At 38.8% G+C, this 72,089-nt stretch overlaps 2 protein-coding genes and 1 pseudogene across 3 annotated transcripts; all 3 read left to right on the top strand.

The window, feature by feature from the left end:
• The first annotated feature begins 4,269 nt into the window (after positions 1-4,269).
• Positions 4,270-4,719, top strand: LOC127082504 (uncharacterized). Its single transcript, XM_051022749.1, has one exon. It carries the CDS (start codon positions 4,270-4,272, stop codon positions 4,717-4,719), a length of 450 nt encoding a protein of 149 aa, XP_050878706.1.
• Positions 4,720-43,331: 38,612 nt separating this feature from the next.
• On the top strand, positions 43,332-43,431 carry LOC127089336 (uncharacterized; annotated as a pseudogene).
• Positions 43,432-58,187: 14,756 nt separating this feature from the next.
• On the top strand, positions 58,188-63,153 carry LOC127087202 (uncharacterized). 2 transcript variants are annotated; one of them, XM_051028068.1, is made up of 11 exons: positions 58,188-58,584; positions 58,829-59,002; positions 59,105-59,257; positions 59,672-59,723; positions 59,804-59,862; positions 60,240-60,365; positions 61,201-61,344; positions 62,228-62,291; positions 62,391-62,554; positions 62,659-62,742; positions 62,819-63,153. In XM_051028068.1, the coding sequence occupies exons 1-11, from the start codon at positions 58,459-58,461 to the stop codon at positions 62,840-62,842; spliced, it is 1,170 nt and encodes a 389-aa protein (XP_050884025.1). In that variant the 5' UTR covers positions 58,188-58,458; the 3' UTR covers positions 62,843-63,153. The 2 variants fall into 2 exon arrangements, with proteins under 2 accessions (XP_050884025.1, XP_050884026.1); XM_051028069.1 differs by lacking the exon at positions 60,240-60,365.
• The last annotated feature ends 8,936 nt before the right edge of the window (positions 63,154-72,089 follow it).

The following is a 72,089-nucleotide window of genomic DNA, read 5'->3' as shown; positions in this document are numbered from 1 at the left end:
CGTAAAGTAATGAAATTAACATATAACTATGATGAGAAAACAAACCAATGTGTTTTTCAAAATGAAGTTTGAACACTTTTATACTTAGATAATCAATTTCCAATGGAATAGAAAACAAAAAATTGACTAAGACAATTTATCAAACATTTGGTGTGCAATGTTGTTTACCGTGAAAATTGGTTAACAACCGCTGGTCTTCCAAATTAAAGAAACTTTGGTTACTCGCAGGATCAACCAAATTGATCCTAGGACATGTGCTATTATTCTAGAATTGTATATAAAAGATGGACACTTCGACAGTATCCTTGAGTAAGGAATGTTTGCTTAAAGCGTTTTTAAGAAGATAAATGGCAGAAATGTAAGTAAAGTGTAAAATAATACTTGATAAATGACTGGTAATAAAGGATAGTTGTTGAACAGAAATATGTAAATAAACTTTGATTGATATAAATGTAATGATGTTATCAAACGTACATTCTCAATTGTACTCGTTTCTCAATACGCTGGATACTTTGAGTAAATATGATTGATTGTACAACAATTTGAACACACTTTAATCCTAACACTAAGACTCTTATATCTACTAAATTAAGATAACTGTCGCTAACGGATCTTCTCCTAGGCACTGACACGTTACATTCGGCATGTCCGCGATCCAGGACAACATTCCACGCGTCCTTTTTATCAAAAGCGGATAAGAATGAAATACGATTACTCTTCTTTCATTCAAATTCAAATATACGTCGAACAACTCTTTTGTCGAAGTGATATTCTGAACTTGGAATTATTCCTAAGTTTCACATTCGTCTTCCCTTACAGAAGGCAGACTTTGACACTTCCTCACATTATGAATGCTTTGTGTCAAAATCATAGATAACTCCAAAGAGCATTCTCTTTCCTTAGTTTATCACCTCCAACCTAATGTCGAAATTCCCACCTAACAAATTTCCCCCCAAACAATGCCTTTTTCGACATACCGAAGAAAAAGGTATTTTTTTGTTTTTGACAATCTAATTTGACATCATAAAACTATACATCTGCTTTGACATCACAGTCATGATGACAACTTTAGAAAAACGTCTCTTTAGAACCCACATGAGGATCTTTAGGTAATCATCACATTTCCTAGCCCTTAGGAAATCGTGCTTAGCCTTTAAATACTACCGCTTATCATGACCATTTACACTGACACGTGCCCACTTTATTTTTTCCATTAATGCCTAACCAAAACCACTTCCACTTCCACAACTTATAAATAGACACACTCAACACGTTTCCTTCTTCTTTCTTAACTTTTCATATTCTGACCCTTCTCAAGCAACTATTTCTTATACTTTTCATCATCCTCAAGCCAAAAAACCCAATTCATTTCTTCCTTTCAACAATGGCATCATCTACGAAAATCATCAAGGAATCCAACAAAAACACCAAAGATTCCAGAAAACCTAAGGGTCTTCCTCTTGCTAACAGGATTTTGGGCTCAAATACCGTGGGTAACCAACAATATGTTCTAGAACCGTTGACTGAAGAACAGAGAATGGTTTTTCAATCACAGGTACCAGTTCTTATTTCTATTTCTGGGAAAACGCATGCAATGCTAGGACCTTTATCCAACCCAAATGTTGATCCTGATAGGCTCAAAGAATTTTTTCCAACTTACCATAGGTATAAACCCATAGCTTGCGTAAAAAAACCAAGGTCAACGAGGAAACCTACGTTGAGGAAAACCCTAATCCAGATAATTTGGGTAACCTTTCGGCCGATGAACCCATCGACTTAACCTATATGAACAATGGTTTCAGGGTATTTTGATCTTATCCTTTATTTAGCGATCCCTACGATTATTTAGGTTGGTTGGAAAAGATTGAGAAAAAGAAATCCCAAGTCTGGAAAGAAATGGATATTTTCGACCTAATAGAATTATCGAAAGTAAGACCTAGTTATTTCCATAATATGCTAGTTTCTTCTTTGTACTTTTGGGATAGGCCAACCATACTTTTCACCTCCCCTATGGCATGATGATGCATACACTCTTCGACATCGCTGCCATCACATGGCTTAAGCCTATGGGTGAAACCTATGATCTAGATTTCCTATCCAAAAACACCATTGGCCTCGACACTTCTAGGGCCGCCTTCACCACACGTATTGTTTATTACCATGATAAAGATATTGATGAAGTCTCTGACACAAAGCATATTTCTTTTCTTGCTTTATGCTTGTCTCACTGTGTTTTTTGTTCGAAGTTTCTCCAAGTAGCCAAGAAATTCCTCACATTGGCAAATCAACTTCATGATGGACGTAACGTATGCCTCAACGAAATGATCTTAGCCAATCTTTATGAATCTCTGGGCGAAGGAGTCACTGCCCTTAAAAACATTCGAAAAAAAGGGAAATTTACTACTCTCTGGCCCCTTTTGGTTACTACAGTTATGGTTGAATGCTAGTTTCGAAGCATGTCTTCTAACTCACAACCCCATTGATGTGGATGCTGCAGTAGTAAAAAATAGGAGAGTTGAAGGAACGCGCTTAGCAATGTTAATTCCAAGTGATGAAGGTCGAAACCTTCAGCAAAGCTTCACTAATTACGTGATGATGTTTTCTAAGCGCTACAACTTTACTCCAGCCATAGACCCCTTTGCCTCTAGAACATGTGGTCCGGAATGGTTTCCGAGGAAACTTCCCTCTCCCTCGAAAGATAAATAAGTTGAATCGGTTGATATCTGGGAAGCATTCCTCACTCCCATGGTATTCTCCCTGAGGCTCAATCGATCGAAAAGTCATGTTACCCTGATAGCATACCAACCAAACCTTATCGCACGACACTTTGGCCTCATTCAGATCTTCCCACAACCACTCTATGCAAGAAAGAATTCTCTCCTTCTTTACAATGCAATCCACACCGAGGCTACTAGCAGCAGGCAAATAGCCATATATGCTGGTCAAATGAAACTTAGTCCATTTGCCTTCAAACCTTACTTTCTATGCACTCACGAATTCGACCTGTGGTGGCGTGATTACTATGAAACATAATTTTTTAATGTTCCTGCATTTCATCATCATCTTACCAAAGCTTTTACTTCTGTGTAGGATAAGGTTAAAAATGGCATTTCGACTCACATCAAAGAAATCCAAGCATTCCAAAAGTACTTTGAAACTGCCTATAGACCTAATGATCTTAGTCGAACCGTCTGCGATGCAACAGTCACTCTGAAGGAGAAATTTACAAAAAAATTGGAATTTTTAAAATTATCTTCGTACGTTAAACCTGAGCAACGATATCAAACCGCTTTTAATATGTATCCTCCTAAATTCCCTTGACTGCCAAGTGTTGAATTTGGTGTGGCTTTTAGCCCTCCATTTCCAGACTGGTTCGTCTGTGGGGACTTTATAAAAATCCTTCGACAAGAATATCATAAAATATTTAACCGGGTGGTTTCGACTAAGCACAACTTAGACAGTTTCAAAGGGCACCTTCATATTGGCATAAAAGACGTTCATATAGAATCTGAAATCTATGAAGGTGTGGAATGGGAGGTTTTTTCGACCCACCCCTTCTCTTGGTCCTTCTCACTTTTTTATTTTTTGCAATAATTTGATTCTTTTTTTAGCTGTAAGAGTTCCACCCAAAAAAGCTGCCCCCACAATAAAAAGATCCACCGAAGAAAGAGAGGAAGATACCAACAAAGCAACAACAACAAAGGTATGTGCATTCCATATATTGACACCTTTGACTTAGGCATCACTTTCTCGCTGCTAAATATTTATGCTCATTTTTCCTTTAGGCCATCCAAAAGCCACCGTTAACCCCCAAGTAAAGAAAGCAAAAAGAAATTGAGGTCGAAGCCATTGAATCTGATGATGAAGACTTATCTCTAGATGCCTCTAAACCCACCAAACAAAGGCGGAAGATACTACTAAAGCTTCAAGGTGCTCATGTTCATCCAAAAACAAAAACCAGTGCCTCGAAGATACCTCCTGCCCAAAAAATACCTGGGGCTGAATCTGAGCCTAAGTCGAAGAAGACGCCAGAACAAATGGAGAGTGATAACTCCAGTCCTAGGGCTAAAGACCCTAAGGTAAAACGTCTCACCTTTACTTTTGACTAATTAACTACATTCTCCTTTTGCCTTCGAAGTACCCAATCTTTGTCTTATTTTTAGGCTGTTGCAGGAAGTCCCCAACATTCAACCATCACACCGATCATCGTTATAATTCAGCCTGAAAGTAGTGGGGATTCCACTTATCATCCCACAACACAAAGGGTCTATGGGTGAAGTGAAAAATCCTATTGCAGAAAGACATGAAAACTCTCCATCAAAAATCATCACCCAACATTCCCACACTAGTGGCTCTGAACCTAAGGATGAGCAAAATGAATATGCCCCAATGGAAAAAGATGCAGAAATTCAAGACCCTAGGGAAATTCCTGAAGACGAATTTGAAGACGGCTCACCCGAAACTAACCAAGATGTGGATGATCCTAATAACGAAGAAGAAGATGATCAATCTATGTTTAACTTCGATGAAGAACCCCCTAAGGACGAGGATGGGGATCAAAATGACGCTGGTGATGAAGAAAGGAATGTCCAAGAGGATCAACAAACACCGGAACAACCCAAGAGCAACTCAAAAACCGACATTGCCAACAAAGTCACAAGGCATTCGACAGACACTGCCATTACCCTATCTCCTGCAGAGTTAGAAGCGCTTAAATGAAGCAATCCATTGGAATATATGAAGGCCATCATTAGTGCCAGAGGTAGCTCGTTAGAGAAAAATCCCAACACTTCGACAGTGTCAGAAGGTCCAACCACCAGCCAGTCTGGTAGTGAAGTGCTCCAGAAACTTAAGGAGAAAGCCTTCGACATTGACTTAATCCAACTTTTAGAAAATAACACCTCTGCCTCCTACAGGATCAAAGATCTCCTAAAATAAATTAATGTCGTACATGCCTCCTCAGAAGTCGCAGATTTGGTCATGGATTTAGGGCTACTCATTGATTGTGTTGTTACTGACCTTAGTCGAATAAGGGAAGCTTCTAGCAAAATTCAAAGCAAATCAGAAACTCAGACAGCAGAATGTGAAGCAGCCTTTGAATCCATTGCAAAAAGTTATGAGTTGGAAAAAGCTTATGAGAAGAATAAGAAGGAAATCGAAGCCTGTAACAAGAACATAAAAGCTTGGGAGAAACTAATCAAAGAGTTGCAAACCAAGATTGTCAGGGCTAAGGAATATAAAGAGGAACTCCTAAAGCTGGACGAAGATGTGTTGGCGAAAGAAGTTCAAATTGGTCTGTAACATGTGGAAAGAGCCCCAAAACTAGGGGAAGAGATTGACACTCTTATTTCTTACAAATCTGGTAGGGAACGTCGCTTACAGCTTCAAAAATCGAAGTACCAGAAAATGAAAGAATCTCTCCCCTTTTAAATGGGTCAAATTTATTTGAAGTGTTTGTCTTAGTTTAATTATAATGTGATGATTTTTAAAGCCCTTCGTGGCTCTTTATGAAATGACTTGGCCATTTTAGCAATCTTGTTGACATTGATTTTACCATTATGGCTCTGACTCTTTTACATAAATTATTCCTTCGCTATTTTTACCTCTTGGAGTGCAGGCTTATATTTCTTCAAATACTTCCCATTTATTCTTAAGAGTTTTCGATCTTCAACTAACTCTTAGATTTCATATGCGCCGTTTGAAAAAACTTGAGTAACTTGAAAAGGGCCTTCCCATTTAGGGAACCATTTTCCAAATGCTTTATCTTTCCGATCCATGGGTAAAATCACTTTCCACACCAAATCACTTTCCGATTCATGGTGCCTCTTAATTCTTGTTGATTGTAAGTAGATTTCGACTGGAAAAACAACATCATAACCATATGTTAACCGGAAAGGCGTAGTATTTATAGCCTCTTTAGGGGAGGTTCGACATGCCCATAAAATCTGGTCTAATGCTTATGCAATTTGATCGCGACTTAGTACGTCTATGAGAATCGTGACTGCAAGTGCACAGTTCTATCGCGTAGTTTTAAAGATTATCGAACCCACAAGGACTAATAATCGAACGTATCATTATCTAATGTTACTATGTAAATCTAAGGCTGATGGTCCTTCTAAGATTGAAGGGATGAAGAGAAACAGTTAAAACATAAATAGAATACTAATAAAGATATATGATATAGGGGATATCGGTATGTAACGCATCAAACTTCGGGAGATTCGATAGATAGTTGGTGTAATCTTATTGTTCAAAACTCAAAATATTCTTCAGTAGAAATTATTTATAGAAAGGACTTAGTCTCACACTCTCGTTTTATTGACTCTGACCATACTCCTAAACCAGAATGCTTGACTCTCGCGGTCTCATTTTGAATTTAAAAGTAATTTTTGAATATGAATAAAGTCTAATTAATCCTAAAGCGCTCTCGTTGTGTTTAGGATTAATGCCTAGTTTCAGCTATCTGGTTAAAATCTCAAACTCTCGTTCTTGTTGACCGTAACCTTAGTTTGTTTTGTACTCTCATACGAAAAACAGTTTGATTAAAACAAGAAACTAAAAACCGGAAAAATAAGTTTTATAAATACTAACACCAATTTTCTACGAATCCCGTCATTTCGACGGTCTTTACATACCGATACCTAAGGGTTTAGCCGAACATAGATCCGGTAACAAACATGGTATTTGGAAAATCAAACATGCAATAAGGCATAAATAAATAAAATAGCAATCAAAATAAAACCTGGATTACAAATTGAGAACTGGAACTAAATCTTGATTCTTTGATTAAAATTATTTCGGTAGACTTTGACAATGAGTAACCGTTACAATTGAATTCAAATGCGTAAATAATAAATCGCAATAGTCCCCGATGTGGAGAAACTATCATTGTTACAAAGTAGGAAAAGCTGCCTAAGAAACTAAAAGAAAATAATTCTAACTAAAAATAATTCGTAGATTGAAAACTGGAAGAAGAGAGAGAGTTGGCGTGTAGAAACTGCTATCTTTATATATTTTCCACATCCCTGATTTGTAGCTAAAGGTGTGTGGATTCGTGGCTAAAAACTTGGAGAAATAATAGGGAAGACCAGGTTGTGCCGGTTGCCACAACCCTAGTCTTTGACTTTGTGGCGAGCGCCACCAATATAGTGTTGAGCGCCACAATCTCCATTTTTTGTGGCAGGCGCCACCATCCTCTTTGGGTAATTTGGAGGGTGCCACACACCCTAGATGATGGGCGTCACATGCCCATTAGGCGTGGTGGCCCATGCTCTATGTTTTTCTCCATTTTCTTTCCTTTTTGCTATTTTCCATTTTGCTTGCTTGTAAACCTTTTAATCGATAAATACCCGCAATAAACATAAAATACTGCGTAATAATAAGTGTCAATCGAGTAAAAGCAATGCATATGAAGCCAAAAATACGATACGTTTTCGCGTTATCAAACTCCCCCATACTTAAACCTTTGCTTGTCCTCAAGCAAATGCCGCGTATATGAAAAAAGTTTTGTAAAATATTTGCAGCATACATTATCAAGACTTGTAGAAGATACAGTTGCATTCAGATACTCATTCTAGTTTATAAACTTTACTTTGGTTCAAAATTGTATTAACAGGTACTCACTTCCACACCAAGGGTATCATTGGAACACATAGTCGCAATATTGCAACCATAAGTCTCCCTCTTATACAAACCAATTCGAATCATGTTGTCATGCCTAAGCCTACCTTACTAAACCTTCTTTTTATCCTTTTTCATTCTGGCGCAATCACATTAAGCCTGTTATCCTTTCACATTCATAGCAAGATAATATGTTAGTGACTATGATCTCATCATTATTTTTTTTTTGCACTTTGGCTCAAATAACAGTTAAAGATGGTTATACCATTGGGCTAAATGACCGGGTGGGGATCACCTAACTTAGAGGGAACAACATTTTTCATACATTTCTTAATCTTTTCTTCTTTTAAGCCTGAAATCATACACTTATTTGCATCGATTTCTTGTGTAGTGTGTGCTTAGGATGGTGTTGACTGCTAGATAAACTACTTAAGGAAATATTAAAGGATAGAATTTAAGGCTATGGCATGACATGTACTCAAATCGATCTTATACTTGGGAGATTTAAGGTGTTAAAACGATACAGATCTTATAAAGTTTTTCCAAATCTCCATAATTCAACCTCAGTTTTATTTATAGGTTAGAATTTTCAAAAGATGCACTGTATCTCTAAGTCTAGATTTTTGCGAAATTTTTTGTATGGCTTAAGCAAATGGGTGAATTAGTAAATAACGGAAACCACACATAAAGACTCGACAACACATTCATATTTAACTTGACTGACACTTTAACAAAAATAACAACAAGAAATAACAATAACAATAATTTAAATCTACCTAGAAAGCGATAAATAAAAGCGATAAAGCTTCCTCCCCCATACTTAAACCTTGCATTGTCCCCAATGTAACGACATAAGATAGGAAAGAAAGGTAGAACCTAGGTATCCTGCTACTGGCGCCTTCTGCCACGTGTACATGCACGTCCATCGTTTCCTGGATGGTGAGGTGGCATGTAGTTTTGGAGATCTTCCACACGCATTGTCAATGTTGCCATTTCATCGATCAAGCCAAACATGTTCTATTCGGTTCTGAAAGCATAGGTGTGCTGATCATGCTGCGTTTGGCGAAGGATTTGTATCATTTTAGTTTGCTGAGCTTCCATGTTTTGGATTTGTAGGTCGCGCTGAGCATCTAATTTACTATGCCGCGGCAGTTCATCATATATCTCATCAAGAGTGGCTGGTGCCACATTTCTTCTTCTGGGTCTTTGACTGGAGGATGTACCTGCAACATTTTCAAATGACATGCATGTGGTGTGTGGGTCAGTAGCATGAGCAGTTTGCTCCGGAATGTGATCCTCAACGGTGTCCCCGCCAGCAGCTACATTCTCAGGAATGTGTGCGGGGACTTGGTTAAACACCAGATCATTTGTATAACAATAATTATCTGGGTTACACACATCTGTTCGATTTGGATTTGGGAGGATGAAATCTTGTAAGACATTATGCGTAATTATTAAATTAAATTTTCCGTCTGGCCTTCGTTTTATTAATTTCATGCTCCTTGTCATGTCTATGTCAATGGCATGATGTGAGAGCGGAGTTAGCCTGGTGAATTTTTCTTCGAGTCCTAGGACTCTGGCTATTAAGGTTATTAAACCTCCAAAAATAATCGGCCTTCGCTTCGCATTGACAATGACCTGCATGTGAGATAACATAAAAGGGACGGTATTCACCTTTTGTGGCAAAAATGTGGCGAACAAATAAAAGAGTTTTTTTTCGTTCACCTTGTTAGAATTTACTCGACAAGAAATGGTGGACGCCAATATTTGGCGGAAATATCGAATAGCTGGGTTGTGAATTAAAGTGACTTTGTTTCCCTCAAAATTATGGGTTATTGTACCGGTTATTGCCCTCCAAAATGGTTGGAAGGCGCATTGCCAACCCTCAGTATCTGGGACCTCACTTACTACGTCATCCCCATGGGAGAAATGTAGCAGGTCTGCTAGTTGGGAAAATGTAAGGGCATATTCAACGTTGAATAAACGAAACTAGACAGTCCCACAGGAGCAGTTTGTGTTGGGTGTGGAACTAAAAATTAACGAGCTTAGGAATTCTAGTGTTAATTGAGCATAAACAGGGTCCTTAAGGGATAGAAAATAATTTTAATTTAAAGTGTCTAGCATATAGTTAACACTATCTAGAATTTCTAAGGCAAATAAACAGGGTTCATCGGCGTACCTTGTTGATTCGATCTTTCTTGCGCTTAGAGACGTGTATGTCTCTTCTTGTAATCTAACTGGATCGCCGTTTCTGAACATTATTTAGTATCCCCTCATCTGTGCCATGATGAATTTTACACTTCTTGTGTAATATGGTAAGAATATAGCAAAAGAGAGGAGAATTATGTTTATGAGAGGTGTGATTTGTTGAGGTTATGTTGGTGGTTTATATAGAGGTGATGGTGGTTGGAAATTTATTGATGAAATAAATTGCATTTATGGTATTCAATGCCTTGGTCAAAAAATTTTGAAAATGGTTAAAAAGGCTTTAAGGCATTTTCAAGCATGCAAGGGACAAAACCATTAAGTGATTTGATGTGACAATAATACATCAACGTGCACGTGAAGGCTTGTGTAGTGTCTGACGCCAGTTTTAATGTTCGTGGCAGACGCCACTAGGGGCTTGTGGCAGGCGCCATAACCCTCACATGGGAGCCACAACTGTGTGTGGCAGGCGCTACATGCAGTGTGGTCTTCCCCATGTGTGTGCCTTTATAGTTTCTTTGACCATAATTTTCAATTGAGTTTTAGTTTACCGGCATGGGATAATGGTTTAATAACTAGTTAGAAGAGAACCAACATAATATATAGGTAGGAACAATGAACATGATATAGTTAAATGAAATTAAAACGCAAAATTGAAGAATAAAAGGATGGAGTAGACGGGAAAAGGTAATATAATTTGTCTACTGAAATAAAAATAAATGAAGTAATTAAATAAATTCCCAATGTGTAAAAACAAATAACAATAAAACTCCAAACAAGAAAATAAATTAAAAGTCAGTAAATCGGTAATACTCCAATAAATTAGCCATTACGGCGATTGCTGGTAGGAGGAGCGAACGAGTAGAAGTGTTGGTAAATGTGATTCAGGTTCTCTGTCACTACATCCATAAAGCCGTGGAATTCCACGCACAGAGTGCTCAGCTCGCCTCTTAGGTTGGTGACGTCTGTCTGAACAGCTTCGATGGCAACAACATGATTGGTGAGAGGTGCAACAGGTATAACTGGGGCGTGTGATTCAGCGTCAGAGAGATAATTGTCATAGTGGTCGTAAATTTAGGGTGTCTCTGGAGGAGAAGGTGGTGCATCTGGTGGTCCATCCAAATCATAGATCCAATTGTTCCTATCATGTACACTCGTCCTAGGATCTAGCAGGGTAAACAAGTGTACTACTTTGCAGTTAATTAGAAATTCGAACACATTTGGACCTAGGTTCCTAAGGTTCCTGGTGTTGAAGCAGAAGTCGATATTCATTGGTCGTATTCCACCTAAAGGGGTGAGCCTGATAAGTGGTTGTCTTAGTTCGACGGCATTTGCTATCATGGTCACTAAGCCTCCCATTAAGATTGATCCATAGTCTTCCTGTGCTATACGGTACAAATTAGCTATCATGAATGTAGCAACGTTAACAGGTCGGGCCTGTGATGCACAATACATTATAAAGAGTTCGTCTTTGGACACAAAGGTTCTGTTCTGTTCCTTTCCAAATAAGGTGTGAGCTAGGATCTTATGAAAGTAACAAATGGTAGGGTTATGGATGTTCTCTGAATGCATAAGGTCTGGCTCGGGATGGTCGTTTCCTGTGATGCTACCCCAAAAGAGATCTAATTGATGGTCTACAAGTCTGTCTTCCTGGGTAATGGTAAAGGTATCAGGACCATTAGGGCATCCTAGAAGTTTAGCCATTTCTCTATGGGTGTAGCGGTAGTCATTATCAAACAACCTAAAGGTGATTAGGCCTTTGTTAAATCACATTCCATGGTTTGGCAGGTACACTAGAGAGCTTAGGAATTCTAAAGTCAACCTACTGTAGCAACTAAACTTTCTTTTGATAGCAAAGGTGTCCCAGCCTAGTTGGTTAATTAGGAACATAACACTGTCTCTTATACCTAATTTGGTCATGGTGCGTCCATCTGGGTATAAGGTTAGTGTCATTTCTCTTTGAGCTCGAGCCTTAAAACGTCTTCTTTGAGCTCTGCCTCTGAAGACTATATTCATGTAATTTACTTGTTGCATTGTGATAGTCAGTAGCTAGATAAAATCAAGTAGATAACAACATTAATTTAGTAATGGTCAATAATAAAGAAAGGTACCAATTAACTTTATGAGAAATAAGAAAGAAAGAAGGAATGAAAATTAAGCAGTAGTAATAATTATAAGTTTGGGTAATGAAATTAAATAGTTAAAGACAGAGTGTGGGTTGTCTCCCACCAAGCGCTTTGTTTATTACCGTAAGCTCGACATAAATAGGATACGTGTTATTCTTTTGAATGAGCGCGAAGCTCTGTAAGCTTTAGATTTGCAATGAAATCATTGTTATCAATGTTGTGGTAATGTTTCAAACGTTGGACGTTTACTATGAATGGTTCACTCGTTTTTCCTTTTATCTCTATTGCTCTATTTGGAAAGATATTGGTAATTTCGAAGGGACCGGACCATCTAGAACGAAGTTTTCTGGGAAAGAGTTTGACGCGGGAGTTAAACAGAAGTACTTTGTCGCCTTCCTTAAACTCTTTCCTTGATATGCGATTGTCGTGCCATTTTTTTGTTCTTTCTTTATATATTCGGGCATTCTCATACGCATCTAGTCCAAGTTCTTCTAGTTCGTGGATATCTAATATTCTTTTTTCGCCTGCGGCAGTATAATTGAGATTAAGGGTCTTAATGACCCAATATGCTTTATGTTCTAATTCTACCAGCAGATGACATGATTTCCCATAAACTAGCTTAAAAGGTGTGGTTCCTATTGGGGTCTTATAAGCTATCCTATATGCCCACAGGGCTTCTGGTAATTTTGAGGATCAATCTTTGCTAGAGGTGGCAACCGTCTTTTCTAAGATTTGTTTAATTTCTCGGTTTGAGACTTCTACTTGCCCACTTGTCTGTGGGTGATAGGGTGTTTCTACGTGGTGTTGGACTCCATATTTCGGTAATAGATTTTCAAAAATCCTTGAAATAAAATGGGAGGCACCATCACTGATGACAAGTCTCGGCACTCCGAATCTAGGGAAGATTATACACTTAAAGAGTCTAATTACCACTCGTGTGTCATTCGTTGGAGAGGTTATGGCCTCAATCCATTTTGATACGTAATCGACCACAACAAGGGTATACTTGTTACCAAAAGAAGATGGGAAAGGTCCCATAAAATCGATCCTCCAAACATCGAAGATTTCTACTTCCAAAATGCCTTTAAGCGGCATTTTGTCGCGTCTAAATATGTTGTCAGTGCGTTGACACCAGTCGCAATTTGTGATCGCGATGTGGACATCTTTCCACAGAGTGGGCCAAAAGAGGCCGACATGCAAGCTCTTAGCGCAAGTCTTCGAGGTGCTTGCATGTCCTCCATAGGGAGCAGAATGATAGTGGGAGATTACGTTTTCTACCTCATCCTCGGGGACACATCGACAGAAAATGCCGCCGGTGCCTCTTTCAAAAAGTAGAGGCTTATCCCAATAGTAATGTTTAAGATCGTGGAAGAATTTTTTTTTTGTTGGTAGGTCAAGTCTGACGGAAGCACCCTAGCTGCAAAGTAGTTGACGAAGTCAGTGTACCATGGTAGTGTGGTTTTGGTGTAAATTGCTTCCACTACCTTGTTTTTTTTTTGTATCCTTATGGGTTAACGCATCTTTAGCTGTATTGCTTTCCAGTTGGGCTATGAGTCTTTCGTATAGAAAATTATCATTTATAGGCACTCATTCAGGTTCAATACCTTCCATTCTTGACAAGTGATCGGCCACGACGTTTTTAGTGCCCTTTTTATCCTTGATTTCTAGGTCAAACTCTTGTAATAGTAAGATCCACCTTATGAGTCTTGGTTTGGCGTCCTTTTTGTTTAACAAGTACCTAATTGTAGCATGATCAATATAGATAATTATCTTTGCTCTTACTAGGTAGGAATGGAATTTATCCAGAGCGAACACTACGGCTAAAAGTTCCTTTTCTGTGGTGGTATAGTTCATCTGTGCAGGATCTAGGGTTCTACTTGCATAGTATATTGCATGGAGTTTCTTATCCCTTCTTTGTCTTAAGACTGTGCCTACAACATAGTCACTAGCATCACACATGATTTCAAAGGGTAATCTCCAATCGGGAGGTTGCGTGATAGGTGTGGTAATAAGAGTTGTTTTCAGTTTTTCAAACGCCGCTAGGCATTTGTCGTCAAAGATAAATTCGGCGTCTTTCATCAATAGGCCAGTCAGTGGTTTGGTGATTTTTGAGAAATCTTTAATGAATCGTCGGTAGAAACTGACGTATCCTAAGAAGCTTCGTATTTCTCTTATGGTTTTCTGAGGCTGAAGGCTTTCTATAACTTCTATTTTAGCCTTGTCGACTTCAATCCCCTTTTCGGATACTATGTGTCCGAGTACGATTCCTTGTCGGACCATGAAATGGCATTTTTCCCAGTTTAGCACGAGGTTCACTTTTACGCATCTTTTTAGTACCATTTCAAGATTCGATAGGCATCCTTCAAAGCTCTGTCCGCATACAGAGAAATCATCCATGAAGACTTCCATGATGTCATTTATGAAATCAGCGAAAATTGACATCATACATCTTTGGAATGTTGCGGAAGCGTTACACAGTCCGAATGGCATTCGTCGGTAGGTGAATGTATCATAGGGGCATGCGGAGGTCGTTTTCTCTTAGTCGTCGAGATGAATAGGAATTTGGAAAAATCCTGAATAACCGTCTAGGTAGCAGAAGTGAGAATGCTTAGCCAATCTTTCAAGCATTTGATCGATAAACGGTAAAGGAAAATGATCATTTCGAGTGGCTTTGTTTAATTTTCTATAATCAATACACATTCTACTTCCAGTAACCACTCTTTGTGCTATATATTCTCCTTTTTCATTATTCACAACTATGACGCCTCCCTTCTTTGGTATGACATGTACTAGGCTGACCCATTGACTATCGGATATCAGGTAGATAATACCTGCTTCTAACAGTTTTTGCATTTTTTTCTTTACTATATCACTCAGAATGGGATTTATCCTTCTTTAATGTTCTTTAGAGGTCTTATTGTCTTCCTCTAGCATTATGCGATGCATTCATATTGAAGGGCTTATTCCTTTTAGATCTGAGATATTGTAGCCTAAAGCAGTGGGGTATTTTCTCAAAACGTGTAGAAGCTTTTCGGTCTCTATCTGCCCTAAGTCTGCATTTACTATTACAGGTCGCTCAAGTTCAGTGTCTAGGAATTCGTACCTTAGATTTTTGGGTAACCTTTAAGTTCTAGGGCTGGTTTCTTTGGGTAAGGCATATGATCGGGCGTTAGTGCTAGGCATTCGCTTAGGCCGTCATCTTGGTATTCCTTACTTAAATTTTCATCTTCAAAAGTAGGAGGCCTTGGAATTTTCAGTATTTTGGAGTATGATGTTTATTCATTCTCCATCTCTCTTATGCATTCGTCGATGACATCTAGTATACAACAGGTATCACCTATAGTTGGTGCCTTTAGGAATTGTGTGAAAATGAATTCAACTTTTTCCTCACCAACTTCAAAGGTTAGCTTGCCTTTCTTAACATCTATAATAGCTCCGGCTGTAGCTAGAAATGGTCTTCCTAATATGATAGGGATGTTGGAATCCTCTTTTATATCCATGATTATAAAATCAGTAGGAATATAGAATTGTCATATGCGCACCGGAACATTTTCTAGCATACCTACGGGAAATTTAACAGAACGATCTACAAGTTGTACGGACATCCTCGTAGGTCTTAGTTCTTCCATTTTAGCCTTTCGCATATGGACAAGGGCATTAAACTAATACTGCCTCCTAAGTCGCATAGTGCTTTGTCGATGACAAACTTTCCGATTACACACGATATGGAGAAACTACCTGGGTCTTTCAGCTTAGGAAGCATATTATTTTGTATTATGGCACTACACTCAGCAGTAAGTGTAACAGTTTCGTTATCCTCTATCTCCTTCTTGTTAGATAAGATTTCTTTTAGAAACTTAGCATATGAGGGCATTTGAGTGATGTCTTCTGTAAAGGGTATTGTGATATTCAATTGTTTTAGAAGCTCTACGAATTTTTAAAATTGTCCTACACTTTTAGATTTAACAAGTCTTTGAGGATAAAGGATATGGGGTTTATACGGTGGTGGAGGCATATAAGGTTCTTCTTTCTCTACGACCTCTTCGTTTTTATCTTCCTTTTGTTTGTCTTCCTTCTCAGTAACCTTACTGGGGTCTTGATGCATGGATGGGTTTTGAGTTCTAGGGTCGGTCGGCCCGTCTAGTTCTATCCCACTTCATAGTATAATAGCATTTGCATGACCTTTCGGGTTTGGTTGCGGTTGTCCAGGAAATGTGCCTGCAGGAGCAGCAGTAGGTGCTTGTTGTTGAGCCACTTGCGAGATTTGTGTTTCCAACATTTTGTTGTGGGTGGATAATGCGCTTACCTTGTTTGCTAACTGCTTGATTTGCTCACTAGTGTGTATGTTTTGATTTAGGAAATCCTTATTTGTTTGGGATTGGGTAGCTATGAAGTTTTCCATCATTATTTCTAAGTTTGATTTCCTAGGAGCATTTTGAGTATTTGTGGCAGCTTTATGATATCCTGGTGGTACATCAGGTGCTTGGTTAGGTGCATACAATGCATTGTTGTTTTTGTATGAAAAGTTAGGATGGTTCTTCCAACCTGGGTTATAGGTGTTTGAGTAATGGTTTCCTTGAGCATAATTCACCTGGTCTGTGGAGGTTCCTATCAAGATTTGACATTCTAGGGCAGTATGCTCTCGAACTCCGCATATCTCGCAGTTTGGTGCTACGACAGCCATGGTGGCTGCTGGTGTTATGGTCAAGCTGTCTATCTTTTGAGTAAGATCATCTACCTTGGCATTGACATGGTCAAGACTGCTTAGTTCGTACATGCCGCCCTTCATTTGAGGTTTCTCTACAGAGGTTCTTTCGCTTCCCCATTGGTAATGATTCTGGGCCATACTTTTGATGAGTTTATAGGCCTCATTGTATAGTTTATCCATCAGTGTGCCACTTGCGGTGACGTCTATTGTCAATCTTGTATTGTACAAGAGACCGTTGTAAAAGGTATGGATGATCAACCATTATTCTAGACTGTGATGTGGACAAGCCTCATCATGGCTTTGTATCTCTCCCAAGCTTCAAAAAATGATTCATTATCCTTTTGTTTAAACCTGTTTATTTGGGCTCTTAGCAGAGCCGTCTTACTAGGTGGGAAATATCGGGCTAAGAAGACTTTCTTCAACTCGTTCCACGTAGTGACAAAGTTGGATGGTAGAGACTGGAGCCAAGCTCTAGCTCTGCCTCTTAATGAAAATGGGAAAATACGTAGTCTTATAGCTTATGGGCTGACACCATTCGCTTTCACTGTGTCTGCGTATTGCAAAAATACTGACAAATGTAGGTTCAGGTCCTCCGTGGGACTACCTGAAAATTGGTTTTGTTGTACAACTAACAACAATGGAGGTTTTAGCTCAAAATTATTGGCCTCGATGGCAGGGGCAACGATGTTGTTATGTGGTTCATCCTGAGAAGGGATTGCATAGTACTTAAGAGGACGACTTTGCACTCCTTCGGCCATCTCTGGTTGAATAACTGATTCAGAAGTAGGGATGTTAAGGTCAGGAAGATTTAGCTTGATACGATGTTCTTGTATCAAGTCTCGTATCCGGCGTTCTAATCTAAGATAACGCCCAGGTTTGTTGAACTATAGCTTTAATTTCTCGCCTTGAGAGCGAGTACTTGGCATACACTCAACAAATGTAGAAAGGGAAAAATAATTGTTTGCCTTAGTCTATATTGGGCAACATTGGAGTTACGATATCGACTAAATTAGTCCCCGGCAACGGCGCCAAAAACTTGACCGCAACTTAGTAAGTCTATGGGAATCGTGACTGCAAGTGCATAATCTTATCGCGTAGTTTTAAAGATTATCGAACCCACAAGGACTAATAATCGAACGTATTGTTATCTAATGTTACTATGTAAATCTAAGGCCGATGATCGTTCTAAGATTGGAGGGATGAAGAGAAACAACTAAAACGTAAATAGAATATTAATAAAGATATATGATATAGGGGATATCGGTATGTAAAGCATCAAACTTCGGGGATTCGATAGATAGTTGGTGTAATCTTATTGGTCAAAATATTCTTCAGTAGAAATTATTTATAGAAAGGACTTAGTCTCACACTCTCGTTTTTATTGACTCTGACCATACTCCTAAACCAGAATGTTTGGCTCTCGCGGTCTCATTTTGAATTTAAAAGTAAATTTTGAATATGAATAAAGTCTAATTAATCCTAAAGCGCTCTCGCTGTGTTTAGGATTAATGCCTAGTTTAAGCTATCTGGTTAAAATCTCAAACTCTCATTCTTGTTGACCGTAACCTTAGTTTGTTTTGTACTCTCGTACGGAAAATAGTTTGATTAAAACAAGAAACTAAAAACCGGAAAAATAAGTTTTATAAAAACTAACACCAATTTTCTACGAATCCCGTCGTTTCGACGGTCTTTACATACTAATACCTAAGGGTTTAGCCGGACATAGATCCGGTAACAGACATGGTGTTTGTAAAATCAAACATGCAATAAGGCATAAATAAGTAACATAGCAATCAAAATAAAACCTGGATTATGAATTGAGAACTGAAACTGAATCTTGATTCTTCGATTAAAATAATGTCGGCATACTTTGGCAATGAGTAACCGTTACAATTGAATTCAAATGCGTAAATAATAAATCGCAATAGTCCCCGATGTGGAGAAACTATCACTGTTACAAAGTAGGAAAAACTGCCTAAGAAACTAAAAGAAAATAATTTTGACTAAAAATAATCCGTAGATTAAAAACTGGAAAAAGAGAGAGAGTTGGCGTGTAAAAACTGCCCTCTTTATATATTTTCCACATCCCTGATTTGTAGCTAAAGGCGAGTGGATTCGTGGCTAAAAACTTGGAGAAATAATAGGGAAGACCAGGTTGTGGGGTTGAGCGCCACAATCTCCATTCTTTGTGGTGGACGCCACCATCCTCTTTGGGTCATTTGGCGGGCGCCACACACCCTATATGATGGGCGCCACAAGCCCATTAGTCGTGGTGGCCCATTCTCTATGTTTTTCCTCCATTTTCTTCTCCTTTTCTTTCCTTTTTGCTATTTTCCATTTTGCTTGCTTGTAAACCTTTTAATAGATAAATACCTACAATAAACATAAAATACTGCGTAATAATAAGTGTTAATCAAGTAAAAAGCAATGCATATGAAGCCAAAAATACGATACGTTTTCGCGTTATCACAATTTTCTTGGCTTTTTCCCTACATGCTTTTGAATTAACCCAATTACTACCTTATTTGCTTCTCCGACTTGACCATTGTCCTGAGCGTAATAGGGTGTAGACGTTAGTAATTTGAACCCCATTTCCTTAGCAAACTCCTGAACTTTTCAACCAGTAAAAACTGATCCTTGATCCATTGTAATAGTTTCTGGGATTCCAAACCTGTAGATAATATGCTTATGAATAAATTCGATTACGGTCTCTTGGTCGACATTCGTCAAAGGTATAACTTCAATCCACTTGGTGAAATAATTTATACCCACTAGAATGTATCTTTGACTTTTAGATGACGCTGGTCGAATCTCTCCAACTAGGTCCAAGGCCCAACCTCTAAAAGGCCAAGGTTTCACAATGGAGAGGAGTTCGCTTGCAGGGACATGTTTTATGCCTGCATGCAATTGGCATTCTTGACACCCTTTAGCGAATTCCATATAATCCTTAAGCATGGTAGACCAATACATTCCTTGTCGAAATAATAGCCATTTCATATTATGACCCACTTGATGTGCCCCACACGCCCCTCTATGGACACTAGAGAGGGCTATGTATGCATCAAATTTACTAAGGCATTTAAGTAAGACACCTTGAGGTATCTTTTTGAACAATTTGTTTCCTATAATAACGTAGCTTAAAGCTCGATACCTGACTTTTCGTTTAGTAGATGCTGTTGGATTTTATAAATATTATACTATTGGCTTTTTCCAATCCTCGTCTGCCAAACAATCCATTGCCAGGATCTTGAAATTCTCTTCGTCAGCATGTCCTAACTTTGTTTCCTCCAAATATGATGGGGAGAGTCTAGTCGACACTACTCTTCCTCTGACCTCGATCACATCTTGTAATTTCTCTTTTGAAATTTTATATCCAGAGGCAATCTGAGCTAAGTCATTGGCTTCTTGATTCTGAAGTCGAGGTATATGTCGAATGTTTACCACTTTAAACTTACGTAAGAGTCTGCTAGCTATCACAAAGTACATAATCAGATTTTCTTTAACACATTTATACTCCTTTGTGATTTATTTTATTACTAATTCTGAGTCTCCCATTATTTCGACCTGAGTTACCCCCATATCCAACAAGATCTCAAGGCCGACTATCAGAGCCTCATACTTAGCCTCATTGTTCGAACAAAGGCCTTCAACCTTATACTTGAATTTTATTGGAATTTTGCTAGGAGAAATAATTAATATCCCCACACCCATTCCATATTTATGAGTAGAACCATCAAAGTACAACTTCCAAGGCTCAAACTCCAGATAGTTTAAGGAGTTTTGCACTATGGAGTGGTCGACTATAAAATCTGCTACCACTTGTCCCTTAACAGCTTTTAAAGGCATATAAGTTAAAGAATAATTGGTCAAAGCCAATACCCATTTACCGATTCGACTATGTAAGATAGGTTTAGATAACATATGCTTAATAACATCGAAATGAGACGAAACATACATGTCATACCCCAAAATTTGCCCATTAATATTTCAAGACATTTTTTTTCAGGGCACTCTGACTCATTTTTATGACACTGATCTCAAAGGAACGAAGGCCCAGCTCACGAATGGCCCAATCCAGAAAATGGCCCAAACTGGCCTGTTCGCTACACGTTCGCTACACGCTCGCCTAGCGAACGTTCGCTACACGTTCGCTACACGCTCGCCTAGCGAAGCTGACAGACAACAGAAAATTTCGGGCTTCATTCTGAGCCCATTAGGTCATCAAAGGAGCATTATAAATACCCCAACTCCAGAACGAAAAGGGGAGGACGAAACCGAGACGGAGACGGCCGGAAACCCTGGCATAGCAACCCCGGAGAGTAGCCCAGAGAAGTCGGAGTGAAGAAACCCTGACGGCCGCTCATCCGCACCGAAGTTACCGCCGCCCAACTCAACCCGATACCAAAAGTGACTTGCCAATTCAGCATTACCACTCCATTGCAAACAGGTTTGTGTATCATTATTGTTTTATGCTTCCAATTTGTAAATCTCTAAATACATAATGCATCATGATTGAATTTTTGGATATGTAATTAGACTTTGCATGTGAATTCCAGTACGCCTGAATATCCTGAGTGTTTGACCATATTATTTCTGTAATTGAATGCAATAAGGCATGCAGCATGCTGAGATCATACTGTTCTGAAATTCAAAACCCGCAGCCGCTCGCTAGCACATCGCTAAGCGAGCATGTAGCGAGCATTCGCTAGGACCTCGCTAGGCGAGGCAGAGGCGAACGGGACAGCCGTTGATATTTGTTATGTCCTATGCGTAACCTGATCTATTCTATGTTAATTATGCACTGTTTTGCCTGACATTCATACTGCTGTGTTTGCTTTTGCGGTGTAATCCTCGATTGCACCCTGATTGGTATTCTAACCCGTTTGCTGAATTTTGTAAAGGTTCACATATCCCAGGAAAAGATTGTTGTCTAGGTCTTCCACTTTATTTGTGGGATACCCTTGTGGAGTTTCACCCTAAATTACCTAATTAATTTTAATGTATTAATTTTAATGTATTAATTTTAATGTGGAGATTCATCCTAATTACCTAATCGATTGTAAAATACGGCCTCTAAATATGTGATCTTGGACCTCTCTTTTGCCTTACGATATTACGGTACCACGGTCATGTCCCGCGAATGTGGGGATACACTTAGCAATGGCCCTTCGATTAAATCATCATAAAATAAATCATGGTCCCTCGGATGTTGCCTTCAAAAATACGATTTTGTCCCTCGATGACCCTTCGGTGTAGCCTACGGTTAAATGATGATCGTCCCTTCGAATGCTAAGGTATCCTTACAACTGTTGCCTTCAATGACCTACCGATGACCCTACGATGACCCTTAAACATCCAAAGGGTAAAATTACTTACTTCTCAATAGTAAGGACAGTTTTACCCTCATAAGGATAGGAAACGTTCATAACGACCTTAGGAAGGTATAACTCTCAATTGCTGGATCATAACCTAAAACATTTCCCACCCCTCACACTTTGCAAATCCTAGAAACTCACCACTTGGTGTACATTCATACTAGAATCATTACCAAGTTACATTTTTCTAAACTGTTTTCAAAATCAAACGAGATAAATACTTTGTATACATTCATACGAGAATCATTACAAAGTTAAACTCTCTTTTCGAAACATTTTTTTAAACAATTCACGAACACTTTTCAGACAAAAATATAAGTGATCCAGCAATTAAGAGCCCATGGATAACCATGGATACAAAGGGTGCTAACACCTTCCCTTTGTATAATGTACCTCCCGAACCCAAAATCTATTGAGGTCTTTCCTGTTCTTTTCCACCTTTCCTTATTGGATAAAAGAAAAGTCGGTGGCGACTCTTGCTATCCGCGATATTGCGATAAAAAGCAAAACACCCCAAGTCAGTTCACCGTATGACAGAACTGGCGACTCTGCTGGGGACGATTACAAGAGAGGTTACCTTAAAAAAAAAACAAGATCACTTATTTAAAATTGTCTGATTTACTTTTAAGGGATTGCTTGGGTATTCTTGAGTGAAAGATCCTACACCCGGATCTAGTGTACCTTAGGTAAGTAGCAATAGATCATCGCGACTATCCGGCGTATACTGGAATGGTTAAAATGATGGCTACGGTTAATGTGACACTTTGGATGTCCTGATGTTCCTCATGTTCACTTGAGGAAAAATTTGGCTTCCGCGTGGTGTCATTAAAGCATTAACCAGACCTTTAGAACCCTAATTGACTCATCCTGGCCATTAGAAAGTAGTGAGATAACTGACTTCGGTTCCGACTGGGGTTGGTTGAGACTCGATACTACACTCTTTGAGATTGGACTTTAGGGAAGCTTCGGTCAACCACTTGGTGTTGCACTGAAGTGGACTTAAAGGAAGGTCGGTGATTTGAGATCCTTCTAGAACCCGGTTACTATTCTAGGACAGGTTGAACCAACTAAACTTCAGTGGGGAGGGTACTTACCTATGGAACTCATGCAAGCCTCAAAAATTAGGAATGATTGTTGTGTGACTTGCTTGTGCGTGTTATTTACTTAACATCATAATATCATAACATCATAACATCATAACATCATAACATCATTTCAAGGACTTAGGGATTTAACTTTGCTCTGTTTTGTAAGGCTATGGCTCCCAGGAAGACTATCCGGATTAATCTTGTAGCAATCTCTCCTCAACTCAAGAACTTAGTGTCAGAACTTTCCGATCATGCGCAGTTCATCAAGAGACATGGTTCTCTTCTCAATTTAGTTACCACTGGGTTCAAAGAAGATATGATGAGAGTTTTATTCCAGTTCTTCGACCCTAAACATCATTGCTTCACATTCCCAGATTATCAGTTGGTACCTACACTGGAAGAATTCTCCAGACTGCTTGGGATACCTATCCTTGATCAAATACCTTTCAGTGGTTTAGAAAAGGTTCCGAAGTCTGAAGAAGTTGCCGCAGCTTTACACATGACGAAGTCCGACATTGAAGCTAATTGGGTAACAAGGAGTGGAGTTAAGGGTTTACTTGCCAAATTCCTGACAAATAAGGCCCGAGAATTCTTAAAAGTTATGAATGTCCGTGCTTTCGAAGACATCCTGGCATTGCTAATCTATGGCTTGGTGTTATTCCCTAATCCAGACCAATTCATAGACATGAATGCTATTAAGATATTTCTCACTCATAACCCTGTACCTACCTTGCTGGGAGACATTTTGCATTCCCTCCACACTCGTACCATGAAGAAGCAAGGGACTCTCATGTGCTGCATACCTTTGTTGTCTAGGTGGTTTATTTCGCACCTTCCTCAATCAGTCTTGAAGAACGAGCAGAATTTGAAATGGTCTCAAAGGATAATGTCGCTCTCCCACCCAGACATCTGTTGGTGTCCTCAGTTCAAGGAAAATGTTACCATCATTGACCGTTGTGGCGAGTTCCCTAATGTACCACTCCTAGGAATAAGAGGAGGTATTACTTATAATCCTGCTTTAGCTCTGCGACAGTTTGGTTGTGCTCGAAGAGATGGTCCACATGAAATGATCATCGAAGGCATCATGTTCGATTATGACAATGATTCCCAAGGCCTCCGTCAAAGATTTGTACGAGCTTGGGGCATGGTGAAGAGAGGTACGTTAGGACAGAAAAATTCTATTCCTATGGAACCTTATCTCAGATGGGTACGCGCCAGAGCTCGTGAACTTGTCATGCCATATCTTGCAATCGGACCTCAGATTGTCGAACCTGAAGCTGAAGGAGGTGCTCCTCAGATCATTCCTTATCCAGATATGCCTACCAACGTTGAGGAACTAAAGAGATCCTGGATCCAGTTGAGAGAAGAAAGGGATACTTTCGAGACTCAGTTCGTCGCAGAAAGGAAGAAAGTGTTAGAACTTACCAGTCAGCTTAATGAGGAACGAAGACTCAATGTGTATCTTCGCCCAAAAAGAAGTCGCCCCTGGGAGACTTGAGCTTTCATTGTATTTTTATTATTATTCCTTTTATAATGAACATTGATCAAAGAAATTAGCAATAAACATTTCTCTCTTGTTGGTGATTTACGCAAAGTTAAATTCCAAAAGTCCTTGAAAACATTACATGCATTGCATAACATAACATAACACTGCATAACAGGTATTTTACAAGTTCAATGTTCTCACAATTCGATTACAAACAGAAAAATGGATCTCGAACAAACTGTCAAAGATCTCCAGACTCAGAATGCTCAATTCAAGGAGATGATGCTAAGCTTATCCAAGGGGCAGGAGGAACTGAAGGCTCTTTTGCTCGAAAAGAAGAAAGACAAGAAAGCTGTGAGTTTCATTAACCCGGGAAGAAGGCGTAAAGGACAGGCCGCAGGAGTCAAGTTTGGAATCCCGAATGGTCCAGAAGAGGGGGCGGAGAATGATTCAGAGGAAGAGAATGCTGATTTCTCCAACCCTGAGGATGACGATGAAGATTATGAAAATGAACAGTACTCTCCAAGAGATGATAAGTACAAGTTGCTGGAAGAACGTATGCTAGCTTTGGAGGGTCAGAAGGCGCCCGGTCTGGATTTCGAAAGTTTGGGTCTGGTCTCCGATGTGACCATTCCTCGCAAATTCAAAATCCCCACTTTCACTAAGTACGATGGTGCGTCTTGTCCTCAGATGCATCTGAGAGCTTATGTGAGAAAGATTCAGCCGCATACCACTGACAGGAAGCTATGGATCCATTTCTTCCAAGAGAGCCTGTCTGGCACACAGTTGGAATGGTATTATCAGCTCGAGAGCTCTGACATCCGCACCTGGACTGATTTAGCAACAGCTTTCTATAAACAGTACCAGTATAACTCTGAACTAGCGCCTACCCGGCTACAGCTGTAGAATATGACTATGGGATCTAAAGAAAGCTTTAAAGAATATGCTCAAAAGTGGAGAGATTTGGCTGGCAGAGTCAAACCCCCTATGACTGACAGAGAATTGGTGGATATGTTCATGGGCACACTGACCGGCCCATTCTACAGCCATCTACTGGGAAGTTCTTCATCAGGTTTCACTGAACTTATATTGACAGGTGAACGTGTTGAAAGCGGCATCCGAAGTGGAAAGATACAGGCGACTGCCTCTGCAAGCACCAAAAGGTCCTATCAGGGGAGGAATGAATCAAATGCTGTGTACGGTCAAAAGGGTCGTAACAAGAAAAACCGTGACCATGACATCGGAGCAGTTACGATTGCAGCACCACCATCTCAAAACTTCCAACCCAAACAAGACAGGCCAAGAAGGCAGTTTACCAGGATCAATATGACCTTGGCACAGGCACTGCAGGGAATGCTAAAGGCAAATTTGATCACCCTCAGAGATCCTCCTACGAATCCCAACACTACTTCTTCTCGTTATAACCCTAATGCCAGGTGTGCATATCACTCCGATAGCCCCGGGCATGATACAAACGATTGCTGGTCATTGAAGAATAAGATTCAGGATATGATCGAAGCTGGAGAAATTGAGTTCGAGCCGCCGGAGACTCCTAATGTCATCACTGCTCCTATGCCTAACCATGACAAGACTGTTAATGCTATGGATGACGATTCTCACATTTCCAATGTGGCAGACTTAACATCTCCTCTCCCGATCATAAAGAGGAATTTATTGCAAGCTGGTTTATTTCCAGGTTGTGCTGAAGATTGCAATCTCTGTATATTCCAACCAGATGATTGTTGGGAATTGAAGAATGGTATTCAACGGCTGATGGACGATCGTACAGTTCTCTTCGAAAGGATTCCTAAGGCGGAAAACCCTATTGAAGAAATATCTGTGATTGCTAGGTCCAAAGTTCCAGTGAAGATTACCGCTACCAGGGCGCCTGTGAAGGTTACTGCTGAGCCCAGGGTTGCTCCCCTAATCATCACTGCACCTGGCCCGATCCCGTATTCCTCAAGCAAAGCTATTCCGTGGAATTATGGCGGTGATGTTTACGTCCATGGCGTAAAGCAAATTGACAATTCTACTAACCCTAATGGCATCGTTGGGACTAGTAAAATTACTTGAAGTGGAAGGATCTTCTCTCCAGAAATCTCACCTCCTGTCCTTGAAACTCGAGGAAAGGAACCAGTCAATCCTTCTCAGTCAGAGACACCGGTCGAAGTTACTCCCGAAGATGTTGCCAAACAAGAAATGGAAGAAGTGTTGAAAATCATTCGCAAGAGTGATTTTGATGTTGTAGAACTGTTGGGGCATACCCCGTCTAAGATCTCGATGTTATCCTTGCTGTTATCTTCTGAACCTCATGCCAATGCTTTGATAAAATTCTTGAAGACTGCCCATGTGCCTCAGGAAACATCTGTCGATCAGTTCGAAAATTATGTTGCTCACTTGGCTGTTGACAATGGCCTAGGCTTTTTCGATGCTGACCTGACACCAGCGGGAAAGAATCACAATAAAGCCCTGCATATCTCCATTGAGTGTAGGGGAATCACTTTGTCTCATGTGTTGATCGATAATGGCTCTTCCTTGAATGTGCTGCCAACAGCTGTGCTGGATAAGCTGGACTGTAAAAGCATCGAACTGAAACCTAGTGACATTGTGGTACGTGCTTACGATGGTGCGAAGAGTGTTGTCCATGGCGAAGTAGTCCTCCCTATCAAGATAGGGCCTCAAGTCTTTAATACTACCTTCCATGTAATGAACATTCGTCCTGCCTATTCCTGCTTACTGGGACGCCCTTGGATTCATGGGGCAGGCGCTGTAGCCTCGTCTCTCCATCAAAAGTTGAGGTATCCCACAAAGGGCAAAATTGTCACCGTGTGTGGAGAAGAAGAGTACATTGTCAGTAGTGTGCATACCTTCAGATACGTCGAGATGGATGGTGAATTCATTGAGACTCCTTGTCAGTCATTTGAAGTAGTTCCTCCGACCAATCCTGTCCTTAAGCCAACTTCCTGTGTACCCAAGGTTATTCGTGCTCCTCCTGCTATGATTTCTCTGAAGGACGCTCAAGTCGTGGTTGAAGATGGTGGCCGTACTGGCTGGGGTCAATTGATCGACGTACCGTACAAGTCTGACAAATTTGGCCTGGGGTTCAGCTCTGACAAGAGTCAAATTAATGCTGTAGAAGATGCTGACAGCGATTGCAACCTGGATAGCTGGATTTTCCCAACAATTGGTGATGGACTCAATAATTGGAAGGCTGAAGACACTATCCCGATTTCCTTTAATCAGGAGTAATTGTTATTGTCTATTTTAGTGTTGCAAATTTTTGTTTTTTTTACAATTGAACTTCTCCAAGCGTTGTGTCTATGCCCGGGGCACAATAGCTAATTGGTTAAGGGTTTGTCATTTTCATAAGCATATTCATATTCAATAAATCAATGGACTTTTTGCATTCAAATATTGCGCTCTTTGTCTTTTCTGTCATCTTCCAAACGAGCTATGTTTTCTTACACACACTCGCGTAACGAATTGCAGATCCATACCCACTCTGGATCCTGTTGACAATAGTTCTACTACTGTTCATTATGACTTTGAAAATCCGATCTACCAAGCCGAGGATGGAAGTGAGGAAGATTGTGAAGTACCTGGAGAACTTGCCAGACTGTTACTGCAGGAAGAGAGGACTATACAGCCGCACGAGGAGTCAGTTGAGATTGTAAATCTGGGTACCGAAGTAGACAAGAAAGAAGTCAAAATAGGAGCAGGCTTGGAAAACAGTGTCAAAAGAAGGTTGATTCAGATGTTACATGACTATGTAGAGATTTTTGCTTGGTCTTATGATGACATGCCAGGACTGGATACCGATATAGTAGTGCATCGACTGCCAACGAGGGAAGAATGTCGTCCTGTTAAGCAAAAGGTTCGTCGCATGCGTCCTGAAATGTCTGAGAAAATCAAAGCCTAGGTGATGAAACAATTTGATGCAGGTTTTCTGGCTGTTACTTCTTATCCTCAATGGGTTGCTAATGTGGTACCAGTGCCAAAGAAGGATGGTAAGGTGCGAATGTGTGTAGATTACCGAGACCTGAATAAAGCGAGTCCCAAGGATGACTTTCCACTCCCGCACATTGATGTTCTGGTAGATAACACCGCTTAACACAAGGTGTTCTCATTCATGGATGGATTCTCAGGTTACAACCAGATTAAGATGGCGCCTGAGGACATGGAGAAAACTACGTTTGTGACGCAATGGGGCACGTTCTGTTATAAAGTAATGCCATTTGGTTTAAAGAATGCAGGGGCAACGTACCAGCGTGCTATGGTGGTTTTGTTCCATGATATGATCCATCATGAAATAGAAGTATATGTGGATGACATGATATCCAGATCTCATACTGAGGAGGAACATCTCGATCATTTATACAAACTGTTCGAGAGGTTGAAGAAATACAAGTTGAGATTGAACCCGAACAAATGCACCTTTGGAGTAAGATCCGGTAAACTCTTGGGATTTATTGTCAGTGGCAGAGGAATCGAGGTTGACCCAGCTAAGGTGAGGGCTATTCAAGAAATGCCAGTTCCCCGTACAGATAAAGAGGTCAGAGGTTTCTTGGGACGTTTGAATTATATTGCCCGATTTATCTCCCATTTGACCGCCACCTGCAAACCCCTCTTCAAGCTACTGAGGAAAAATCAAGAGATGATATGGAATGAGGAATGTCAAGAAGCTTTTGACAAAATCAAGAAGTATCTTCAAGAACCTCCAATTCTGATGCCACCAGTTGAAGGAAGACCTCTAATCATGTATTTAACCGTGTTAGAAAATTCAATGGGGTGCGTGTTGGGACAACATGACGAGTCTGGTCGAAAAGAGCATGCCATATACTACCTTAGCAAAAAGTTTACCGACTGTGAAACAAGATACTCACTGCTCGAGAAAACTTGTTGTGCTTTGGCCTGGGCTGCTCGCCGACTGAGACAGTATATGTTGAATCACACCACTTTATTGATTTCTAAGATGGATCCTATCAAATACATATTTGAGAAACCCGCTCTCTCCGGAAGAATAGCAAGATGGCAGATGATCTTAACAGAGTATGACATCCAGTATACTACTCAGAAAGCAATCAAAGGAAGCGTGCTAGCTGATCATTTGGCTCATCAAGCGGTGGATGATTACCAATCTATGAATTTTGAGTTTCCAGATGAAGATGTCATGTTTGTTACCAATCATGAAGAACATGGACCGGATGAAGGACCCGCACCGGGATCCCGATGGACTATGGTTTTTGATGGATCTTCTAATGCATTGGGCAATGGTGTTGGTGTGGTAATCATTTCTCCCGAGGGTTACCATACGCCTTTCACTGCTAGATTATGTTTTCATTGTACCAATAATATGGCTGAGTATGAAGCATGTATTTTGGGACTCAATGCTGCTATAGACCGGCGGGTCAAGTTTTTGAGTGTGTACGGAGACTCAACATTAGTAATCAGTCAGATCAAAGGAGAATGGGACACTAAACATCTGAATCTCATCCCTTATCGAGAGCGGGTGTTAACATTAATCCCATACTTCGAAGAGATTACATTCGAACACATTCCACGAGAAGAGAATCAGTTGGCAGACGCATTAGCTACCATGTCATCTATGTTCAGAGTCAGATGGGACAATGAAGCTCCCAGGATCACCATTGAGCGACTAGATGAACCGACATACTGTTATGAACTTAACACTGAGGGAGTACGGGAAAAACCTTGGTTCCACGAAGTAAAAAGATATTTAGAAGCTCAGGAATACCCTGAAGGGGCATCCATCAATGACAAAAAATTCCTGAGGAAGTTCTCTGCTAAGTTCTTTCTGAGTAATGGAGTATTATACAAACGTAACCACGATTCGACTTTGCTTTGCTGTGTGGATAAAAAGGAAGCAGAAAAGATTATGGAAGACATGCATGATGGTATTTTTGGGACTCATTCTAGTGGGCATACGATGGCCAAGAAGATTCTGAGATCAGGGTATTATTGGTCTACCATGGAAGCTGATTGCCATCATCACTCCAGAACCTGTCACAAGTGCCAGATATATGCGGATAAAGTACATGTGCCTCCTGCTCCATTGAACGTGTTGACAACACCTTGGCCCTTTGCAATGTGGGGCATTGATATGATTGGAGAGATTAAACCTACTGCTTCTAACGGGCATCGTTTCATCCTTGCTGCTATTGATTACTTTACAAAGTGGGTAGAGGCCGCCTCATTCGCTTCTGTCACCAAGAATGTGGTGGCACGATTCATCAAGAATAATCTCATTTGTCGATATGGCATCCCTGAAAGAATTATTACTGACAATGGTACTAATTTGAACAACAAGATGATTACTGAACTCTGCACGCAGTTCAAAATAAAACACCATAACTCTTCTCCGTACCGGCCAAAGATGAACGGTGCCGTGGAGGCTGCTAATAAGAATATCAAGAGGATCATACAAAAGATGACGGTGACGTACAAAGACTGGCATGAGATGTTACCGTTTGCTCTTCACGGTTATCGCACTTCAGTACGCACGTCGACAGGAGCAACTCCTTTCTCTTTAGTCTACGGAATGGAAGCCGTTTTACAAGTGGAAGTCCAGATTCCCTCTCTAAGAATCATAAAAGAGGCGGGCTTAGATGAAGATGAATGGATTCAGACTCGACTCGACCAGATAAACTTGATTGATGAGAAGAGACTTGCGGCTGTTTGTCATGGACAGATATATCAGAAACGCATGACCCAGGCATCTAACAAAAGAGTCAAGAGACAGGTGTATCAAATTGGCGACTTGGTGGTAAAGCGCATCACTCTACCACAAGGTGATCCCAGAGGCAAATGGATTCCCACGTACGAAGGGCCGTTTGTAGTTAAGAAGATATTCTCTGGTGGAGCCATGATACTAGCTACAATGGACGGCGAAGACTTCCCGCATCCCGTGAACGCAGACATAGTCAAAAAATACTACGCATAAAAGAGGCCCGCTAGGTCGACGTATCTAGGCAAAAGTAAGGGCATCCCGGCGAACCAAAAGGGTTCGGGCAAAATTTAGGGATAAACATAAAAAAATGTACACCCGGCAAGTCGAAAACTTGAAAAGGCGGCTTGGGCAAAAAGGGGTATCCTGGTGGATTGAAAACCTGAAAAGGCGGTCCAGGCAAAAATTAGGGATCAAAGCGTATGACTATGTCCCGTTCTCAGACAACTTCATCCAAGTTCAAAGGACTGAACAAGCTAATCACTTCTATCCGACAGCAGGAGATGAGAGGCTTGAAGACATAATGGCAGTAGTGGAATTAAAGTCAATAGGACGTTTTCGGCATAGCTTTCTCTTTGTTTTCTTGACAATTTCCTCTTACTAGGATTTTTGTCTCCTTGTACACAAATTGCCTGTTTATAGGCCCTCTTTCGAAATCAATATAATTTTAGTTTAAAAAAAAATGCTCTTGTTTTACTTTCTCTGTTTTGTTTGCATAAACGTCCATTGATTTAATTCGAATTAATATATGCATTTGGATATGATCGATGTTTACCAAAAATGCGTGCATAAAATAGAAATAGCGATTACTACTGATCGCGACTTTATGAGTCGAATTTGGGATACAAACTGCAAGTGCACAGTTCTATCGCGTAGTTTTAAAAGATATCGATCCCACAGGGACTTATGAATCGATATACCGTTATCTAAGGTTACTACGTAAATCTAAGGTGAAAATGTTTGATTGTTTGGGAAAAAACTAAGAGCTAAACTAATATCTAGATTAAATATTAATAAAACGGATATCGGTATGTAGTTCGTCAAAACTAGGGAATCAAGTCTTTGTCGGCTTCTTGGTTTTAAAATGAATCGTTTCGGTTAACTTTATTGGTTAAAGGTTCTATCTCAAACTCTCGCTCTGTTGAATAAACCATGATTTTATATTAATGTTGCTGTCACTTATAATTAAGTCAAAAACCATATTTTGAAAGCAATAAAGTTGCAGAAACTCTTTTTAAGAAAATACTGACCGTTTTAAACACCCTTATCTCAAACTCTCGCTCTGTTGACTTAGGTTATATAATTAAATCCAAATGCTTAACTCTCGTCCTCACATTCAATCTTTAAAAATACTTTTTGGAAAAGGTCAGAATTTAATTAACTCTAAAACTTGCTCTCGCCCTGATCTAGAATTAATGCCTAACTTACACTGTCCAGTTAAAATCTCAAACTCTCGCTCTATTGATTTTAACTTCTTTATGTCTTTTACTTTTGTAAAAAATCTTGTTATTAAACCTGTAAGTTGAGACCGTAAAAAGATTGATTTTGATTTTAAGTTTAGATAGACCGACTCAGTCTTGATCCCTTATTCTGCTTACTTTACATACCGATACCTAGGCAAATTAGCCAGACATGCTAAACAAATAAGAATTTATATCATGCATAAACAGACTCATTCCAGGCAGATAATATAGATAAATAATAAAACAAAATATTAAATAATGATTAAAGAACCTGAATGCGTAATACAATAGTCTTGAACACTCCACCACAAGCCGGTAGGATTTGTTCTTGGATTCTTCAATTAAACAGTAAATTAAATCAAGGAATTAAAACTGGAATATAACGTAAGGTTAAATCCAGTATAAAGTTGCACAATAGTTTCCGGTGTAGAAATTATTATGCGAAAAATATCTAGAAGCTGAAACGGGAAAGATAAATTTTGCAAGGGAAAAAGAATGTAAAGCTTGCAAAAGAAATAAATAAAATAAACAATGTTAAGTGCTGGAAAGGAAAAAAATAAGCAAAAGGTGTGACAAGAAAATTTGGCAGAGCTTCGGCAATATGAGCGTGGAAAAACCCGGCGGTTTGAAACTTCCCAATTAGCTGCTATTTATACAGCTGCTGGTGTAACTGCTTTTCAAGGGTTTCCGTGTGCGTGGTCTCGTTCCGAGGGTTAAGCGTGCGTGGAAATAGCTTTCAACGTGGTCAGTTGAGTTCCTTGCGCCAAAAATATAGAGGACTGGTGTGACGTTCGTCACACCATGTGTGACGCTCGTCACAGGAGTGCTTTTAGTGTGACGCTCGTCACAACCCTTGTGACGCCCGTCACAGGCATAACGTGCACTTTCTTTGGGCTGGGCTTGGTCTTTGTTATTTGTTTCCTTTTTATTCCTTTTTTACACCTCCTTTTCTTCCCTTTTTCACTTTTGCTTCAAAATGGATACCTGACATACATAGCAAGGAAATACTGCATAATATCTGATAAAATGAGATATACTAAAGTAAATGATAATATAATCTAATTGAATTAAGTCTTAAAATGTGATATAATTTCGTGTTATCAAACTCCCCCATACTTAAATCTTTGCTTGTCCTCAAGCAAAATTCAGTATAGAACTTGTTAAAAGTTTTAGCCAGATGAAATTTCAAAGCACACATCAATTCGTACTAGGTTGCAAATGGGTTTTTGTTTAGGAGGACTTTGAGTTTAATCTTGACATCAACAACTACCGTTACAACTTAGATAACCCTACCTTATGTAAATCAGTTCAAGTACCCTATGATAGCTATCCTGGTTCCTTTGGTCTTATTTTACCCGTTTTCATTCTAGCGAAATCACATTAAGCCCTTTATCTTTTCGCGCACATAGTGGAGTAACCGGTTAGTGATTATGATCCGCTTTTAGCTAGAAGTTCTGGTACATAAGTCGGATAACTTCATTATTCAGTCCATTGCAAATTGCGGGGGATCGAACCGTAGTCCGCCCTACCAAGTTCAGTACCAGATTCCTACTGAACCAACTCATAATGGATCTTTCGTATTGTGCTTTTGCATGATCTGCAACCTTTAGATTAAATGATCTGGTAAGGATCACCTAATTTACTTAGTGCATTTCTTGATATATTCATATATTTTATGTTACTTTGGGGATCATTCACTTATATTCATCGGCTCTCCACGTAGTTTGCTATTAAGACGGTGCTGACTTCTGTATAAACTACTTGGGGTTGCCATAGAACTAAAAGTTCAAGGAATCGGTATAATAGGTACTTATCCTGATCTAACATATTGAGGTTCTCAGAGCGTTGTTATGGTAATGATTTTGTTTTGATTTCACTCAAGTTTTATAAAGTAAGCAACCTTTATACTTATTGGGTGTGTTAAAAAAAATTTTTTTTTTTTTTTTGTTATGGCTCAAGAAAATCGAGGGGAATAGATAATAGAAATATTTCACACTAGGGGCTTAACTTAGAATTATGAATATTTTTTTTTTTTTTTTTAAAAACAAAATATTAAATAATAAGGAAGGGAAATAACGATGAAAGGGAAAATAACATACTTGAAGAATGGAAATAGGAAGAATATTGTTTCCCCCCCATACTTGAACTAAACATTGTCCTCAATGTTTTAAGGGAAAGAAATACAAAATGGAAATGCAAAGAAAATAACAACTAAGGCTGCCTTCCGCCTCTGGTTCTAGGACCTGGTGATCTCTGACGTATGTCTAAGTTGTCGAACCTGCTGAACAATTCAGTAAACCGCTGGTCGGTTATGGCATTCCGGGCATCCTGTTGCTGTTGCATTTGACGCATCATCTGCATCATCTCTGCATTCTGTGCCTGCATACCATCGATAGCATCCATAATGTCGTCGTTGGTTGCAGGCCTTCTTCGTCGACGACGTTGGGAGGATGGGCCAGTTGCATTACCGGAAGGGTTGAGCGGGGCTGAATGTTGTGTAGGAGGATGATCACCTTGTTCCATTTCTTCAAACTCATCTGTTTGTGGGTTTGTTTGTAAAGGCTCGGTGGTTTCAGGAGCGTTTAAATCATAGAGGTGGCGGTCGGGGTTTGTGACATCAGTTAGGGCGATATTTGGTAGAACAACGCTTGGGACAGCCTGGTTGTTCACCATAAGATAATATCCTCCGCCTATTCTGTTTTTAATCAGGCGGCTGGAGCGGCAATAGCTGATATCCATAGACAGGGGAGGTAGGGATTCTAAAGTTTGGAGTTTATCCCCTAGGTTCAGGCCAAGTGCTATGGATGTTATTAATCCACCAATTATAAAGGGTTGCCGGCCTCTAGCACATAAGGTGCGGATATGATGAAAGAGAAAAGAGGTGGTGTTTACCTGAGTATCCGGTTCGAAAACGCATTGGAGGAAAAATAGCTCCTTTGAGTTGACCTTGCTGTTGTTTGGTCTTCCAAAAATTGTGTTTTGCAAGATGCGGATGAAGTACCGGATAGTGGGGTTATGTATATGGGAGAGAAGGAGTTCTTCCCAGTTGTAGGTATCTATACCGGTAATTTTCTTAAAAAGGCCAAAAACGCCAACTGTGTTCCAGTTTGAGTTTGGAGGGATTCTGGGGTGTACCTGACCTTCTATGGGAAATTGTAACATGGTACTCAATTGGTTTTGGGTTAAGGAGTACTCGGTGTTGAACATACGGAAGGTTGCGGTACCGGTTAAAAATTCGTCTTCACCGGCGGGAGTGGTGTAGTCGTATGAACTTAAGAATTCTAAGGTTAGGGATGGGTAGGTGGGTTGATTATGAGTGCAAAGGAAGGTTAAGTCGGCTAGGCGGAGCATCCATTCGATACCTTGGAGTAATCCTAATTGTTGTAAACAAGTTAAATCGGGGTACCTGGTGGAAGCGACGCCTCGCTGTTGGAAACGTTCGAATTGCTCTTGCTGGTAGTTGTCATCTCCGGATCGGAAGATGATATTTCCGAAATTTTGATTTCCCGCCATTGTGATGAATTTTTGAAGGGGTGATTTGGAAAGAAAAAAAAGTGTATTTGATAGGAGAGAATTGTTTTGTGGTGAATGAAGGAAGTTTTGGTAGGTATTTATAGGAGAAGGGTTGGAAGATAGAAAGAAAAAGTGGTTGAAGAGTAATTAAGTGTGGTTAAATGAAAAGTGAGTGGGGAAGGTAAAAAAATTAAAGGTGTAACGTTCGTCTCCAACGGCTCCCTAACGTTCACATGTCTGAAGGGCGTTACGCTCGTCACAAGGGTGTGACGGTCGTAACAGGAGTTATGCGTGCCGTTCGTCATGGAGTGTGTGACGCTCGTCACACATTTCTTTTTTGCAGGGCATTCAGCAGCGCTTCACATAATTAATCTGGAGATGAATTTATTTTGATTATTTTGTTTTATTTGGTTTTTAGATTGTTCTATTTAATTTAGCTAATTAATTTGTGTTGCATGCTATTCTATTTCTCATAATAGTAATTCATTCTGAGTAACAGTAGAACAGTAGAGAACATAGCCATTGCATAAATTAAATAGATAAAAGCTTTAATAAGATTAACATAATGTAATACAGGAAGGGAAAACAATGAAATGAAAAGAAAAATAAATGCGAGCATGAATTCAAATAACATTAATGAAAAATCTAGCCTAAAACTAAATAACTTAGAAAGAAATAACTAAATTCCATCTATCTTCGGATCTCTGGCCGGAGGAGCAAAAGAGTTAACACGATGCCGTAACATACGTAACTGACTTGCCGTGCTGCTCATGTATTCTAGGATTTCATGTCTCAAGTTGTGGAAATCTTCCCTGAGGGCGTCTTGTTCTGACATCAAAGCTTCAATGACGGTTTTAATATCTGTTCCTGGCATATGATGTCGGAGATCAGGCATGGCTGATTCTTCGGTCAGGACAGGCTAAGGAGGAGGATCAATATCATAGTAGCCGGAAGGTGTCTGAGGGTCAGATTCAGCCTGAGAGATATGGTCAACATAGTGCTCATAGTCATCACAAATCTCATAGTCCTGGATGGATTCAGTGGATCCAGCAGGAGTTGGGGTTTCATTCAGGTTATAGAGCCAGTTCCTTTGGTTATGAACACTAGTTCTAGGATCGGGCATGGTGAATAGGCAGAGAACCTGGTTATCAATAATAAGCTCAAACTCATCAGACCCTATGTTTGCTATAAACATAGTGTTGAAGAGGAAGGGTATACTCATAGTAGTAATGCCACAAAAAGGGCTAAGGTCAAGCATAGGCTGACGTAATCCAATAGCATTACCTATCATAGTGATCAAACCGCCTATTCTAATGGGTGCTCGCTCATCCTGGATAAGGTGGTCCAAATTAGCTAACATAAAAGTAGCACCGTTTACTGGACGGTTCTGGGAAGCACAAAATATGATGAAGAGTTCATCACGTGAAACTGAAGTACTATTTGGCTTCTTCCCAAATAAAGTGTGGGTCAGGATCTTATGGAAATAGCGGAAAGCCGGGTTATGTATGTTTCCAGAGAGAAACTCATGTTCTTCGGGCTCATCATTTCCAGTCAGCTTACCCCAAAAGTGTTCAAGCTCTCTATATTCAAAAAGTTCTTCCTGGCTTACAGTGAATGTATCAAAGGAGGTAGGAAAACCCAAAGGTTGGTGAAGTCTCTAATATTAAATTGGTACTCCATATTGAACATTCTGAACTGGATAAAACCTCTGCTAATTCCTTTTCCGTGGCTGGGTAGATAGATTAATGAACTAAGGAATTCTAGTGTGAGTCTCCGGTAGGTGGTGAAATGTCTCAGGATAGGGGAGGTCTCCCATCCTATCTGATTCAGCAAAAACAGGACACTTTGTCTCAGTCCAAGGGCAGTCATAGCCCAATCATCAGCATATAAACTAGGTAGCATCTCTCTAGCGGCTAGTTCTTCAAACTTTCGTTTCTGAGCCATTCCTCTGAACTTGATACCCATACGATCAGAATGTCCCATCTGGTTAGTGTTAGCTAGAGAAAAGAAACATGAGTTTAAGTCAGGATTTGGCCAAATGCCGAAAGAAGAAAAGAATTATTATTATTATATATATATATTTTTTTTTCTTTTTTAATAAATCAATAATGAATACTAAATAGAAATTAAAAGAATAATTAAGAGAAAAATAGGGAAATGATAATAATAATAGAATAATAAAATAACAAATTAATTTGTGGGTTGTCTCCCACTAAGCGCTTTGTTTAAATGTCGCAAGCTCGACAAATAAACTGTTAAATATAGTCTATGAGTCCTGGGGGCGTTTCGTCTAAGTGTAGAATTTACGAATCCTCGTTGGTTTCCGCATAGTGATAATGTTTCAGACGTTGCCCGTTTACGGTGAACGGTTCTGTAGATTGTCCTTTTATTTCTACCGCTCCACTGGGAAAGATTTTAGTGATATGAAAAGGTCCTGACCATCTGGATCGTAGTTTTCCCGGGAATAACTTTAGTCTAGAGTTAAATAAAAGTACTGCGTCGCCTTGCTTGAAGATTTTCCTTGATATACGCTTGTCATGCCATTGTTTTGTTCTTTCTTTATAGATTTTGGCATTTTCATAGGCGTCTCTTCTGAGTTCCTCTAATTCGTTTATGTCAAGGATTCTCTTTTCACCAGCGGCTTTATAATTCAAATTTAAATTTCTAATAGCCCAATAGGCTTTATGTTCTAATTCTATCGGGAGGTGACAGGATTTTCCATAAATGAGCTTAAATGGGGTCGTCCCTATGGGAGTTTTATAAGCAGTTCGGTATGCCCACAAAGCTTCTGGTAATTTCAATGACCAATCTTTCCTTGAAGTGGCGACCGTTTTTTCTAGTATTTGCTTGATTTCTCTGTTAGATACTTCCACTTGTCCACTGGTTTGAGGGTGGTAAGGTGTTGCTATCCTATGTCTCACTCCATATTTAAGTAGTAGTTTTTCGAGTACCTTGGATATAAAGTGTGATCCACCATCACTGACTACTATTCTTGGGATGCCAAATCTCGGAAATATTATATTTTTAAAGAGTCTAGTTACTACTCGGGTGTCATTTGTTGGAGAAGCTATAGCTTCGATCCATTTTGATACGTAGTCAACTGCCACGAGTATGTATTTGTTACCGAAAGAGGATGGGAAGGGTCCCATGAAGTCTATCCCCCACACGTCAAAAATCTCTACTTCCAAAATACCTTTTTGTGGCATCTCGTCACGTCTAGATATGTTTCCCGTGCGTTGACATCTGTCACACTCCTTAATAGCCGCATGTACGTCCTTCCATATAGTAGGCCAATAAAAGCCAGCTTGTAGGATTTTAGAGCAGGTCTTGGATGTACTTGTGTGTCCACCATAAGGCGCAGAGTGACAGTGTTGGATTATATTTTCTACCTCTTCTTCGGGTATACATCGACGGAAAATACCATCGGGGCCTCTTTTGAAAAGTAAAGGGTCATCCCAGTAATAGTGTTTTATGTCGTGGAAGAATCGTTTCTTCTGCTGGTAAGATAAAGTAGGTGGAACTATTCCGGCAGCTAAATAATTGACTAGATCAGCGTACCATGGTGTGACAGATATAGCTAAGGTGGTTTCTACTTGCATGTCGGAGTTGTTCCCTTCCAAAGTAGCTATGAGTTTATCATACGAGAAATCATCATTAATGGATGTTCTTTCCGGTTCAAGGTTCTCAAGTCTAGAGAGGTGGTCTGCTACTACGTTTTCAGTTCCTTTCTTGTCCTTGATTTCTAAGTCGAATTCTTGTAGTAACAAGATCCATCTTAGGAGTCTAGGTTTAGCATCTTTTTTTGTTAAAAGGTACCTGATAGCAGCGTGATCGGTGTAAACTATTATTTTGGCTCCTACCAGGTAAGAACGAAATTTATCTAGCGCAAATACCACTGCTAGGAGTTCTTTCTCGGTTGTGGCATAATTCATTTGCGTTTCATCTAGGGTTCTGCTAGCGTAGTATATAACGTGAAGCTTTTTATCCTTTCTTTGTCCTAAAACAGCACCTACAGCATAGTCACTGGCATCGCACATTATTTCGAATGGTTCATTCCAGTCTGGTGTCTGCATAATGGGTGCGGAGATCAATGCTTGTTTAAGAGTTTGAAATGCTTTTAAACAGTTATCGTCGAATATGAATTCAGCATCTTTCATCAACAGTCCGGTTAAGGGTTTAGTTGTCTTAGAGAAGTCTTTGATGAATCGTCGGTAAAAACCGGCGTGTCCTAAAAAACTTCGTACTTCTCTCACAGTTCTTGGGGGTTGAAGATTTTCGATTACCTCTATTTTGGCTTTGTCTACTTCGATTCCTCTGTTCGAGATGATGTGTCCTAAAACAATTCCTTCTTGTACCATAAAGTGGCACTTTTCCCAATTAAGTACTAAGTTTACTTTTACACATCGCTCCAGAACTCTTTCCAGGTTTTCAAGGCATTCTTCGAAACTTTGTCCGTATACAGAAAAGTCATCCATAAATACTTCCATGATGTTTTCGAGAAAGTCGGCGAATATTGCCATCATGCATCTTTGAAAAGTTGCAGGGGCATTACACAGACCAAACGGCATTCGTCTATACGCGAAGGTACCAAAAGGGCATGTGAATGTTGTCTTTTCTTGGTCATCAGGGTGAATTGGTATTTGAAAGAAGCCTGAATAACCGTCTAAATAACAGAAATGTGAATGTTTAGCTAATCGTTCTAACATTTGGTCAATGAATGGTAAAGGGAAATGATCTTTTCGGGTTGCTTTGTTTAGTTTCCTATAATCAATGCACATTCTCCATCCCGATTCGATTCGTTTAGTTATAGTTTCTCCTTTTTCGTTTTCAATAACGGTTATGCCTCCTTTCTTTGGTACAACGTGTACAGGACTAACCCATTTGCTATCAGATATAGGATATATAATACCTGCTTCCAATAACTTGGTTATTTCTTTCTTTACTACCTCACTTAGGATCGGATTTAGTCTTCTCTGGTGTTCCCTAGAGGTTTTACAGTCTTCTTCTAACATGATGCGGTGCATACAAATAGAAGGGCTTATTCCTTTAAGATCGGTGATGTGGTATCCTAGTGCGGTTGGATATTTTCTTAAGATATGTAGGAGTTTTTCTGTTTCGAGTCTTCCTAGATCTGCATTAACTATCACAGGTCGTTCAAGTTCTAAGTCTAGGAATTCATATCTCAGATTTTTGGGAAGTGTTTTCAAATCAGGGGTTGGTTTGTTAAGACACTGCGTAGGATCCGGTGTTATTGCTAGGCATTGTTTAGATTTGTCCTCTAAAAGATAGTCTGATGCTTTGTTTTCTCCTGACTCTGCTTCTTTTATGCATTCATCGATGATATCCATGAAGTAACATGTATCTTCTATTGCAGGTGCTTTCAAGAATTGGGAAAGAATGAATTCAATTTTCTCTTCACCTACTTCGAAGGTGAGTCGTCCTCGTTTTACGTCTATGATTGCACCGGCAGTTGCTAAGAATGGTCTTCCTAGTATAATAGGTGTCGTATCATCTTCTCTAATGTCCATAATTGTGAAGTCAGTGGGAATGTAAAACTGACCTATGCGTACGGGAACGTTTTCAAGGATTCCTACAGGATATTTGATGGAACGATCTGCTAATTGCACAGACATTTTGGTCGGTCTTAATTCTCCCATTTCCAGTTTCTTACATATGGATAAAGGCATAACGCTAATTCCGGCTCCTAAATCGCATAAGGCTTTGTCGATGACAAATTTTCCTATGTGACAGGGTATAGAGAAACTACCCGGATCCTTGAGTTTAGGGGGCATGTTTTGGATTATAGCGCTACATTCGGCAGGGAGTGTAACGGTTTCGCTATCCTCAAGTTTCCTTTTATTAGAAAGAATTTCTTTTAAGAATTTAGCATATGAAGGCATCTGCGTAATAGCTTCGGTAAACGAAATTGTAACGTTTAATTGTTTAAGGAGATCAACAAATTTTCTAAATTGGCCTACATCTTTGGTTTTAACAAGCCTTTGAGGGTAAGGTATAGGTGGTTTGTAAGGTGGTGGAGGTACATAAGGTTCCTTCTTTTCTAGGGTTTCCTTATTACTCTCTTCCTTTTCCTTAGGTTCACTTTCCTCAGTAGATTTCTTAGGGTTTTGGTTTTCTATCCTTGGGTCAGACGGTCCTTCCACTTCCGTTCCACTTCTTAATATAATTGCATGAGCTTGGCTTCTCGGATTGGGTTGGGGCTGTCCAGGGAATGTACCAGTTGGTGCAGCAGTAGGTGCTTGTTGTTGAGCTACTTGAGATATTTGCGTTTCCAGCATTTTGTTATGGGTAGCCAGGGCATCTACTTTGCTTGCTAGTTGTTTAAGTTGTTCGCCAGTGTGTATGTTCTGGTTTAAGAAATCTTTATTGGTTTGTTGTTGGGAAGCTATAAAGTTTTCCATCATGATTTCCAAGTTGGATTTTCTAGGGGTATTATTGTTAGGATTCGGTTTCTGATATCCCGGAGGTATAGATGGGGCTTGATTTGGAGACTGTCCAGGTGCGTATAAAGCATTATTACTCTTATATGAGAAGTTTGGATGGTTCTTCCAATTTGGGTTATAGGTATTCGAATAGGGGCTTCCTTGAGCATAGTTTACTTGCTCTGTTTGGATTCCAGTCAAGAGTTGACATTCTGCAGGAGTGTGGCCTTGGATTCCACAGACCTCGCAATTCTGAGTTACAGCAACCACGGCGGCTGGAGGTGATACGTTTAAACTTTCAATTTTCTGGACCAAAGCATCCACTTTTGCATTGACGTGATCAAGGTTACTTATCTCGTACATGCCAGTTTTCGGTTGAGGTTTTTCCACCGTTGTTCGTTCGGTTCCCCACTGATAGTGGTTTTGGGCCATGCTCTCGATAAGCTGGTAAGCATCAGCGTAAGGTTTGTTCATTAGTGCACCACCTGCAGCGGCGTCTATTGTTAACCTTGTATTGTATAAGAGACCATTATAAAATGTGTGAATTACTAACCAGTCTTCCAAACCATGGTGTGGGCAAAGTCTCATCATGTCTTTGTATCTTTCCCATGCTTCGAAAAGAGACTCGTTGTCTTTCTGTTTAAATCCGTTTATCTGGGCTCTTAACATAGCTGTTTTGCTTGGTGGAAAATATCGGGTAAGAAAAACTTTCTTCAACTCGTTCCATGTGGTGACTGAGTTGGAAGGAAGAGATTGAAGCCATCTTCTAGCGCTATCTCTTAATGAGAAAGGAAAAAGACGAAGTCGAATTGCCTCTGAAGTGACACCATTAGCTTTAACAGTATCAGCGTATTGGACAAATACGGATAAATGAAGGTTTGGATCTTCGGTAAGATTTCCAGAGAATTGGTTCTGTTGCACAGCCTGCAACAACGAAGGTTTAAGTTCAAAGTTGTTTGCTTCGATTGCGGGCGGAGCAATACTTGAATGCGGTTCATCTTGCGATGGAGCGGCGTAATCTCTAAGAGCACGAGCTGGTTCTGCCATCTCGGTTAAAGAAGGAAAATCTTTGAGATCAGGAAGGTCTATAGGAGGGAGATTGTTTTCAGCACGATATTCCCGAATTCGTCGTAAGACTCGGAGATATAGTTCGATATCGTTGATTCGTAAATAGAGCGGTTCGCCTTGAGAGCGAGTGCGTGGCATACAAATCAACGAAAGAAAGAAAATAGAAGGAAAAGAAACCTTAGTCTCTACAGCGTAACGGAAGAGTTACGATATCGATTGAATAAAAGTCCCCGGCAACGGCGCCAAAAACTTGATCGCGACTTTATGAGTCGAATTTGGGATACAAACTGCAAGTGCACAGTTCTATCGCGTAGTTTTAAAAGATATCGATCCCACAGGGACTTATGAATCGATATACCGTTATCTAAGGTTACTACGTAAATCTAAGGTGAAAATGTTTGATTGTTTGGGAAAAAACTAAGAGCTAAACTAATATCTAGATTAAATATTAATAAAACGGATATCGGTATGTAGTTCGTCAAAACTAGGGAATCAAGTCTTTGTCGGCTTCTTGGTTTTAAAATGAATTGTTTCGGTTAACTTTATTGGTTAAAGGTTCTATCTCAAACTCTCGCTCTGTTGAATAAACCATGATTTTATATTAATGTTGCTGTCACTTATAATTAAGTCAAAAACCATATTTTGAAAGCAATAAAGTTGCAGAAACTCTTTTTAAGAAAATACTGACCGTTTTAAACACCCTTATCTCAAACTCTCGCTCTGTTGACTTAGGTTATATAATTAAATCCAAATGCTTAACTCTCGTCCTCACATTCAATCTTTAAAAATACTTTTTGGAAAAGGTCAGAATTTAATTAACTCTAAAACTTGCTCTCGCCCTGATCTAGAATTAATGCCTAACTTACACTGTCCAGTTAAAATCTCAAACTCTCGCTCTATTGATTTTAACTTCTTTATGTCTTTTACTTTTGTAAAAAATCTTGTTATTAAACCTGTAAGTTGAGACCGTAAAAAGATTGATTTTGATTTTAAGTTTAGATAGACCGACTCAGTCTTGATCCCTTATTCTGCTTACTTTACATACCGATACCTAGGCAAATTAGCCAGACATGCTAAACAAATAAGAATTTATATCATGCATAAACAGACTCATTCCAGGCAGATAATATAGATAAATAATAAAACAAAATATTAAATAATGATTAAAGAACCTGAATGCGTAATACAATAGTCTTGAACACTCCACCACAAGCCGGTAGGATTTGTTCTTGGATTCTTCAATTAAACAGTAAATTAAATCAAGGAATTAAAACTGGAATATAACGTAAGGTTAAATCCAGTATAAAGTTGCACAATAGTTTCCGGTGTAGAAACTATTATGCGAAAAATATCTAGAAGCTGAAACGGGAAAGATAAATTTTGCAAGGGAAAAAGAATGTAAAGCTTGCAAAAGAAATAAATAAAATAAACAATGTTAAGTGCTGGAAAGGAAAAAAATAAGCAAAAGGTGTGACAAGAAAATTTGGCAGAGCTTCGGCAATATGAGCGTGGAAAAACCCGGCGGTTTGAAACTTCCCAATTAGCTGCTATTTATACAGCTGCTGGTGTAACTGCTTTTCAAGGGTTTCCGTGTGCGTGGTCTCGTTCCGAGGGTTAAGCGTGCGTGGAAATAGCTTTCAACGTGGTCAGTTGAGTTCCTTGCGCCAAAAATATAGAGGACTGGTGTGACGTTCGTCACACCATGTGTGACGCTCGTCACAGGAGTGCTTTTAGTGTGACGCTCGTCACAACCCTTGTGACGCCCGTCACAGGCATAACGTGCACTTTCTTTGGGCTGGGCTTGGTCTTTGTTATTTGTTTCCTTTTTATTCCTTTTTTACACCTCCTTTTCTTCCCTTTTTCACTTTTGCTTCAAAATGGATACCTGACATACATAGCAAGGAAATACTGCATAATATCTGATAAAATGAGATATACTAAAGTAAATGATAATATAATCTAATTGAATTAAGTCTTAAAATGTGATATAATTTCGTGTTATCAACTACTAGGCTTCAGGATCGAGGAGAAGGTCTAATCATGCTTTCCAATGAATCCGTTGCTAATCCTATTCCCCAGCAAAGCCAGTCATTCCCAGAAGAGAGTGGCATTACTAGACAAATGGGTCATCTCTTCCACCCCCAGCCGGGCTTCTGTTGAACATTTCTACCATCAGACAGAAATCAAGCATCTCCGGCTAAGAAAGGGTCATCGATACCAGTATCTCCCAACCAGAAGATTGAGATTTGTTTTCCCCAGTAGAGTCCTCTGGAAGAACTTTTCAGATGCATAATTCATTCATTACATCATTTCACAGCATACGCATGCATACATCGTTCACAGTTATTTTCGAAAGCATAAAACATCTCATGCATCATGACATGGCATGAAGCTAACTTTATTTTTCAGGATAATTATCTTTCTGATACAGTCAAAATAGAGGTCCATTCAGGCGGACATCCTCATCAATTACGTTCAGGATTCAACTACATCTTTCAGATATACTCCATGTCAACATTCATTCTGACATCCTCCTAACGATGGCATCTATAAGCCCATCCCAGACATTTATTGCAAATACAACATATACAAATACTATCAGATATAGCCTAGCGTACGGTTCATTCTGATTCAGCTCAACATATGACTCTTTCAACTTAGATGCGATCTAACGTACGATCCATTCCGACCTTCAACAACTCCAATACGGTCCAGCATACGACCCATTTGGACCTTCAAGGCCTCGGATGCTACCTAGCGTACGGTACATTCTGAAGTGTAGTCTGGCGTATGACTACCCCTTTATTATCAGATGCAGCCTAACGGACGGCTCGTTCTGCTACTCAGAGACGGTCTAGCTTACGACCCGCTTGGATGTTCATCCCCTCAAATGCTACCTAGCGTACGGTACATTCTGAAGTGTAGTCTGGCGTATGACTACCCCCTTCATAACCAGGTACAGCCTAACGGACGGCTCAGTCTGCAACTCAGATACGATCTAGCGTACGATCCATTCTGATCCTTTATCCCCAGTAGTGTATGACTCATTCGGATTCTTATCTCATTTTGATTCGGCACAACATATTACTCCTCCAACAATACGGTCTAGCGTACGACCCATTCGGATCTTCATTCCTCAGATACTACCTAGCGTACGGTACACCCCGAGGTGTAGTCTAGCGTACGACTACTTTTCGTCAGATACAGCCTAACAGACGGCCCATTCTGCAACTCAGATACGATCTAGCGTATGATCCATTCTGATCTGTTGTCCCCAGCGGCGTATGACCCATTCTAACTCCCCAGTGAAGTCGACGGCCTAATGAATGACCCACTATACGGTCTAGCGTATGACCCAGTGACACCCATGACTTCAGATATCTTCTAACGTACGACGTACTCTGAAGCTCTCATCATCAAACTTCCTAGATGGCATCTTTAAGCCCATCTCCATCAAGACTAACTAATTGACAAGTGCAAATTTTTGGGGCATTCTAAGTGTTCAATAGTCTTCCACCTCCAGACCACGAATGGCGTACATACCATTCTGACTCTCTCGGTTCAAGAATATTGAACAGGGGCAGCTGTCATACCCCAAAATTTGCCCATTAATATTTCAAGACATTTTTTTTCAGGGCACTCTGACTCATTTTTATGACACTGATCTCAAAGGAACGAAGGCCCAGCTCACGAATGGCCCAATCCAGAAAATGGCCCAAACTGGCCTGTTCGCTACACGTTCGCTACACGCTCGCCTAGCGAACGTTCGCTACACGCTCGCCTAGCGAAGCTGACAGACAACAGAAAATTTCGGGCTTCATTCTGAGCCCATTAGGTCATCAAAGGAGCATTATAAATACCCCAACTCCAGAACGAAAAGGGGAGGACGAAACCGAGACGGAGACGGCCGGAAACCCTGGCATAGCAACCCCGGAGAGTAGCCCAGAGAAGTCGGAGTGAAGAAACCCTGACGGCCGCTCATCCGCACCGAAGTTACCGCCGCCCAACTCAACCCGATACCAAAAGTGACTTGCCAATTCAGCATTACCACTCCATTGCAAACAGGTTTGTGTATCATTATTGTTTTATGCTTCCAATTTGTAAATCTCTAAATACATAATGCATCATGATTGAATTTTTGGATATGTAATTAGACTTTGCATGTGAATTCCAGTACACCTGAATATCCTGAGTGTTTGACCATATTATTTCTGTAATTGAATGCAATAAGGCATGCAGCATGCTGAGATCATACTGTTCTGAAATTCAAAACCCGCAGCCGCTCGCTAGCACATCGCTAAGCGAGCATGTAGCGAGCATTCGCTAGGACCTCGCTAGGCGAGGCAGAGGCGAACGAGACAGCCGTTGATATTTGTTATGTCCTATGCGTAACCTGATTTATTCTATGTTAATTATGCACTGTTTTGCCTGACATTCATACTGCTGTGTTTGCTTTTGCAGTGTAATCCTCGATTGCACCCTGATTGGTATTCTAACCCGTTTGCTGAATTTTGTAAAGGTTCACACATCCCAGGAAAAGATTGCTGTCTAGGTCTTCCACTTTATTTGTGGGATACCCTTGTGGAGTTTCACCCTAAATTACCTAATTAATTTTAATGTATTAATTTTAATGTATTAATTTTAATGTGGAGATTCATCCTAATTACCTAATCGATTGTAAAATACGGCCTCTAAATATGTGATCTTGGACCTCTCTTTTGCCTTACGATATTACGGTACCACGGTCATGTCCCGCGAATGTGGGGATACACTTAGCAATGGCCCTTCGATTAAATCATCATAAAATAAATCATGGTCCCTCGGATGTTGCCTTCAAAAATACGATTTTGTCCCTCGATGACCCTTCGGTGTAGCCTACGGTTAAATGATGATCGTCCCTTCGAATGCTAAGGTATCCTTACAACTGTTGCCTTCAATGACCTACCGATGACCCTACGATGACCCTTAAACATCCAAAGGGTAAAATTACTTACTTCTCAATAGTAAGGACAGTTTTACCCTCATAAGGATAGGAAACGTTCATAACGACCTTAGGAAGGTATAACTCTCAATTGCTGGATCATAACCTAAAACATTTCCCACCCCTCACACTTTGCAAATCCTAGAAAATCACCACTTGGTATACATTCATACTAGAATCATTACCAAGTTACATTTTTCTAAACCGTTTTCAAAATCAAACGAGATAAATACTTTGTATACATTCATACGAGAATCATTACAAAGTTAAACTCTCTTTTCGAAACATTTTTTTAAACAATTCACGAACACTTTTCAGACAAAAATATAAGTGATCCAGCAATTAAGAGCCCATGGATAACCATGGATACAAAGGGTGCTAACACCTTCCCTTTGTATAATGTACCTCCCGAACCCAAAATCTATTGAGGTCTTTCCTGTTCTTTTCCACCTTTCCTTATTGGATAAAAGAAAAGTCGGTGGCGACTCTTGCTATCCGCGACATTGCGATAAAAAGCAAAACACCCCAAGTCAGTTCACCGTATGACAGAACTGGCGAATCTGCTGGGGACGATTACAAGAGAGGTTACCTTAAAAAAAAACAAGATCACTTATTTAAAATTGTCTGATTTACTTTTAAGGGATTGCTTGGGTATTCTTGAGTGAAAGATCCTACACCCGGATCTAGTGTACCTTAGGTAAGTAGCAATAGATCATCGCGACTATCCGGCGTATACTGGAATGGTTAAAATGATGGCTACGGTTAATGTGACACTTTGGATGTCCTGATGTTCCTCATGTTCACTTGAGGAAAAATTTGGCTTCCGCGTGGTGTCATTAAAGCATTAACCAGACCTTTAGAACCCTAATTGACTCATCCTGGCCATTAGAAAGTAGTGAGATAACTGACTTCGGTTCCGACTGGGGTTGGTTGAGACTCGATACTACACTCTTTGAGATTGGACTTTAGGGAAGCTTCGGTCAACCACTTGGTGTTGCACTGAAGTGGACTTAAAGGAAGGTCGGTGATTTGAGATCCTTCTAGAACCCGGTTACTATTCTAGGACAGGTTGAACCAACTAAACTTCAGTGGGGAGGGTACTTGCCTATGGAACTCATGCAAGCCTCAAAAATTAGGAATGATTGTTGTGTGACTTGCTTGTGCGTGTTATTTACTTAACATCATAACATCATAACATCATAACATCATAACATCATAACATCATTTCAAGGACTTAGGGATTTAACTTTGCTCTGTTTTGTAAGGCTATGGCTCCCAGGAAGACTATCCGGATTAATCTTGTAGCAATCTCTCCTCAACTCAAGAACTTAGTGTCAGAACTTTCCGATCATGCGCAGTTCATCAAGAGACATGGTTCTCTTCTCAATTTAGTTACCACTGGGTTCAAAGAAGATATGATGAGAGTTTTATTCCAGTTCTTCGACCCTAAACATCATTGCTTCACATTCCCAGATTATCAGTTGGTACCTACACTGGAAGAATTCTCCAGACTGCTTGGGATACCTATCCTTGATCAAATACCTTTCAGTGGTTTAGAAAAGGTTCCGAAGTCTGAAGAAGTTGCCGCAGCTTTACACATGACGAAGTCCGACATTGAAGCTAATTGGGTAACAAGGAGTGGAGTTAAGGGTTTACTTGCCAAATTCCTGACAAATAAGGCCCGAGAATTCTTAAAAGTTATGAATGTCCGTGCTTTCGAAGACATCCTGGCATTGCTAATCTATGGCTTGGTGTTATTCCCTAATCCAGACCAATTCATAGACATGAATGCTATTAAGATATTTCTCACTCATAACCCTGTACCTACCTTGCTGGGAGACATTTTGCATTCCCTCCACACTCGTACCATGAAGAAGCAAGGGACTCTCATGTGCTGCATACCTTTGTTGTCTAGGTGGTTTATTTCGCACCTTCCTCAATCAGTCTTGAAGAACGAGCAGAATTTGAAATGGTCTCAAAGGATAATGTCGCTCTCCCACCCAGACATCTGTTGGTGTCCTCAGTTCAAGGAAAATGTTACCATCATTGACCGTTGTGGCGAGTTCCCTAATGTACCACTCCTAGGAATAAGAGGAGGTATTACTTATAATCCTGCTTTAGCTCTGCGACAGTTTGGTTGTGCTCGAAGAGATGGTCCACATGAAATGATCATCGAAGGCATCATGTTCGACTATGACAATGATTCCCAAGGCCTCCGTCAAAGATTTGTACGAGCTTGGGGCATGGTGAAGAGAGGTACGTTAGGACAGAAAAATTCTATTCCTATGGAACCTTATCTCAGATGGGTACGCGCCAGAGCTCGTGAACTTGTCATGCCATATCTTGCAATCGGACCTCAGATTGTCGAACCTGAAGCTGAAGGAGGTGCTCCTCAGATCATTCCTTATCTAGATATGCCTACCAACGTTGAGGAACTAAAGAGATCCTGGATCCAGTTGAGAGAAGAAAGGGATACTTTCGAGACTCAGTTCGTCGCAGAAAGGAAGAAAGTGTTAGAACTTACCAGTCAGCTTAATGAGGAACGAAGACTCAATGCGTATCTTCGCCCAAAAAGAAGTCGCCCCTGGGAGACTTGAGCTTTCATTGTATTTTTATTATTATTCCTTTTGTAATGAACATTGATCAAAGAAATTAGCAATAAACATTTCTCTCTTGTTGGTGATTTACGCAAAGTTAAATTCCAAAAGTCCTTGAAAACATTACATGCATTGCATAACATAACATAACACTGCATAACAGGTATTCTACAAGTTCAATGTTCTCACAATTCGATTACAAACAGAAAAATGGATCTCGAACAAACTGTCAAAGATCTCCAGACTCAGAATGCTCAATTCAAGGAGATGATGCTAAGCTTATCCAAGGGGCAGGAGGAACTGAAGGCTCTTTTGCTCGAAAAGAAGAAAGACAAGAAAGCTGTGAGTTTCATTAACCCGGGAAGAAGGCGTAAAGGACAGGCCGCAGGAGTCAAGTTTGGAATCCCGAATGGTCCAGAAGAGGGGGCGGAGAATGATTCAGAGGAAGAGAATGCTGATTTCTCCAACCCTGAGGATGACGATGAAGATTATGAAAATGAACAGTACTCTCCAAGAGATGATAAGTACAAGTTGCTGGAAGAACGTATGCTAGCTATGGAGGGTCAGAAGGCGCCCAGTCTGGATTTCAAAAGTTTGGGTCTGGTCTCCGATGTGACCATTCCTCGCAAATTCAAAATCCCCACTTTCACTAAGTACGATGGTGCGTCTTGTCCTCAGATGCATCTGAGAGCTTATGTGAGAAAGATTCAGCCGCATACCACTGACAGGAAGCTATGGATCCATTTCTTCCAAGAGAGCCTGTCTGGCACACAGTTGGAATGGTATTATCAGCTCGAGAGCTCTGACATCCGCACCTGGACTGATTTAGCAACAGCTTTCTATAAACAGTACCAGTATAACTCTGAACTAGCGCCTACCCGGCTACAGCTGCAGAATATGACTATGGGATCTAAAGAAAGCTTTAAAGAATATGCTCAAAAGTGGAGAGATTTGGCTGGCAGAGTCAAACCCCCTATGACTGACAGAGAATTGGTGGATATGTTCATGGGCACACTGACCGGCCCATTCTACAGCCATCTACTGGGAAGTTCTTCATCAGGTTTCACTGAACTTATATTGACAGGTGAACATGTTGAAAGCGGCATCCGAAGTGGAAAGATACAGGCGGCTGCCTCTGCAAGCACCAAAAGGTCCTATCAGGGGAGGAATGAATCAAATGCTGTGTACGGTCAAAAGGGTCGTAACAAGAAAAACTGTGACCATGACATACACACTCACACACATACACATAAAATGTCTTTTCAAATATTTTATTTTGAAAATTATTTTATAAGTCAAGCTAAGTGATTAAAAAACTGTCCAAATATTTCTTCAAATTTTTTTTGAACGAACCAATCGATTGGTAAGTTGTGACAATCGATTGACAAGACTTTTCTGAGTTAGCCAATTGATTTGAGCATTAAGCTAATCAATTAGAAAAGTGTTAATAGATTAACAAAATGATAAGTACCATACATTAATGACTTGTAACAGTTATATATCCAAACTTTCCTATTTGGGCTTGCTAATCGATTAAAGTTGAGTTGGCCAAACGATTGGAGCTTTGTGCCAATGAATTAGATCATTAGTTTGGCCCAAAAATTATTTCCATTTCTGGATTTTCAAAATACTCTAGAATGGAGGAATTCCTCTTCTTCATTACAAACCAATTTCTAATGGTTAACATTTTCTTTGAAATTGATCTCTCTAGTTTCTTTCTCTCGCTTTCTCTTTGGAAAATATTTCTTTCACTTGATATTACCTTAGTGCTTATATGTGAAGTTTTGCTCGTGAGGAAGGAATTTTTGTAAGTGGTCGTGATGATCATTTAAATTCTTAAGAGTGCGATACTCTTAAGAGACCGAGTTTGGTTCTTGAGATAAACCTGTTACAAAATCTCTCTGATTGGTTTCTTAAGCTTTGTCTTAAAAAAATTGTTTTGGTTATTCAGATAAGGAATAAATATCCAAACTGTTGTTTAGCTTAGACTGGGATAAAAGCTACCATTGGTTGGGGGATAAGCCTGTAAAATCTCAAGATCAGATTGTATTAAGGTTTGTGGGCATAACCTTTAAAAGCTCAAAGTTTATAGTCAAAATCTTAAGAAGATCTCTTGGGGACAGGAATAGGCCAACGTTTGACCAAACTTGAGCAACTCTCTGGTGCAATCTCTCTAACCTTATTCTCTTTACTTTTCTCTATTTACTTTTCATTATTTATCTCTGTTGAAATTTACTCAAACAAAATTACTAACATGACCTTAATCGAGAAAAGTATAAATCTTATCACGAATTTTAAATACGACAATTCATCCCCTCTTATGCTTGAAGTCACTTGTCCAACAATATATAGATTTTCCACACTATTGAGAAGGTCGTGAGGTACGTTAGGAGGACCATGAAGGCCATATTACATTATCAAAATTTTTGCATTGTCCTTGAAGAGTATAATGACGTTGATTTGAACACATTGTCAGATGATTCCAAAGAAACGAGTGGTTACATCTTCACTATATCTAGAGTAGCATTCTCTTGGAAGTTTAAGAAATAAAAAATTCTCACTCAACCCACTATTGAATAAAAAGTGATAGCTCTTACAGTCGGTAATGAAGAAGCAAGCTCGTTGAGTTGCTTGCTAGCAAAGATTCCCCTATGGGAAAACGAATGTTTGTTTCTTGATCAACCGTATTAGTATTATGACTATTGAAAAAATTGATAGTTGTTACTATAATGGTAAGATATGGTAAGCATAACATTGTTAGAGATTTTATCTTTAAAGGATATGTTACAGAGGATCATGCACGCACTGATGAAAACTTAGATTACCCTTTGATGAAAGGACTAGTTAGAAAGAAAATCCAAACCATATCCAAAGGGACGATACTATTGCCACCATATTAATGAATCAATCATAATGGTAACCCAACCCAAAAGACCGAAGATCCTGAGAATTGAGATCAATAGGTAATAACAAGTTATGTGATATAAGAATATATTGGAAGTAATGTAGGAAAACTATGTGAATATCACTCCTTCACTTTTGATCTCTCCATTTGAGTCAATAATGGAGTTAATCAAACTTATTATTTTTCTTTGAGTAGATTTTTGGTGGAAATACTTTGTATTTTTATCTCCATGTTGAAGTCATTCATATTCAGCGCTTTAGCCCCAACATAATTCTTCCCAACCTATATCCATATCTAAATCACTTTCTTTATCTTTAATTTTCTATATAATGTGATTGACATGCCTTGAATTCTGAAGCTTTAACATATCTTATTTAATTTTTCTTATATTCATGTACTTGTCATAAAGTATAGGATTATGTGGTATATCTAAGCTAGAAGAGATGACCAAAGGCCTTAGTATTTTTTGGTGGTCTAATGCTTGCCCTAGCTGCAATAGGCCTTGTTTGATGATGTTTTTGGCTATGAATAGAGCAAGCTCACGTGAGATGAGAAACTTTATATTTATGAGTTATTCTGGGTATGTTATGATATGTCTCCCTCAACCCTAAAACTGAGGTATTTATAGAGGATTATAGGCCCAAGGTTCAAGGAACCCCTAAGAAGTGGTAACCGCTCCCCCTTGAATGGAGGAAGCTGTTGACAACCTATTTCTCAAGGAGTAATGATTTGACTTTACTCATGGAATTAAAGTATGGATGAACTGTATTATCCCTGTTTCCCCTTAGAGCAAGCTATCGTGCCACGTAAAGGATATGCCCTAGGTGACATCCCATGGATCGGGATCCCTGTGAAGAATATGTGTCGCCCTATTTGGGCCCCTTCATAAATATATCAATACACAGTCCCTAAAGCACGTGGGGTTATAAAAGGGAAAGTATTTTAAGCTTCTTCTTGCTCTCTGTTAAACTTTGTGATAAGTGGCGAGTCCCTTAATTCGAGGTGAGAAGCTCAGTTGAAGATAATTCCTTCGGTTGGAGGCGAGTCCCTTAGCTGAAAGCGGTTCCTATGGTTGGATGTGAGTCCTCAGCTGGGGGCAAGTCCCTCAACTGGGGATAAGTCATCACCTCATTGCCAATTGTCTCCTAAATCGCCCGAGTGTCAGCGGGGGATGTCAAACATCACTTGAATGCCTCTAAGGATGTTAAAATGTCACTCAGTTATGAAAGGTTACACATTTAATGGGAAATGAGCGTGGGTGACATTTAATGCAACTCATAATTATTTCATAGGGAAAACCAACCTAGCCCATTTTCTTACACGTTCCCTCAATGCATGTAAACATTTCCACTACTTGCAATAGTTACTCCCTCAAGCGGGTACATTTCTTATGCTATTGATCTTCTATAAAAAGTCCTGATATATTTTCCAAGAAAACATTTCCCATCTTCTTCCCTTTTGGAACCTCCATTTTCTTCCTCAAGAAAAATACACAAGCAAAGGAAAACTTCAGAGCGAAAAAAGGGTTTGCAAGGTTCATTCTTCTTCCTAGGGCACATACACTACTACTTTTGTCTTGTCCTATTCCCTTTCGTTGAAAGCTAATGGATAGGAAAAAAGTCAAACATGTCCATGTTTGGGACATTGCTTGTCTATACTCAAGTCCTGACATGATCAAGATGTTTCATTGAGGTATTAAATTTTCCTGTACAGGGTGCAGAGAACACGTGGTCCTGAAACTCTGTTCAGGAATGAAGAGAGCCAACATGACCACCGCGGGTGGATCATATGCTCCTTATTTTTACTTTTATCTCCCTGTTATCCATGAGTTGGAAGTTTTGATCCCTTTTACATCTTTTGAGTCAAACATTTTGGCGAATATTAATGTCGTCCCTTCCTAGATCACGCCAAATATGTGAATCATTCTTAGGATTTTCTAGATAATATGTTGTAACCTAGACGTCCCTTACTACTTGGGTATTCCTTTCATTCTTTAGCATAGAGATCCTTCCCGACAATGGTTGTATAACTTTGAGCTCTTTCTCAGGTATGTGGTTGTTGGAACTTTACATGGATCCTTATGAGGATTGGAAATACAGGTTCATACGAGTCAGAGGGATAAACGATGCCGCTATGGCGACAAGTGCCATTCGTTTTCCTTTGTCATACACTAGATCTTCAACTTATCAAAATGATAGAATCCAACACCCTTACTCCCTTTGAACAATAGGTGATATAGATTTTAAATCGTTTCCAGCTCTTGAACTCTCGTACTCCAATCATCCGGGACTGAGAAGATGTGAGGTGGTAGATAAGTACACGTGTAAACATTATGGTATGAGAGAAGCCTTATGAATAAATCCTTTCTTTTATTGTTTTACATGTATTAATAACACCTTTTTGCAGAGGATATGACAAGAATCTTGCTCGAAAAAAGGAGATAGAGGTTGGTTCGTATGCAAGCCACATAGAGACACACGGTAATTCTCCAGTCCTTCCCAATGGATTTAACTGTGGTTGGAGATAAGTGACATGGAGAAGCTCTCCCTCTCAAGAATTAGCGAATGGGGAGGGTCCTTCCAGACTTTAGGAAGTCGCCAAACAATAGATGAGGGATGAAAGACAAACGGGGTTCCTGTTCCTACAACATGAGTTTCTAGACCCTCACTGTGGAACAATGCTACCTTCAATGTCATCGAGTTCATCAGGCGTCATCTCTCTTTCTTAGAGACTTTTTTCGAAAACTATAAGTCATTTCTTAATAAGTCTTATTCTTACTTAACAAACCTCATGTAGGTCCAAATGTCGAGGTGTCTCTCGGTGGAAAGAGTCCAGTAGGAAAAACATCTTTGAGTGATTCGAGAGTTGCAGTCTTGGGTTGACCTTATCATAGGAAGCGTCCAAGAGTGTCAGAGGGCGGGGGTGGAGATGAAAAAGAAACCTGATAGTGTAAGGATCCGCGTCAGAGAGGTGGCCACCAAGGCTATGGCTTGCATAAAGGAAGGAAAACTCCTAGAAAAGTTACTTGAAGAAGCTCCCAATTATGTAAAAGGTATGAAGAAGGAGGCGTCATCGCTCAAAGATGAGATTGTGGCCGTCTCCGACTAGTATTTTGAGAGGGTGATGGAACATGTGACCTTCTTCTACCCGAACCTTGACTTGAGTAGAATGAATTTATTTTAAGTGGTTCGAGATGGCCGACTGGTGGATGGCAAATAGCTCCCCGTGTTTGACCCTTTTTATAATATGCCCTCTTTTGTAATATCTCAATTTTTTAGTCTTATTCCTATTTATATAGCCACCTTTTTGCTTGTACTATGTTCTTGATTCATACTTAGACAAAATTGATTTGTTAAAGGGGACCTAAGCCTTTGACAGTAAAAAAGGAAACGACCATGGTTCTTTACGAGGGTTCAACATATTAATAGTCTAGGATCCCTCGCATGAATTCAACATTTTTGATCGCCTATTAGCGAGCAATAAAGATTCCTTATTGAAGATCCAATTTTTAATGATTTTTAAGAACATTAAAGATCTCTCTTGATCTAATTATTTATTTGATATTCTTATCTTTCTACTATATATAGAGTAAGTCGCAAATTGAATTTGCTTTATCAAATATGATATTTCTTTCTCGATCTAATTATATCAATTATTATTATTTCATATTATAAATATAAACCGATAATACTAACAACATTATATAATTTATCATAATTTAGTTTAAGATTTTATATGTGGGCTTTAATTTATATTTATTCAAGACAAATTAGAGGATGAAAGAAAAAATGGGCCAAAAGAATGGGGTGTGTGTGATTTTGGAGAGAGTATATATAGAGTGTAGTAGAAAAGGATTCGAAATGTGTAGTAAAGACACGTGGGGGGTCGGTGATTATAATCGGATGCAAACCTATTTATATTCTTCTCTTTATTCTTCCTTTCTCGTCCGCCTCTTGTTTCTTTCTCTCTTTCTCATATCCCCTTCTCCCTCCTCCTTCCCCAATCCATCGCAAACCCTAAAACCAGACACACACCTTCTTCCTCTTCTTCACACTTTCTTCAATTTCTTTTTCTCAAAACCTTTCCAATCCGTGACGAAAACGGAGAATCAATCGCTCATAATTTCCCTCGATTCTTGATGGCGGCTTCAACTACAAGTCAGGTTTATATCGATGTTATCGAAGATGTCATGGTCAAGGTTCGAGATGAGTTCGTCACCAACGGTGGTGGTCCTGGAGATGAAGTTCTCAGAGAGCTTCAAGCCGTAAAATTTCATCATTTCTTTATCTTCTTTCTTTTAATTAATTAGTTAATTAATTAATTGATTAATTAATTATTTGATTAACTAACATGGTTTTTGATGTATGAATCTGATTTGATTTAGTTTAGAGGAGATTTTGTTTTTTTTGTTGGGTGATTGATTTTAGGGTTTTGGATCTGATGAATTGTTTTGTGTTTGGGTTTAGGGATTAAGTTGTTTGTTTTTATGGTTTTGATTATTTGTTTAGATTTGGGAAACGAAGATGATTCAAGCTGGTGCCGTGCTTGGTCCTATTGAGAGGTCTACTGGTGCTAATAGACCGACTCCTGGTGGTCCCATTACTCCGGTTCATGATCTGAATGTGCCATATGAGGGAACTGAGGAGTATGAAACTCCTACTGCTGAAATACTTTTCCCCCCTGTGAGTTTCACAACTACGGTCATAGTTGAATGTGTTTTATTTTTAGTGAATTGTGAATTCAAGTTATTGGATTGTTGATGTGGGCTTTTCACGGATGTACAGACGCCATTGCAAACTCCAATTCAAACCCCTTTACCGGGAGCTGGGGAGACCCCAAATTATAACATTCCTACTGGACCAAGTGACTACTCTTCTTCTGGAAATGAAACCGGTGGAAATGCTGATGTTAAAGGTGGAAGACCAAGTCCATTCATGGTAAAGTTTACTTTCTATTGTTTGATTTGTCGAAAAATTTCACATGCCAAATTAGATGTTTTCCATAAGCCGGAACCTCTCATGCATGCATCCCAAAAATGAGTGTGACACGAGTAAAAAGTCAGGAAAAAGGGAGGGGGTTTTGTGGGAGATGCATCCCAAAAGAGAGTGTCCCAAAAATTAGATATTTGGAGAGTAAATAATTGAGAGTTAGAGAGAAATGGTAGTGTTATAGAGGGATTTTGTGGGAGATGATTCAGATCTGTTTTCCATTGTATTAGTTTCTCAACTCTCATTCTCAATTTGTGCAGTTGATTTAATCTCTGGCTATTGTACGTTTACTGAAATCTTTTGTTTAGATCATGTTCTTCTTTTTAAAGTGGACATTGATATTGTACTTATGATTCTTCACAGCAACCTCCTTCTCCTTGGATGAATCAGAGGCCTCCACTTGATGTCAATGTTGGTAAGTCTCGTTCAAGTTCAGGTTATCATCGTTTAATAAAACAGATTTGTAGTAACGTTGGATTGCATTGCACACTGTAGCTTATGTGGAAGGACGGGAAGAGGCAGATAGAGGAGCTTCTAATCAGCCTATGACACAAGTAAGCAAGTCATTTACGGCTTTACAGAAGACTTATTGTTCACTTCTATTAAAGATGTGATGAGCCTTATGGTTAAGCTGTTTTATGAAGCTAGCAAGTTTTGCTCCTTTCATGTTCCAACACATTTAATGGGGTATTTTTGTCTAGAAAGTCAAGTCTGGATGAATATATTTAGGAGACAAAAACAGTAGACTAAACCATTAAGAAGGATTTAGATTTGAATGCTGTTGTTATTCATGATTTTCAGTAAAACAGTATTGCATGATTTGGTTTACATAGACAACTTCACCTTCTGAAGGAGGAAGGCTTATTGCTTTTGAGTCTGAACTTGAAGTCATGACATTTAGATATTAATAGATGTCTGAAAAAAATTCTAGGATTTCTTCACAGTGCCTGGTGGAAAGCGTAAACGCAATGATATGCCTCCACCATATGATGTTGGAGGGTATATACCTCAGCAAGATGGAGCTGGTGATGCTGGATCCGGCGATTTTGAAATTGAGGTGTGGTCTTTATCCCACTGTTTGTCAGCATCAATCTTTTATAATAATTTATATTTATATATGCTAGGCACTTGCATTTCACTTGTAAGTTGTAGGTAGTTCTGTAATAGTGTTAGCAGTCAAGTAAGTTTATTATTCATACAATCAGTGTTTGTCTTCTTCCTTGAGTTTTGGTTTATAAAGCAAGGGATTTCATATCACTCTGTTAGATTTAGCATTTCCCCAGTCCTTTTATGGGGCAAGGATGAGACAAGATGGGATGTGAAGGATGATGGAGGCAGTTGTTGTCATCTCTACAAAGTGTATGATGCTTATCAGAGTTTGACATTTTTTTTTGGGATGGGAATTATTGTAGGGTTAGGACAAAGTAGGGGCACCAGGGTTGACAGAGTATGTAAGCATGTCTTGCCATCTCTACCTAATTTGATTCTTGTAATTTTATAAAATTATACACGAATTCTTTCATATGTGAGGCTGTACAGTGACAGTTTTCCAAATGAGTCATTAATGATATCTTCAACTGTTTCAAAACTTTAAGGCTCACTTACACCATAATAAAAAGGAGGACCTTTTTCTAAAACCAAATAAGCTCTTGGATTGCAATCTTCTTTCGAAGCACGCTCCTGTGCATTGTTCTACCGGCATTTTACAGTACATGAGTAGCTAGGAAAGAAGCTAGCGACATTGTGCTGGCCAGCTAACGTTGTAAATCACTTTGTTGAATTTTTGTAGTACATGCATTGTTTTATTCTGTCTGTTTGTTGCTTAATTCATTGACTTGCTCAATTGGTGGAAACATTTTTTCAGTTATAAAACTGATGAACTTAATGTTTAGGTATGTGGAGGGAGCATCTCCTTCAGTTCACAACACACTAATTCAAAAGGGAAAATGCCCGCAGACTTGGAGAGACTGACTTCTAGGATTCCTCAACTTGATGGACCAATTCCTTACGAGGATGATGTGCTTTCAACTCCAAATGTGAGTAATATTTTCATCCGCTGCTGCCTATGCTTGTGTGAGCTTTTGTAAATTGTAATGAAATTTCATTTGCTGCTGCCTATGCTTGTGTGAGCTTTTGTAAATTGTAATGAAACAGTTTGGTGTTTTGCCCTTTCCCATTTCAGAGATATGCATTTTTACTTTATTTAATTGTTCTTGTTCCTGCTACCCCCTGTATTAATTTTTGGAAAGACTGCATGCACCCCCCAACCTTTAGTTATCCATAAATAGACACACCCACCGACTTTGAATTTTGACAATTAATTAATAATCCCAGCTAATATTGAAAGGGCTCTCAATAGCCCACTTATTTATTTGTATTTAATGTGTATCTGATTTATTTTTGTTGCAAAATAAGTAATAGACCGACCACATCTTTTCAGATGTTTATCAGTTTAGGAAGTACTACACAGTGATGAAAGTCCTAGTTTAGGATACTCCCATATGAATTAGTGTCTGTTTAGTTTGGTGTAAATACTGCTTCTTCCCTGGTTCATCATTTTTAAAAACAGAACAACTGCAACTTAAATTCAGAAACAATATATAACTATATAAGCGATTTAATGGATTAAAATAGGTATTCCAGTTGTGAAACCTTAATTAGTTGCATATTTTATCAACGTGTTAGCTGCTTTCATATCTCAAACTGGATGCTACTTTAGGTCACTAAAATCTTTAATTCATTGAATGAGCCTGTATTACAACAAAAAAAGATACAAGAAGATTGAATGGCTAAATTCTAGCTTATTCATTCTACATGTGAAATCTTAGAGTTTCAATTGCATTATGCTTCATTTGAAATTTACCATAAGTTTTGTATTCTATCATCTTAAAGTTTTTTTTTTATTCCATGTTGTTGCAGATATACTATAATGGTGGAGTGTACAGTGAAGACTACAACGTTGCAAATACACCAGCTCCTCCTGGTAACTTGAAAATGTGATATATTAATTGTTAATTATATTTTCAAGACTGGAGGCATATCATAGTTTTCTGACAATTGTTGTTTTCTCTTGCCTTATTAGAAGCACCAGTAAGCACCCCTGCTCTCGTTGCTCAAAATGAGGTGGTAAATGACGACGACGATGATGAGCCTCCATTAAATGAAAACGATGATGATGATTTAGATGACTTGGACCAAGGGGATGATCAAAATACACATCATCTAGTTTTGGCCCAGTTTGACAAGGTAACAACCTCCCTCATTACATGTGGACGCTGTAGTAATATAAAAGTCAGGTAGGGGTTGGATAACTATTTTGGGGCTAATAGAGTTGGCTTATTAAAATTTAGGTGACACGTACTAAGAGCAGGTGGAAATGCACATTAAAGGATGGCATCATGCATATAAATAACAAGGATATTCTCTTCAACAAGGTTTGTTAATCTTGAAGGAGAACACTTGTATTTTTCTCATCCTTTCAGAGATTAATGATACAATACACTTTTGCAGGCAACAGGAGAGTTTGACTTCTGATTTTGTTGTGGCCAGTGCTCTACTGAAAGCGTAATTCTGAGGTGTCAGAGTGTTTCGTGATATTTCTTTGATTGTAGTTAATATTAAGAGAGAGATTCAGGAAGAGAGAAATCCTTACACTTTCGAGACTGTTTTGATGTTGGCCACTTGTGCATAATGAATGGGCAATTTTTGGCCTTAACATGATGGTTAGTAGATACTGGGCATTTCCTTAAGTCCATTTGTCGAGTATGTGGTTCCCTTAGTTCTGTATACTTGGACATTTTGGTTAAATTAAGAGCTGCACTGTATGATAATGATGGTTTATTTAACCTTGCCTTGGTCTGAGTTTTCGTATCTCTTTTGCTTAGCTTTTGACCAAGGAAGACGAGGCGACAACATTCAGTGCGTAGAACTCTATTGTAGATTCAGATAGAGTGATATTGATATCTTAAACCTGTGACTAGAAGGAAAATAGAGCTTTTCAGCATTAACCTGTCTTATAAGTTATAAAGAATGCTAGTTTATGAATGACAGCAAAACCAGCAAAGCACTCCCAATTCCTTTACATTTCTCAAATTACCATTTTACATATCAGATGTAGAGGAAAATGATTTTTTATTTTCCAAATAACCATTTTTCAGATCCAATGAAAAACAGAGGTCCGGAGAGGAATATGTTTTTAAAAAAAAGTTAAATACATTGAATTTATTGGCGATGTTGAAGTTTAAGAAGGATTGGAGTGATTATAGTCTGATACTTATTCTAAGTGCAGTTCCTGACCCACAAATAAAACATTTTACTTTGGAGTATTGTTACACAGTGGTTGATCAATTTATTTTAAAGCTTTTGTACTTTATTTTTGAGAAGTATTATTTCACTCCTACTTCATCTATTAAAAATCCATCTTCTGTTTCTAGAAAGAATTTAATTTTTCTCAAGCTTGTTCAATGTAAGTAGTTTGTTTGAAACTTCAACTAGAAAGTCTCAAATAGGATGCCTAATAATCTTCAAGGGTGTTAGGTGAATTGGTGCAGGGTCAAAGATCTACTTTAATCATCCGTAATGTTGTGAATTTCTTGTATATGAATCAATTTTTAGTAGTGATTCTATCTTTCGTAAATATACGAGTCATTTTATATAAAAAAATATGGAGGTTTTGATTTGGACTCATAAGTAGCTGTCTTTTTTTACTAGTGCATGTATACTAGTACATTTATGCAATTTATTATGCTTATAAAAATATTTAGATACTTAGTTTGAATATGCTTTTACATGTATTTTTTTTCTTTTGCATTCTGGATTCTATGGAAAAATGGGTCATAGTAATTCAGAGTTTGTGTTGAGAAATATTGTTTTTACCCTGTTGTTACATATTTAATTGGTCATAGTAGAAATAATTTAAGTTTCATATTAATTAGAGATAAAGAATTGGAGGAGTTTACATAATTTTTGATTTTGTAAAGTTGAGTTAGATCAAATTTAAATATAGTATTAGTGTTTATCGACCGGATCATGGATTATCCATGGTTTATAATTTTACACCTAGTTTAAAATAGTGTTTGAGGATGAGGAGGTGTTCCATATTGAGTAGAGATAAAATGTTTTGAAAAAATATAGCAAGATCTGGTTTTCTCTAATCATACCTGGTTTAATCATGGAATATCAACCGGTGTTTTGTTTATGTTTTGGTAGAATGATATTGGTGTTTTAGTCTTAGTTTTCTTCTTTTACTTTTACAAGTATCAGTTAGTTTTTAACCAAAGCACACTTTCAATTGATTGTCACGTTACTGCTTTGCATATCAATGTCTAGGTTTAGTTTTAATTGTAACTATACAATATTTGTATTTTGCTTTTGATAATTTGTTGGTACTATATTTTTGAATATGTTATAGATATTTTTTTTAAATATTGTCAGATGTTGTGAATTTTTTAATTTCTTATTTTATTCGCATTTACTCTATTTTTTAAAACATTTTTTCTTTTTAATAATAAATATTCTAACAATACTCTAATACAAGTTTTTCTTATTAATAATCTAAGAACAATAAAGAAAATTGATAGAGCTTGAGACAATAAAGAAAATGCAGGCTACGAAGGAATAATTAAAGGCAATGAGAGAGAGAGAGTCGTCGAAAAAGGTTTAAAACTAGCGACAAGATTGAGATTTAGAGTTATTGAAATCAGTCTCAACAAGTGGTAAATGACATTAATTCCAATGAGCCTAGTAGTATCATGGGAAGAAGAAACATCAAAGAATACATCATGGGAAGAAGAAGAAACATCAAAGAATACCTCGTTGCTTGAATAGGAAATTAAAAAGCAAGGAGGTTGGTTAAACTCTACTGGAAAGAACAACCATAATAGGTTACTTACTACTTCCAGATCGGTGGGATCTTCTTGGTCTTCTTGTAATAGTGAGCAAGACGATGGATTCTGCTCTCCACAAGAATCAACCTGAATTTAGAGTCCCGCTCCAGATGCTACCTAATTGAAACTTCCTTCTTGATTAAATGATACAAATCCTTTGGAATTTCAGGTGCAAGTCCTGAAATCAATCCTAAAAACAAACTCATTTAACACGTATGCCATGTTTGCATAAACGACTACACTAAGTACATAAAAAACACAGTTCTAATAAGTGTTATATATAAACTATTTCTATAATACAAGATAACATAAATCAAAATGTTTTATATAACCCATATAATTTGTTTTCACACGTTAAGCTGGAGTGATTATGCTTTTCAATAAATTAGAATTTGTCAATCCAAACAATGCATGTATTCAAATGACAAATTTCAGTAACAATTCACTGTAGACAAAAAAGAACAAACTATGAGCCTTGAGGATATGAAGGATTATACAAGATAAATTAAAGGTCAACACTTGGTAAATACGATCCAAATTGTACGATACGAGCCTTAATTAATAAGAAATGATGAGACGGAGTTTCTCCCATCCTTGTCTAGAGCGACTTTGCGTACGGGGCGTAGGCCCCAACTATTCAAATTGTTCGCCCTTATTCATAGATTTCAATGCAATACGAATCGAATAAACTATCAAGTCTTCCTCATACAAGACAACATCAACACAAGGATCAACAATGAAGATTATTTATCAACAACTTGCCAATTATAAGAAGTATCATACGCCATAAGCTTTAAGCAATAGGAAATGATGAGACGTAGTTTCTCCTATCCTTGTCTAGAGCGACTTTGCGTACGGGGCGTAGGCCCTAGCTATTCAAAGCGTTCGTCCTTATTCATAGACTATAGTGTGATTCTCGTCAAACAACTGTCAAGTCTCTCTCTTCACCATTGCAATAAACAACAACAAATATTCTCCTTCAATTTGAAAGTTAAGATGAGAATTACATGCCACGAGCCTTAAGTAGTAAAGAAGGAATGAGACTGAAGCTTTCCTACACTCATTCTGGATATCTTTGGGTGCGGGACGTTTGACCTGTTGCTTATCGTATCCACTTTTATTCATAGACTTTAGTGTGATTCTTATCAAGTAACTATCAAGCCTATTCCATTCTTTCATTCAATCATTTTATCATCTTCTTTTGCCTCTTTAATCATCTTGTTTTCAGTCTTAGTAGGCTGAACTACGAAAGCTCTGATTTCCTTATTGCACTTATAAGGATAAGTAGACATGATAATTCTGATTCTTCGCGAGCTACCCTATTTATTAATCAATCATTCTTTATTCATCAATCAATACCATCTTTTTAAGATCGAATATTACATTTCCCCTTGATTTCCATGCTCTTCCTTTTAGGATGCTTAATGAACAGTCTGTCTTGTGGATCAAGAGCTGTTTGGCTTGTATCCTAACATTTAATTCACTTTGTTTCTGGTTGTGACAGGAGTGTGTATGCCTAGTTTCCTCCACGTCCTAGTCAATACCTCTTTCACTGTTCGGTTCAGAGTTTATTCCTTCATGGATCCAAGATAATATCCTCCTTTGATCTCGAACTGTTTGTTCCCCCAGCAAGTGATATATTCTTCCTTGCACCCAACAATACTTTCTTGTGGGTCTCATACTCATCCTTTTAGGACGCCTAATGAACAATCCTCCTTGTGAACCAAGAGTCGTTTGGCTTGTACCCAAACATCTAATTCATTTCTTTGGTAAGACAATACGGTGGGTATGCCTCTGTTCCTCCACGTCTTAGTCTGTACCTTTTCACTCTTGGGTTAAAAGTTAGTTTACCTTATGAGTTCCCCTTTCACCATTATGTTGGTACACGTTATTACTTTCTCCTCACTTCAATCATACTCTGAAAGTTTAGTTGTCTTGCTAATCCTAGTTGTTTAGACAAACACTTCCCTTTATCTCTTTTTCTTTCCTTTGTTATCGTAGTTCCACGAACTATGATTGCTCTGACTTTCTCATTGCACAATGAGAATACGTAGGCACGAGGGTTTGGATCCTCCGCGATCATACTTATTTATTACTCCCTCCTTAGGGCATTTCTTCCATTCATCTCCATGGAACATTAATCACGATACATTCATATTCTACCTTCACTCACTTTATGTGATATACCCCTGCTTTGACCCAATTAAAATATACCTTTGTGCTTCATCTTGTACCTCTTTGTGAACCAAGAGTTGTTTGTGCTATAAAACCAAACACTTAATTCATTCTTTTTTGGTTGTTCTAATACAGTGTAGTAGGACCTCACTTGTTGGTTCATACCATTTTTACTCTTGTGTTCGTATGTCACCCCTTGTTGGAGTTCAAATCATATTATTCTTTGGTTTAGACGATACCTTTGATCACACTTCTTTTCATCTCCCACCACTATTTCTCTGAACTACGGAGCTCTGAATTCCTCATTGCACTATGAGGATACGTAGGCATGAGGGCCCCAATCCTCACCGAGCATTTTATCTATTTCTCCTTTTCCTATTCTTCTACGAGTAAACTTTAGATATAACACTTATTCGAGCGAGAACAATCAAAACGGTTCCCATGGAGTACCATAGATGTTTGGGGTGCTAATACATTCCCCTTGCATAACCGACTTCCTTATCCAACATAACTTTTTCCCACGGGTTTTATCGATGTTTTCCCTTTCCTTCGAGAATAAATAAAGTTCGATGACGACTCTATTGTATGTTCGAGCGTGCGATACGTTCAGGTATATTTCCGCTAACTTCAATTCATATATAACAATGTTTTAAAAACTGGATCGGAGCAGTATATGGATAAAAAAGCATACATTTTGAAATTAGCACACAAACCACTCTTTTTGACTTGTCGTAACAAATGAAACCAAAGATAGAAGAATTCAGAGGCGACACCCAACTTTTGCAATATGGTGAGAGTCAGTGTTGCATTGTAGTAAAGAGCCTCTACAATCTGAAATAATAACTCTTCTTAGAAAAAGTATTGTTGTGATGTCACTTTCCTGTATGAGTAATTTTTTTTGAGAAACTTGGCAAACTAACAACCTCAAATTTATAAAGCTCAATGGGGTCAAGCATATAAAGCCTCAGATTTATTTAAATTGTATTGTTTACATAGAAACTATTGCACACATTTGCATAGAAAATTATCATACAAATGTTAAATCCATCGACTTTTGATAAGTTTAAAATTCAAAATATATCTTGAAAGTCCAAAACAATAAATAATCTTTGAAGCGTCGAGTTAACAAAACTACAAAACATAATGATTTCATTAAATCGTGAAAATGAACAGAAACATCCAAAGTAATTATCATGTCAAAACATCACAATCAGGAAGCAACAAAAGCAATTTCAAGATAATTTCATTCATGTAGTATTTATTGTAAGAGCCACAAGTACTCTAGCATCAACAGAACCCTACACATGTTAAACAAACATCTTATGAGTAAAATACAGAAATGACATATTATTATCATCGAATTCGAAATGGAAACAGTTTCACGATATCATCTGCATGAAGATAACAACACTGAAGAAAGTTAACAACAACAGAAAACCATATCAAGTACATATCAAAGTGAAGGTTAAAGAATCACCTGGATTTCCGGCGGCAGAGCTTTTTGGACCGTCGATAATGGTTGATAGTGAGTTCCGAAACAATGTCCAACCTTTGCGACACATGACACCACCTAATCAGCACTGAAACACTACCGTATAGATGGAAATATGATCAGAATCAAATATTTATGGATACTAGCTTAGAGAATAAATAGTTAAATGAGGCTATTGGCTTAGAGAATAGACAGTTGTTCTAAATAACATATAATAGAATAATAACAAATCTTTTAAAATCCAAAATGTGCTATAAGTATTTCGACTGCTAATTCAGACACAACAAGGGCATGTTTTAATCCTAAATCTTCATTGCTGCCAATTGATCAAATGGTAGTGATCACTGAGTCTGAAAATCGCTAAAGCCTTTACTTGTGGATCAGAATTTGCAACAGGTGCAAAATCTACAATGCAACCCATAATCTTTATCAACAAAAGAATACATAAATTTTGAATTGGATCTGACATTGGGTGAAGAGAAAAAGAAAAAGTTGAATTGAATATGTTGGTTTGGAACCAAACAGAAGCATGTGACATCATCAAATAAACTACACCTAGCAAACCATGGCCTAATTAAATAAACATGCAGTTGAAATAGAATAAATTGACATCATCGATTAGAAAAAGTAACATTTGAACACAAAATGCCCTCAATTAGATGAGGTGGCAGAATAAGAGGGTAGGACATAAAAGGATTTTCCAAAACATCAAATTATATATATATATATATATATATATATATATATATATATATATATATATATATATATATATATATATATATATATATATATATATATATATATATATATATTGACATATTGGATCGAACTCTAGTATGATCGAAGGGTAGTTTCTTGATTCGACATGACCTTAGCATGACGTCAAAGTCTATTCACATGTTGTAGTCAAAGTATGTTAGGATTGTCAGTATGTAGAATTGGGTCTGTTTGTTATACACAGTTATTTAAGTTAGCTTGTTCTCTAAGTTAGCTTATGTAATGGGTCTGTATGTAAAGGCTCATTAGTTTAGTATGTTAGTTTCTTATAAATATCATACTAATCTCTCATCATTGCATAATGCAAATCCTAAGTAGGGTGAGAGAGGTAATCTTATTTCAAAGAGAAAGTAAAGAATAACAGTTTATAACCAATTTCATTATGATCTTATTATTTTATTCTTTTCTACCCTTGTGGGTTTCTTATTGATCAAGAAACCAATTATACTTTTTAATGCCGACATCATATTCACAATAAATTGGTGCGGTGAGCATGGTTAAGATGTCGTCAACAAAGTATGAGATTGAAAAGCTCACTAGAGTGAACAATTTTGGTATGTGGCGCTTGAAGATGAAAGCCCTACTGGTTCAACAAGGTTGTTTAGAAGCGTTGAAGGGAGCCGCAACCATGGACGACACGTTAAATGAAAGAAAAATTGACTATGGTAGAGAAAGCCCACAACTCTATATTATTGATCCTTGGTGATAAGGTTCTTCTATAGGTTTCGAAGGAGACCACGACATCAGGTCTTTGGGAGAAACTTGAAAGTTTGTACATGACCGAATCATTGGTCAATCGCCTCTACCTGAAGCAAGCTCTGTATTCATTCAAGATGAGTGAAGACAAATTTTTGGCTGAGTAGTTAGATATGTTCAATAAGATGATTCTTGGTCTTGAAAATATCGATTTTAAATCGAGGATGAAGATCAAGCATTGTTACTGTTGTGTGCTTTTCCCATAACACATGCTCACTTCAAAGAAACTCTCTTGTATGGAAGAGAGACTATGACCTTTGAAGAAGTTCAATCATCCTTGTACTCTAAGATTTGAATGAACGAAAGGAGCACATGCCATCTTCGACTGGTGAAGGTTTGCCGATTAAGGCGAAATGCACAAGGAGAGATGACAAGTTCGACAAGAATAAGGGTAAAAGTCAGCAGAAGTCTTATATGCATCTGGTATTCAATGTTATCACTGTAAAAATGAGGGTCATACAAGAAAAGTGTTCCATGAACACCTAAAATATCATGGAGGTAATGATAATGGCAATGCATCCATTGTTCAAGATGATTTCGACTCATCTAATATTCTTGTGGTTTCAAGCGACGACTCAAGTAAAGAGTCAATTATGGATTCAGGTTGCACTTGGCACATGTCTCCAAACAAATACTTGTTCGAGGATCAATGTGATAAAGATGGTGGATATGTATTTCTTGGAAATAATAAAGCTTGCAAGATTGCTGGTGTTGGATCAGTTTGATTCAAGCTTCATGATGAGTCAATAAGGTTGTTAACTGAAGTCAGGTATATACCCGATTTAAAGGGAAATTTGATTTCTCTTGGTGAATTCAACAAGAAAGGATATGTTTTCCAAGGAGAGAAAAGTATTATAAAAGTTATGAAGGGGTCAAAGTAAGTCTTAAGAGGCGTGAAGAAACAATGCTTGTATACCCTTGTGGCTGAAGTTGTCAGTGGTTCTGCATATGTTGCATCCACGAAATCTTTATCGAAAATAGAAATTTGGCACATGAGGTTGGGCCATGTTAGTGAAAGGGGTCTTGTCGAATCAGGGAAACAAAATCTACTTCGTGGAGACAAAGTCAAAAGGCTAAAGTTTTGTGAACCCTGTGTACTTGGAAAATATTATAGAGTGAAGTCCAATAAAGGTAAACAAAGAACACATGGATCCGTTGATTACATCATATTGATCTTTGGGGGCCTGCGAGGTATCCATCACATTCAGGGGCAAGGTATTTTCTATCCATAATTGATGATTATTCCATAAAGTTGTAGGTATTCATCTAGAAGAATAAGGATGAAACTTTTGAGAACTTAAAAAGTTGGAAGACTCTGGTCGAAAATCAGATTGGCAGGAATGTTAAGAGGTTGTGAAACGACAATGTCCTTGAAGTTTGTAATGAGGTGTTCGACAGTTTTTGTGCAGCCTCTGGTATTGCAAGACACATAACTACTGCAGGTACTCCCCAACAAAATGGTTTGGCTGAAAGGTTCAATCAAACCATTTTAGAAAGAGTTAGATGCATGTTGACTAGTGCTGGGTTAAAGAAGGTGTTTTGGGCAGAGACTGTTTTGATAACAACATATCTGATAAACATATGTCCTTCAACTACGTTAGATAGGAAGACACCTGAAGAAATTTGGTCGGGACATCCACCAGATCTCAAAAAACTTAGCGTATTTGGCTGTACAGCCTATGCTCACATTATG

The sequence above is a fragment of the Lathyrus oleraceus genome, chromosome 5 (assembly GCF_024323335.1).
Source record: "Lathyrus oleraceus cultivar Zhongwan6 chromosome 5, CAAS_Psat_ZW6_1.0, whole genome shotgun sequence".
Taxonomy (NCBI): domain Eukaryota; kingdom Viridiplantae; phylum Streptophyta; class Magnoliopsida; order Fabales; family Fabaceae; genus Lathyrus; species Lathyrus oleraceus.
Note: the sequence above shows the minus strand (reverse complement) of the source record. Positions and strands in the feature narration are given on the sequence as shown.

Bases quoted from the DNA above. Each gene is read 5' to 3' on its own strand.
- LOC127082504 (XM_051022749.1), top strand. From the start codon at position 4,270: ATGGGTGAAGTGAAAAATCCTATTGCAGAAAGACATGAAAACTCTCCA.
- LOC127087202 (XM_051028068.1), top strand. From the start codon at position 58,459: ATGGCGGCTTCAACTACAAGTCAGGTTTATATCGATGTTATCGAAGAT. The intron at 59,863-60,239 runs GTAAGCAAGTCA...AAAAAATTCTAG, and splicing joins CTAATCAGCCTATGACACAA to GATTTCTTCACAGTGCCTGG. The intron at 62,292-62,390 runs GTAACTTGAAAA...TTGCCTTATTAG, and splicing joins AAATACACCAGCTCCTCCTG to AAGCACCAGTAAGCACCCCT.